Source organism: Miscanthus floridulus, chromosome 2, assembly GCF_019320115.1.
Source record: "Miscanthus floridulus cultivar M001 chromosome 2, ASM1932011v1, whole genome shotgun sequence".
Lineage (NCBI taxonomy): Eukaryota > Viridiplantae > Streptophyta > Magnoliopsida > Poales > Poaceae > Miscanthus > Miscanthus floridulus.
The window spans coordinates 174,813,486-174,884,582 of record NC_089581.1 but is presented as its reverse complement, the minus strand read 5'-3'; the positions used below and the strand labels follow the sequence as shown (position 1 = coordinate 174,884,582).

Genomic DNA, 71,097 nt, shown 5'->3' with positions numbered 1-71,097 from the left:
TCTTTAGCAATATGTCCCATGCCCTTGCAGCGGTGGCACACAACTTTAGAAGAGCTGCTAGAGCAAGGTGTAGCAGATCCACTGGAAGAAGGTGTGATAGGAGAACTCTTCTTTATAGGCGCTGGTGGTGTCTGTACATTAGAAAATTTACTCACCTCGATTGGACATGAAGGAATGGATGGAGTCACGAATGGAGTCATAGATCACCTAGGTTGTCATCCCTGTACTTCCCTTTCAGCTTTAATAGCATAATGATATAATTGGGAAAATCTAGTCCATTCTTTATAGTCAAGAACATCATGTATTTCACGACGCAAACCTCTAAAAAATCTAGAACACTTATCCATATCATCCTCTTGTATGTTACTATGTGCTAGACCAATTAAAAGCTCCTAATAATATTCCTCAACAGTTTTACTACCTTGATTTAAATGTTGTAGTTTTAATCGCAAATCACGCTGATAGTATGGAGGAACAAATCTTGATTTCATTCATCGTTTAAGTATAGTCCAGATTTGAGGTATTTGAGCATTACCATTAGCATTATTGCAAATATCATTCCACCAGAAAAGAGCAAAACTAGTAAACTCACTAGTAGCAAGTCTAACTCTATATTCTTCAGGTACTTGATGGGAGCTAAATTTTTGATCTACAGCCATCTCCCAATCTAAATATGCTTCAGGATCAGCAGAATCAGAAAAAGAAGGTATCTTAAACTTGGTTTTAGAGAAAGGATCATTATTACCTTTGTTGTTACCTCCCATACCGCGTTGGTTAAAGTTCAACCGATTACGATTACGTGCATCCTCAGCACGTCATTGAGCTTCGGCTTTAGCCTCCGCGTCGCCATCGTCCTCCTCAGAGAGGTCATCATCATCATCTTCAGGACATGGTTCAGGATATCGTTGTTCAACATCTTCAATTCCTCTTAGTCAAATTGGTGATTTGTTGAAGGATCTCATTAAACTTGTCATCAAGAACGGCACGAAGCTCATTCTTAGAAACACAATCATTGAAATATGTAGGTGCGTCTTCGTTTCCTTGGCCGCTGCCTATGGCTTTTCCTGACATGGTTAGTAGAAAGGAAAAGACAACATAAATAGTATTATCCCTACCAACTACTGAGATTGTGGACAAAGAAAAATAAGGCACTCAACTCTCAAACGTCTTACCATGGTCTTACAAGTGTTCTTACCAAAGCAACAGGCGGTGCAATCGGTCGGTAACTGTGATACCATTGTAGCTTGAGTGTAACAGTTGCAAGGCGAACCTGTACTTAGTTATAAGAAAGTAGAGCTTGGACAGGCATAATATAGTAGCAAGGAATAGCGAAATTCACAACTGAATAGCAAAGCTGAATAAGTATCCCAAGTACTTGTCTTAGTTGTTGGCATACTCATGTTCCAAGTACCAGATGTATCAAGTGATGTGAACAGTAATAATATGATTAGGAACAAGGCAGAAATCAGCACACGCAAACACAGCTCAAATGGCGCTTTCTATATGCTCCTCTAGATATTGTTCCACTTTTGTCCCTCTCTTTTTTTCTCTATTTTTGGGCTATTGTTGTTTTTTGGAATTTTTTGACTTTTTCTTTTTATTTTTTTGATATTTTTCTTCACTTAGGAGCACAAAAGAATTAACCACAGAAAATATGAGCTTAAACAAGTGAAAGACATGGCATGTGGAATTTTCAGAAGACATGCTCGAAATCGACAAAGACCTTATGACCACGAAAAGAGGATCTTATGACCATTTTTTGACCAAAATAAAAATCTTCGACTCCAGCAAAGCTGGGGATGAACGGATATAAAATTTTTTTCTAATTGATTTTGATATATGGAACGTCGAAATTCAAGTTCGTATATGAAAATTAGACTAGTTTTAAGAATGGACTCCGAATTAGAGGACAAACCAGGAACAATGCGCGCAAAATTGGTCATGACAGCAATGATTTGATGGAAACAGTGAAGACAAGTGTAGGAAATTAGATGGCGTGGACGAGGATTTGATGGATACAAAGGAAACTCAATAAGACTTGGAGATGTTCATGGATTATGATGAAAAATAAAGAGGGAAAACACAAACTGGACTAAAAACGATCTAAAACCAGCAACCAGAACTTGACCTAGGGCACAAACTCAACAACGTGAAACAGAGACGAAATTGCACGGCACAATGAGGCTATAGGACAGGGAATATGTAATGATGTATATTTTTTTGGCTTTTTATGGACTATAGGTAATGCAAAAACAGTAACAATCTAAAGGGAAAAACAAAGTTATACCTAACAGGCAACAAGGGCTCTGATACCACTTGATGTAGATTAGGCCTGATCTTTCAAAAGGTATGATAGTATCGATTGGTGGAGACTCGATGTTCATGATCTAGGCTTCAAACCAAGACTGATTCGAACCCCTGCAACCATTATACCACAGCTCCATTGGTTATCAACCACGTGAACGCGATTGACCTCGCCGAGAAGGCTTTTCTACAAGCGAATCGAGAACACAAGCAAGAACGAGATGAACGTAATCTGAAATTGCAAATAAATATGAGGCTTATGAAAATAAGGAGTTCAAGTCTTTATTCAAAAGGACTAATCACCACCGGCGAACAAGATCAAGAACTAGGGCCCTGGTTCACAGCAAGCGGCCTTGGCGGCGACAGTTGCAGCAAAACAACGTCTGTTTCACGAGGAAATCAAGAACTAAACAAAACCCAAATCCTAAGAAGGGCGACAATGGCTGCTATTTATAGAGTCTTAGGCGTCATCCCCCTAAAAGCGCTCCCTAATGGGCCCAAACACGATATACGGTCCAATGGACCAAAAGACGGTGTCGCAGCACCCTGACAGATTCTGAATACTGACTTGTTTTGATGATTCCCATTGATTCTGAAGGTCTTTTGATGTGAAACCAATTGTATTGGCTTTCTTATCCAATTAGCTTTCCATCCATATGTGGATCATTAAAAATAGAGTCCGGATGCGTCTTGGGTGACCAGCTTAAGGCAGACTAGTCCTGGAACCCAAGATGGGCTCCAACTTCAGTTGGACTGGGCCTCCACCATGAGAAAGATGAATTGGACACCATGCTGGTCCTCCTCCTCTCCTTGGCTTGTATATGATGAAGAAGTGATGTCCTCATCATAATACTCCTCTGATTCTTTGGTCTATGACCCCACCGTCTTTATTGCACGTAAGTTGGTAATAGTTGTCTGGTTAACAGCTTATGGTGCCGTGATGAAACCAAGGGCCCCTATGGAACATCTGCCACATGGTGATGCTGCTCGGCACGCGCTGGTATTGAGGCTGTGACCAAGTACCTTTGCCAAGTTACACCGCCATATCGCTCTTAATACAAAATATTCTTCTTGAAAATATTCGGGTGTTCGAACGGCAAATCCACAATGGGTTGATGAAATAGTGTTCTCCCAAAGTAAACAAGAGAATGTGGTTTTGGAGGAAGCATGTATGTCGTGACCCCAGTTTATGCAAAAGGTTGGCGTCTATTGTGGTCAAGGGAAAGAAGAGCAACAAGAAAATGTTAGCCCTCAGGTAGTAAGGAGTGATTGGAAAAGTCTGAGTGGACGTCATATCCTATGCCCTGTGTCCCGCTCAACCATGCTATGCACATCGGTCACTATTGTCACGTGCCCTATGGATGTTGTCAGTGTCAGGGTCCAGTAGTACCCCATTCTCACGTAACCACGACATTATGCCGCATCCACCATACGCGTGCACTATGCATTTCCCCTTTTTCTGGCATCCTATTAGCTCTTGATCCTCGCCCTCGTCCCCATACCAGACCCCCTCCTATTTTCCTCTTTTGGTGACATGGCCGCCGCACACCTCCCTCGTCGAGCGAACCCTCTCTCCTCTCCTTTTTCCTCCCTCCACTCAAGCTCGCGTAGGGAGCGCACCATGGCTGACGCTCTTTCCACCTCCATTCGCCACTATAAGATGCCCTTGGCCTTTGCTCTCCTTCATCCCCATCCCCTCGAATCTAAAACAGAGCTATGAGATCCAATCATCATTCAAGGAACTAGGTTCGTCAGTCAGAGGTGATTATGTAATCTAAGAAGAAAAAGGGATCTGGTTTTTATCGAAGAAGTTCAAGTCCACCTCTGGTTAGTTTGGTCTTAGGGTTCATGATGTTTGAGTTCTCAATCTCCTATTTCTGGATCTGTTGGGCATACGCTATATTTTGGATAATCATTTTCTTATTGTTCCTCCATTGTCCTCATCTATCTCGACTTCCGGATTAAGCCTTGGTTGTATTAGATTGCTCTTAACCGTGTATCTCTAAATCCCTATATGGTTTAGTGTTCGACGTATTGTGATCTTTCGTGTAATTTTAGATCTGCAAAGTGTAATAGTATTTCCCCCTTCTGATTCGTGTTTTAAATCTCGAGGCAAGATTTTATTTAAGGGGGGTAGAGCTGTAACACCCTCGATGTTACACCGTTAATCATCTTCTAAAGCATGTCATGAGCATCATGCTTGTGTGTTAATGCATGTGGTGAAGTGAGTAGATAATGCATTGCAACTAAAACGATCAACAAAAATATGAAACGAAAGTTGCTCCATGATTTGTACAGTTAACAAATAGGGGTGTAAACTAATTTTGATTGAACAAAAATACTATAGAACATGTGTGTGATACTTAAATAAAGTTGGAAGTGCAAACTTTATAGATGACAATGAAATACTTGCTGTTGAAAAATAATATTGCTTAGTAAAATTTTCAATAGCTTAGAAATACAATTTGAAATAGAGTTTAACTAAAAAAAACTCAGAAAAATTTCAAGCTTGTGTACAGCTGGACATTGCTAAGTTTAGCAATTTATTTAGAGAGATTGGGTTAGAGGGTGATGCAGTATTTTAGCTCGGCTGAGCAACCTCATGTATCAGTTTGATCATGGTGAAGTCAGTTTTAGTTTAGAGGAAATGGTTTGGTGGTAGTCGCTGCTTTAAGATCTATGCACAGAACATTCTTGGGCTAGCGTCTAGGCTGGGCACGGTCACCAGGCTATAGGGGCGCGCCATCGTGGCATTGGCGCGCTCTGTGTGTGCACGTGTGCTTAAAGGTCCTTGTGTGGTTTTGGTAATTGAGTGACAACTAAGGTGGACTAATTGTGTTTAATGAGATACAAAGGTGATTAGTCTACAGGTATATGTGTGTGAGCAACATATGCCATGAAGGTAAAAATGACATGGAGATGTTGCAAAGCTCACACATGTGATGATGAAGGAGCTCATTGCAAATGAGACATAACATTGAGTCATGTGATCAAGGTGGAGAAGATCAAGACATGACTTGGCTTGATGGACCAGTTGCAAGCGCGAAGAGTAAGTTGGAGGCTTTGGAGCGATGAACCGCGTGGCGGTAAAGCTTAAGCAAGACTTGGCACCGATGGACGAAGGCAATGGTGAAAAGCAAGTGTAATCAAGATCGATGAACTAATATGATCACATGATGATATGAAGTGGATCATATCATTATTGATCGTATTGGTGCAAGTGTTGTATCAACTTTGGAGGAGAAGGAATGGAATGTGCAAGGCAATGGTATAACCTAGGGCGTTTTATTTCACCAGTCATAGGTGTGTAGAGAAGTTGATGACCAGGTTTATGATAGATGGCCGTACTATCAAGAGGGACAAACTTGTTTGTATATCGGTCATCTAGTGCCACTCGAGTAATTTAACTTTGCATCGTCGCTAGGATTGAATGGCATGGCAAGTTGAGTGGCTAATCCTTTAGAAAATGATTTGTGAAAATACTAACACACATACACATGGTGGTGTACACTTGGTGGTGTTGGCACATTTACAAAGGAGGTGAAGTTTGAGTTGATGTGAATCAACTCAGCGATGGAACAAAGGCGAGAAGGATTTGAAACTTTACCGGCGGAGTGTCCACCCATAGAGTGTGGATAGTATGATGGTGCCACCGGTGCTTTATACAGAAAAGATAGGGTTTTACAGAGTGCACCGGACGCTAGTCACGCTGTGACTGGACACTAGGGTCCTATGTCTGGTCAGTGACAGCAAAGAGCACGTAGGCATCAGTCTTTGACCAGACGCTTGTAGGTTGCATCTGCTCAGGTGGAGATATGGTGACATAGGCGACATAGAGAAGTTGGAGAAGGACTGGACGTTGATGCTGCATCCGATCGTGATCGACCAGACGCGTCCGGTAGCGACTGGAACCTTACTAGAAACGATCGAACACGGGTCCTACATCCAGTCACTTTGAGCAGCTGCATCTGGTCATCACTTGACCATTAAGATTGAACGACTATGTTTGAATGGTGGTGACATGTGGCGAGCATCCATTGATCGGATGCTGAGGTCCTGCATCTGGTCGATTCGACAGGCGCGTCTGGTCTCCTCGAGTTTTGCCTAGTGAAGGGGTAACGGCTAGTTTAGCCCATGAGGCTATAAATAGAAGTTGGTCTCGGCCATGGCTGGTGTAGAGCACCTCTGGGGACTTTGTGTCCATGCTTAAGAGTGCTTGAGAGCCCTCCATCTCACATATGCTTGATAGTGATCATTCGATTATGTGAGAGAGCGATTCTAGTGTGATTGTATTGTGAGGTTGTATTGAGTGGCACTATGTGTTCATTGAAAGCATCTTGGCCCCTAGTTGGATTTCGGTGATTAATGACAATACATGATGATTATGACTAACGTGTGTTTTGCAGATGCAATTAAGCTAGGTCATGGTAATGGCAATTGATTGGGAAATTATGGTTGTCATGCCTCTACGATGGAAATCATTTTAGTTTTCAAAGGATGGATGACAAGGTTAAGAATGGATTAGTTCTAAGTGTCATTTGGTGTTGAAGAGACACTTAAAGTAGTTTAGGACTTTGTTTTTCCTTTGGCCATACTATTAAGGGGGATATGGACGGATAGCTTGACCTAAGTAAGTCTAGTGGATTAGGTGTGGTGTACATTTGTCAAATCTAGCACTAGGTAGCTCCTAAGTAGCCCTAAGATCAATTAGAGCAAACTTTATTCAGATATGATTACAAGTTGGAAGTGAATGGAGGATCAAATGTTGATCAGACGCTGGTTTTAGTGTGATCGGACGCTGGTGCAGAGTCTAGTCAGTTCATTTAATCAAGGTGAAGTCATCTGGATGCGACCAGACGCTGAGTGAAATGTGACTGGATGCTGGGTACCAAAGTTCAATCAACTCCAGTAAGATTCCAAAGAGGGAGAATCCTGATCGGACGTGTTCGGTCAGTATTGATAGGATGCTAGTTAGGTTCCGGCTACTGACCAGACGCTGAGCAGCAAAGTGATTAGACTCTGGGTTCCAGAGTCTGGTCAACATCAGTAAGGTTCTAGAGGGCAATTTTTGTGATCAAACACGTTCGGTCAGTGCTGATTGAACGCTGGTAAGTGTCCGGTCGCAACTTAACTGCTCGGTGGCAGGGAGAACTGACCGAAGCTTCTGGTCACCTTGACCAGAGTGTTTGGTCACCCCATAGTGGCACATAACGGTTCATTTTGAATGAAGGTGTATAAATACTTCCTCTATTCACTTGAAGGATTACTTTTGCTCATTCCAACAACTGAGAAATACCCTTGAGAGTGCCAAGAAGGGTAAGATTCTAGTGAGGTGATTAAGATTTGAGAATCCAAGAGAGAGGCCTCATTAGTGAAAGCAAGAGTAGCAAAGTGTGCATCCACCCTTCTTATTAGGCTTGTCGTGGTCAAGTGAGAGTTCATGCTTATTACTCTTGGCGATCGCCATCACCTAGATGGCTTGGTGATGATTGGGAGCTTGGTGATCATCTAGCAGAGCTTGTGGATGACCCTACTCAAGTTGTGATCGGTTATGAGTGATTCATCGCGATGGAGTGCCAAAGAATCAACCCATAGAGAGCACTTGATCCTTGTGCGAATCAAGAGGGAGCTACACCCTTGCGTGGGTGCTCCAACGAGGACTAGTGGGGAGTAGCGACTCTCCGATATCTCGGCAAAATATCGTTGCGTGCCTCCTTCTCTCTTTACTTTAGCATTTACTTTGAGCAATTCAATTCTTGTCTTTACATTCATAGAATTGCCATGCTAGAGTAGGATTAGAACATAGGTTGCAAAACTTTTATGCGGTAGAACAATAGAAACACTTTCTAGACACAAGGGGTAAAATGGGTTAACCATAGGGTTTAATTATTACAAAGAATTTTAGAATTAGCCCAATTCACCTTCCCTCTTGAGCATCTTGATCCTTTCACGTGTTGCAAGCCGGTGGTGCTTGTTACTTTTGGAGGTTGCCATCTTCTAGACGGCTTGGTGGTGGTCTCCGTCGAAGCTCGGAAGAAACTTATGCAGTGCTCCGGAGAAGAGCTTTGTGAGGGGCATTGTGTTCGCCCCGCGGGAGCTGCGAAGAGCAACTCTAGTAAAGCTTATGCAGCTACAGAACAAAGATAGAGGGGTGTAGTCTAGGCTAGACCGTTAGTATTAATTCTGCATTTGTTTCGGTTAGCCGACACGATTAATTTTTAGAAAGGACTATTCACCCCCCCTCTAGTCTGTCATCTCGACCTTACAGCGCTTGCTACGCATGGCCGACCTAGCCGCCCTAACCTGACCACGATGAGCCACCGTTGTTGTGGCTTGCTCGGCTAATCGACGCTGCCCCTACCCTGCGCGCTGTCACGCCGCTGACCAACTTCGCATCGCGACATAGCCGCTGCCACTGCTATCGCATCATGTCACGCTCACGCCTACCCACTACATCACACTGCGTCACCTGGCGCTGCACCACGCTGCGTCGTTGGCCCGCTTTGATGCCGCACGCACGAGGTCATGTCGCCATTGCCTTGTCATTTATGGCACTATGGGGTGCGGGCCATGACAGCAACGAGCGCGTGGCCATCGGCTAGCGCTTCGCAGTGGGCCGCCTCGGTCGTGCCAATCGCGTCCCGCCAAGCACACACATGCCGAGCCTCTGACCGAGTCCCCATCACCTCCCATCCGCCCGCTTCTCCCCGATCCGCCTCTCTGCTGTCGCCGCCGCTGCGCCATGCTAGAGCGCCTAGAAGCGAGAGGACGCCTTCCATTAATTCGCTGCACCCACCGCTCTACCCTCATGTCCCCTCTCTAGCTGTCCCCACCCTGCTTTGATTGTGGCTTGGCCGAGCTCTAATTTTGGAGCTTTGCTCCCACCACCGTGCCATTAAGGCCCAGCCCGCCTCACCGTGGCCAGCTCTAACCTCGCCATCTCACGTCGAATTGACCGCACCACTAGCCCCGCCTAGAACCTCTCTTCGTCGTGCGCACCCAAGTCACAGCCCTATAGCCACCTCCACGCCACTGAGACGACCATGTCGCTGCGGTTCACTGTCAAGCTCGCCGGCGCACGTAGCCTAACTTGCTCAGGGCGTCTCTGGCCAGGCCACCGCCATGGGTAGGATCATAGTGCGTCACTGATGCTTACACGTCACTTCTATTATCTGTTATCTATAAAGTTTGTACTTCAAACTTTATTAGCATTTCTGTTCAATAAAAATTTATGATTTCTAAGCTAGTGAAAATATTAATTAGTAACATCATTTTTTGACAGCAAGTATTTCACTGTTATCTACAAAGTTTATACTTCAAACTTTATTTACAAGTTACATATATGTTCTATAGCATTTCTGTTCAATAAAAATTAGTTTTATACCCTACTTGATATACATGAACACATTGAATCAACTTTCGTTAACATTTTTATTGATCATTTTAAGTTACAAAAAATTGATCTACATACTTTATCACACGCATTAACACATAAATATGATGCTCATGACATGTTTTAGTAAATAATTTAGGGTGTAACACCGAGGGTGTTAACCAGCGTGGTGGCATAAGGTGACCGCGCAGGACGTGGCCATGTGCGCGGCGCAGGGAGGCCACGCGGTGACCGCACGCACGACGCCAACCACCCCGAGGTTGTGTCATGCACGAATTTTAAACCGCCAAAAACGACTAAACGGTTGCTTTGGGAGCCAAACCATCTTCACTGTGCTCAAGATTGCATATGAGGCTACCAAATCGCGCTATAACACTACGCTACCCCCTTAACCCAATCTCTCAAAATAATTTGCTAAACATAGCAATGTCTAGCTGTTGATAGACTTAGAAAATTTGCTAAGTTTTGAGTCAAATTTGATTTCAATTTGCAATTTCTAAGCTAGTGGAAATATTAGCTAGTAATATTATTTTTTCGAGAGCAAGTATTTCACTGTCATCTACAAAGTTTGTACTTCAAACTTTATTTAAGTATCACACACATATTCTATATTATTTTTGCTTAATAAAAATTTATTTTAAACCCTACTTGATATACCTGAACTATTGAATCAACTTTCGTTTAACATTTTTATTAGTCATTTTAAGTTACAAGAAAATTTATCTACACATTCTATCACATACATTAACACATAAACATGATGCTTAGGACATGTTTTAATAACTGATTTAGGGTGTAACACCGAGAGAGTTACAGGTGATTGCTAAATGTCTTAGCCCGCTATTTAGAAAATTGTATATAGTTATCTACATGAAACTCATTTCATAGCACCTTGTCTAATAAGGACGAATCTCACATTTTTATACAAGGAATGAAACTCCCACGGCAAGTGATAAAACAAACATGGCATGCATTCGAAAAAATCATCATTGGTTAATGGGGACGCACGGGGCAGCAGCGATCGAGATGTTTGCTGGATATGAGCACCTGGCCGGTTATAGTATCTCTGAATCGTTCTACTAGTAGTAGTATATCAAATAAAGTTACTGTGGCGTTGGATGGAAATGGTTGGCCAGTAAAAGAGGAACGAAAAGCTAAAGCATCCCTTTCCTTCCCTGGGCGAACGCATCGTTTTCCAGTAGTGCTAGTGGGCAGTACGAAATTTTTGGTCTTACCGAAAAATTCCCACCTGTCGCTACCTCTTGCATTTGGACATATGGCTAGCTAGATGCGAGCTTAGAATTCCTCCCCACCACGTGGATTTGATAACGATATGGTACTACTGCAGTATGGAATTTATTAGCCTACTATGGAGTGTTACTGTTGGATGATGGGGACGCAGAGAGGTCCCATTAATTTGCCTTGATAATTTTACAAATGCATAATGACCATAAGAAAAATAATGCAGCAAGTGGGGTACAGTTGGTCGGCAAGAGCGCTTTCAAAAAGTAATGATAATCCTATATTGTTTTTTGTTTTTAGTGAAATCGAAAATGCTGTTGAAAAGTCCAGCTTTAAAGTTTTTCTTCTTGACAGCATCACTTTGTGGCCTTCTATGAAGTATGTTTCCGTGGTGGAGTTTTGTTGGTTGTTAGCTTGCTGCACGCACGTGATTTGCATGCATCGAACCAGTAAAAAATGTGCCTTGTTAATAGTGGACCAAAATTATTTTCAAGTATTGCGAGGCCAAGTTGTGCAACAGTGTTTTAGTTTCTTACCTAGTGCAACTATAGTTCCTTGCAGAAAGAGACGCTGATATTAGTAGGAACTCTGCGGCTAAAGGTTTGACAAACATTTATATAGTTTTTTCCCTCAAGTTATTGGTAATTTAGGAATTTGAATGAAACAAGCAGAAGACTTCTACTCGTCGAGAACAGAAAGCAACCAAATACAATGATTAATAAACACAACAATGAGGTAGCCTTTTGTCGTGGACCTTGATTCAAACTTAGGAATTTCTTTTTATTCCAATGCCTAGACACACAAAGAAGGATGGAATTTTTAATCCAAAAGTCCTAAACAAATACGAGTGCCTAACTGAAAAGGATAGTTTGTGTGTATAAAAAAAGGCCGATGCCAAAAAAAAATGATAGGTGCTTTGAATCTTTCACCTCTAGCCCATCCTTTTAATTGTATACATGGAGCTTAAGGGTGTATCCTCCCGTCTATAAAGCCCTGCCATGGTTACTGACGCACACCAAAGGCTTATATGGATCGCTACACCTTTGTTTGGCAAGGAATGGGTGGCAATAAACCAACGAAAACCGTGGCAAAGTGCAATGACATGCTAAACCTGTGATATGGTAGAGCGCGGGTTGGTGTTTTTTTTTTGTTTATCTTTTTTGGGAAAGTTATTCGTTATCGGTGGGCTATAACCTACGCCATCAGGAGTTGATTGATCTCGGAATAATTTTTATTTGTTTTCCCCACTAGTGGCATACTGTTTTCTGACAAGTGTGTATTAATTAGTGATAGAGAAAGACAGTCTAGAAGAAGCACTACGTGAGGGGTTGTTCCTGAGCTGATACGATTAGCATATACAGTGCACGAAATGAACTGCAATAGAGATAGTAGGTGCTTGATATGGAAAGGGAAAAAAACAGCAGCACCAAAGCCAAATCAAAAGATACCCAAGGAATCTGCTTATCGCCAATCAATCTTTCCCATCAAAGCACCAAAGCAGATCTCATCTCGCAAGGGAAAGAGAAACACACAACGGCACAAGTGCCCAATATCAGCAGCTTACGTTTCAAATCTGCTACCATGTGCTGGTACACGCTTTAGTTCTTTTTTTTGTGTGAAGTTTTTTCCCTTTCACCTTCGTTGAATGACTCGAGTCCGAGAGCCTGAAAAGTTCAGGACAGTCCCAGCTGAAAGGGAGAATGTGCAAAATGGATAAACCGCGAGGGGGATAACGAGAAACGTCACGTGGCAGGGGCCAGGGGAACACCGTCAGTGGGCATTGACGGAGTGACCTTCCCCCGTCAGATTGTCTCTTCTCAGTACTTTTTCCCCGTCGACCCAAACGTCTAGTACCTCCGTGACTCGCCACGACAGTCAATGACGGGTGGGGTCAGAAACAGAAACAGGCCACATGTCATCCAGTGCAACAGCGAGAAGCCCATGCGAGTCAATAAAGCTGTCGGTGGGACCACGCTTTAATGGGGGCAGCAGCCATCAGCCAATCCCGAGCGCGTGGGGCCCATGGGGAGTGTACGAGGGTGTCGAATCTGTCGCCGTCCTCGGACCAGGACCCGTACGGAACGCCACTCCCTGGAGCACACGTGGAGCGCCAGGATGGGCCACTTGTGCTGCATGCCTGGTGCCTCGGCGGCCCCACTTTCCCCTCGTACAAACGGGTGGATTCACTGTGGCTACGATTTTTTTAGTACAACTTCAGGCATGCGCGTGCGACCCAGCGGACCGGGGCTTGTTTAGATTGAGATTGAGAATTAGTATTTGGTATTGTAGTATTTTTGTTTGTATTTGATAATTATTGTTTAATTATAGTTTAACTAAGCTTAAAAGATTCATCTCGTAATTTACAATCAAACTGTGTAATTAATTATTTTTTTTATCTACATTTAATACTCCATGTATGTGTCTAAAGATTTGATGTGATGGAGAGAGAGTGAAAAAACTTATAATCTAAACAAGGCCTCGGCTAATCAATAGTACGGTGATGTGTTTTCTATTTTATTTTATCCCTTTGGTTTTTTTTTCTCTACTCTCGTCTCTAAATAACTGTAGTCATTGGTGTCGTATCGTAAGTTTGACTCAATTTGTATAAAATATGAGTAACATTTGTATCTCTAAATAAATTTATTAGAAAATTAGATTCAAAAATCTTTTCAGTGATATTAATTATGTACCATAAATATTAATATTTTTAATATATATTTATCAAAGTAGTTTTCGAAAGAAAAACGATATATATTTAGGATAGAGGGAGTTGTATTTAACTCTCTTTTTTTGTCTGTCTGAACATCAGGATATAAAGTTATGGCCAAAACACCTCTATACTTATTAAATAGTTTTTAAATAGTCTATAAGTCAGTCATACATGATCTAATGACCATTAATTTTTTACTACATCTCAAGTATACAATGGTTGGTCAACCATAAAGTTTCACCATAATAGGACCATATAAACTGCAGCATGAATTAATCACGGAAAAACATAGATATAAAGCTAGAGCAAAACTTTTGTACTAAACCATACCATATCATATGTTTATTATGTAGAACTACTCATATAGAGTCCAACAAATTTAGACTTTCCATTTTATGATTTTTCTGTAGTTTACTATGATTTTTCAAAAATTCGACCAAAATAAATATAAAAGAAAAAAGAAAACCCACCTAGAGAAACAACATGAAAGGTTATGTACAGTTTGAAAAGATAGCGAGGAGTTATGTCTGATTTTCTAGTTCAAATTAACTTTTATGAAAATGGAGGGAGGTCAAATAAACTTTTTCCTCTTTTCGGACGTTACAACTTACAGCTCACAGGCAGCAAAGGTTGTCAGCCTGTTCGTTTGGTCGTAAACGATCGTAAATTTTAAGCCAGAACAATATTTTTCTCAAACACCTGACCAGGCAACAGTAATAATCTACGATCATATACGATTAACAGTGTGACGTGCCGCGTCCCGTGGGCCGACAGCAAGCGGTCCATGCTGCGCAGCTCGCAGGTGCAAGGAGTCACCCGTGGTGGTCCGTGGTCTCGCTGGTGCGACTGATTTTGCCTGTGTCGGCACACTGGCCCTGGCGTCACGCAGTTCATGGCGAGCAGCCGGGCACGCAACGCCGAGGTGTTTTGATTTTGGCAAGGGATTTTCTCACCCAGGCCAGATGCTACCCACTCCACTAGGCCACTCGCCAGAGCAAGAAGGCAGGCACCTTATCCATTTCTCTCGGTAGAATCTGTTTCCGAAACCAATGGACGCCATTCTCGTCATCATGGCATTATTTTCCCACTTGTTGGGCAACCAACGAAGGCGTCGACGCCAAACGAGCGAGAGCGAGCAGCGGCATGACGAGCTGGGCCGCGCCATGCCCATGCGAAATGGAAGATACTCCGTATATACTAGAGGCCGCCATGACTACGGCCGAGGTGTGGCCGTGTAGATCCAACACGACTCCCAAAGGACGACAGCGAGAGCCCTCGATTAGTAGGTCTCTCAAGTCTCACCACACTTGCCAAGTCGACGCTCCATTTCGCCATCACACTTGCTAAGGTGCCATCCGTCCGTGCATTATTCACAGCCTAAGCGCTGCAGCGATACATGCGCGTCAGCAACACATCGGACATGCTCCCTGCAATAAAGTGTACGTCTAGCATATTGGTGAATAGATCAACGTTAGTGAGAAATTATGTATATAACTTTTTCTCTAATGGCCGCACGCTTCCCCTCCTACCATCCATACCTTACACACCTTATTTCCTGCAAGTAATACCATAGAGTCCAAACAGTCTCGACACATCTGATTATCAAACTCCACATCAACATACACATAGTCATCAATTGGCTTAATTGGTGCCTCCTGCCCCCACACCACTAGTTTGCCTTGCCTATCACACCCTAGCGCCCCTTCCTTTCAATATTTATGTCGTTGCCGCTCCAACGAGAGCCATCCTAGGTGGGATGGGCGTATACCACCAATTTATTGAGATTGTTATGTCCCATATTTAAGGGGAGTATTTCTAGAGGGACAATTACATCTTTCTTATCCCCTAACCAAACATAACGATAAAGTGGGTTATCCCACCTTATCCCTGTCTCACCTCAAATCAAATATTATATAAAAAATTGGACCATTCACTATTATCCCTATTTTTCTCTTGGTTTGGATGTTCTCTTACTCGTACGAGTTTTTGACAAGATTATTCATGCATGGTCCTCTTCTAGCACATCCAGACATAGTTAGTCATAAGACTCAACGGGCTATATAATAATTTAGGCCCCTTTTTTGCACAACTCAACTTCACCGATGAAGCTGTTTTGAGCAGTTTTCTCTGTGAAGCAGAGCTGTTTTGAAAAAAACGATCTTTGCAAAACAGCTTCACCAACAACTTTATGCATAGCCGAGAGAGCGAGGGAGAGAGCTGTGAAAAGCTACATTTTTTAGTTTCACCTCTCTCTGTTCCTCTGCGAGAGCATACAAAAGAGCATCATCCCATGAGCTGTTTCGAAAAAGGGTATTCAGGAAAAAAAACTCACAATAGCTTATGAAGTCGTTGATGAAGCACTGTTAACAGACCCTTATAAAAAAGCACAAGAGAAAATCTGAAAACACTTAACACTTGCAGATGCTAGACGGTAACGAAGAAGTGATTTGCTGGGTTATCTTCTTTGCAAGTTTTCACGTAATATGTGTCAAAACAGTCCCATATGCTAAATCAAAATAAAATATTCATAGCATGACTTAGAGATTTATTTTATTCTATGTACAATACATATAATAATACTGCGCGGCGAGCGTGGTAAGCCATCATTCATACTTTGCCAACAATACATATAATAATATCGGATATATACCATGTACGGATCGGAGGGAAATTATTCGGGATACGAAATGAAAGACAGTGAAGAACGAATTTATTTGCTGCTGCTGCAAGATCTGTAACACAATCATAGCTCAGACAGATGCAAACAGTTGACAGTTGTTTCATCAGAAACTGATGCGGAAACATGTCTACAGACTACCAATTACTGCTCCTAGTACCAACGTTGGAATCAGTCGCCATTACTCGGTCGCCGAATTCAGCCAACGCGTAAATTTCCAGTCGGGAACAGTATTTTTCTCTCACACCAAACCAGCCAGCAGTAAATAATCCACGATCGTTTACGGCCTCCCGAACAGGCTGAACGTGGCCGTCCCTACCAAGCCCTATTCATCTGGCTTATAAGCCGTACTTTTTCAGTCAACAAACAATATTTTTTTCTCGCAACAAATCAGCCAACGATACTTTCAGCCCTGGGCAAATAGACAATTGCTGTAGACACCTGCTCCGACACCTGCTGTAGACAATTGCTTCCCGCTGCAAGAGGCAAATTAAGGCCGGTACGCTCAGCCACTGAACAGTAAACACTGAGCACTGAACAGTAACATTGACCCTGAGATTGTGCTCGATTCAGCTGGCAGTGTCTACACTACAACACCTGCACCGACCTGGCAATAACAGGCCCACAGAGTACACACAGGGAAGGCTGGCGACTGGCGTTACCAGCACTCCAGCAGTGAAGAGTCCTGGCAATCGAACTGTCGAAGACGAGTATTATACCCTCGCAAAAAAAGAAGAAGCCGAGTACTATACGTGCGTCCGACGCCGTATTGCTCTCCGGACGAACGGCCCAGTCTGTTCTAAAGCCCAGGGCCTGCTCAACCGCTTGCAGGCTGCGTGCGAGATGCCGTATTGGGCCTGTAGGGCCTACGGCACCGGGCCCGTGGCGTCGTCAGTTCCTTCAGCTCAGCCCGGCTCTCCTACCATTGCAAGTAAGTTCATTCATAGTCTTGATATGGACCCTACACTCCATGGCATATCTAATCTTTTACTCCCATTTTATACCAAACTAGTAGCAAATATGTGTTTGGTCCAGCGCTGTTTCCCCTGCAATGATCAACAGTGCCACCACCTCACATTGCTTGACCCAGTACGGGCCTCTACAACCCTGATGCCGCTCACCTCGGGGCGTTAAACGATTACGCTCGAATTCTCAATCCCAAGTGATCCTCGTCTATTTCTCCCGCAATCCATTTTCATTCCCATTGTCATTATCACTTTACCAACCAAACACTATCTTAGGCCAGTTTTAGTAAGAGTTTCATGTAAATTTCATTTACATTAAAAGTAAATTATTTTCTTATCCCTAAAAAAAGTGATGCTTAGTTTCTTGTTTTTTTCTTCTTCTCAAACTTACTTATTTGACTCTAAACTGAATTTCTTTTGATTTCTTGACCCTTCCGTTAGTTTGATGAGCCAACGGTGTTAAGCTGTACGCAAAATAACTCTTTTACCACTTACACCAAAGTCTACAGTTCACATGTCTTTCAGGCTACCTCTATCAATAATTTCCCAAAATAAGATATAATATTTCTTCAAGTATGGAATCATTATTTTTTAATAATATTTTTTAAACCAGGGGTAAAAGAATCATTTCACATACAGCTTAACACCGTTAGCCCATCAAACTAACTGGGCCAAGAAACCAAAGGAAATTCTTTTTAGAGCCAAATAAGCAAGTTCGAGAAAAAAAAAAACCAAGAAACTAAGCAACATTTTTTTAGGGCCAAGAAAATAATTTCCTCTTACATTAAATAGGTTGTCACATAAACATTTTTGATGATATGGCAACGTATTTAAGAAGGGAGATAAGAAATGATGAAACTTTCTTAGCACGATTACCAACTATTTATGAGTCATGAAATTAAATGCATATGAAACTATAGAATAAAACTTTGTATCGAGAGTGAGTGTTTTATCCAAGTTTCACTGGCTTGGAATCAACGCCGTGAAACTATCCACTGAGACTGATGAGTTTCATGACACAGTTAATAAGACTGCTACATCACCTTTTGTATTGGTAACTATGACAGAGACAGAGAGTTTCATCTGCCTCTCTTTATAAATAAGTTGTCGAGTCAGATGTGTCACTATATTAAATGAGAATAAAACTCTTTTAAAACCCTTATTGAGATAGAATCAGACACCATATTATTGGTTGCTCTAATTTCTATGGACACTAAAGTTAAACCACACATGAAAAATTACTTTTGGAAGGTAAGGGTATGTTTGGATGGACGATGGACTAACGACTACTCCTATTAGCTCGTATAAATAGACCAGTAAACTAACAATTAGTCTGCCTATCTAGATATTTAGGACTAAAAAATAATCAACTACATGTTAGTTCTATGGCCAAATAGGGCCTAAGTAGATGTAAGGCAGCTCCGCGATAGAATGTCAAGCGTTGAGATAATATTCACCCTGTTAGTTTATGTTGGAATTTGGCTTATGCTAAAATATTGTGAGAGGAATACACTGTTTCATGACTAAAAAGTACTTCTGAAGATGGAAAAAAGGGGAGAAACAGTATTGCCATGAAATTTCATGCCGCACTAGTAGAATCTCAAGCGGCGAGATATTAAAAGAAAAGAAAAGAAGAATCTCCGGCTCCACCCAACGGCAACGCTGACCGCCACGAAAACGACGGGACGAGCACGAGACCCGCCGGGTAGGAATCCAATGCGCCATGCAACAGCAAAGAAAGCGGGATCGCCCTCACCGTCTCTGCGAGGTGGGCCCAACCTTAGCCTCTCCAAGCAAGAAAGGAACGTGATACCCGCGCGGGCGTGGTTCCCACCCCGCAGTGTGATAGCCTGTGATAGGGACACGGACCCATCGCGCGTCACTCCTCGCCGGCCCCCGTCGCGAACGCCACCCGCTTCCCTGACACGCCGGCCCTGCAAGCAACCGCCCTCCTGGAGCCCACTCGACAGGGAAACGCCGCAGAAAATACGGGGAAGAAACACGAAAAAAGGCAAGGAAAAAGGAGGGCGTTTTTTTTTTGACAACAAGGAGTGCGTTAAATACGAACGACCCGGGCGAAGCGGCACTCTATTCGCGCAACCGCGTAGAAAGTCCAGTCCCCAAACACCCCAGCGGAGGAAGAGCAGCAGCCGCCGCCGCAGCTATGTCGGGGGGAATCGCCCGCGGCCGCCTCGCCGAGGAGCGCAAGGCCTGGCGGAAGAACCACCCGCACGTACGCGCCCCTCGATTCTCCCTCCGCCCTGCCCTGATTCCGCTTTGCTGTCGCCGCCAGGCCGGGTTGTCTGATCTGTTCTGTTTGCTGTGGTGCTGGCGCAGGGTTTCGTGGCGAAGCCGGAGACACTGCCCGACGGGACGGTGAACCTGATGATCTGGCACTGCACCATCCCCGGCAAGCAAGGGGTAAGCGACCTGGGCTCAGGAACCCTAGCTATCTCTAGAGCAATCGGTGCTGGATCGGGGCGGGTCGGTTCCTGCCCTTACAGCTGCCCACTGTTTTTATCAGATCCCTCGTATGGTGAACAAGTCTTGTGTATATGTAGTAGCATGCAGCTGTGGCGTTTTCAGTTCCTTCCTTGTGTGCCATGAGTTTCAGAGTTTGATTGGGAAGATTGGGGCATTAGTCCATAGGTTCAGTGGGCTTTGTGTATAGTAATCTGATGCCGTTCAATTAATTTTGAGGGTAGCTACATTGTTTTCACTGTATTGTGTAGGTTCTATGACTCATGTTATTTGCAAGTGCTAGAGCAGGTACATTTTTGTTAAACTTATCTTGTAGTTCCCCCAGTGCCATGGCCTTAATTGAGCCTTCGTTTCCTTATAGCTCACTATGACAAAAAGGTGGTTTCTTTATTATGGGTTGAACTGTTAACACCTAGCTACACTATGGATCAATTTGAATGCTTGTTCTGCATAAACAAATTTGTGGATGAGTTGTCTATATGCTTCAGATGAATTGTTCATTTTTGTTAACTACAATTTCATATCACAGTCGACTGGGATACACTTCAATTGTTGAACTGGGAGTTTATTTAAGTTGTTCAACTAAACACAGGTGGTTTCTTTGAATATTGTTGGGTTCATATGTTTCATTTAATCTGTGCAGTTGTCTTTATTTCTGTAAAACTAATATGTTGTGAAAAATGGCACAGAATGCTAAAACCCAATAGAAAAGGTTGCAATTTGGTTTAAGCTGCCTCTTAAGTAAGTTCTTGAGAAGTTTGTGGTAGGCCTAACGCTGTAAATGATGGTAATGTTTGATCTTTGTCTTTGGTTGCTTACTAATGGCACCTCGAATTTTGGATTGTGGGGTACTAAACTTTGTTGAAAAACCTAAGTAACATCGGTGTTCTTTAGTCGAGAAAGGGTTATCCAGCGTGCATATTGATATGATCACCTTACTAAGTTTGAGTGTGTTGTGAGTGTGTGGGTGTGGGTTTGTGTGTGGTGCTGTAAGACCACCTTTTTCCATTCTTCTTAATATAATGATACGCAGCTCTCCTACGCGTTCGAGAAAAAAATAAATGATCATTGTAATTCTACTAAATTAGTGAGTCCTGCCAGCCAGCCAGCTAGCTTGTAGTGAGACTTGAAGTCTGGTCATAGGAAATCCAATTTTGGCTCATATGCTCTTTCTACTATCAAGTGTGGGCAATGGATTTACAACTAGGTCAGAATAGGTTTATTTTCTTTTGATGAACTAAATTGTTTGATTTACTTGTTCTCTGTATTGGATGCTTTTAATTCTTTGTTTCAGGTTATATCATTGAATTTGTGCAAGGCTAACATTCACCAACTGTAGTTGACAGTTGTTTGAATATTATTGTCATGTGTATGTTTATCGAAGCTGTCTGTAATAAGATAATGCAGTTTGAACATTTAACTGATTCCCATCTTTATTTCTTTTGCAGACTGATTGGGAGGGTGGATACTTCCCTCTCACCCTTCATTTCAGTGAGGATTACCCTAGCAAGCCTCCCAAGTGCAAGTTCCCTCAGGGTTTTTTCCACCCAAACGTCTATCCTTCTGGAACAGTCTGCCTTTCGATCCTTAATGAGGACAGCGTAAGCTCTGCAATCATTCTGTAGTCCTGTGTGATGCTGTACAGATTTCATGGCCTTACTGTTCCTTTTTTTTTGTCAGGGTTGGAGACCAGCTATTACTGTTAAGCAGATTCTTGTCGGGATCCAGGACTTGCTAGATCAGCCAAATCCTGCTGACCCTGCTCAAACAGATGGCTATCACCTTTTTATCCAGGTTAGTTAAAAGTGATGGACCACAACAAAGATATTGTTTGCCCAAAACCTTACTGAGTTTTGACGTTCAGATAGCCAATCATGTTTGTAACATTTTATTTGGCTTTGCAGGATCCTACAGAATATAAGAGGCGTGTTAGACTGCAGGCGAAGCAGTATCCCGCATTGGTCTGAGAACTTCGCCCTACTAGGGATCCATGCTGCACATCCGCATAGTTGTTGCTAGTGTCTTGAATGGAAGACCAAATGTAACATGGTGCTTTGAGAAGTACCTATCGTTTTTGTGAACCGTGTATTCTAACAGTGCTATTAACTGTTTGGAGTGTGTGCTTTTCGGGATGATGTCAAAACCTTGATGTCTGGTTATCAAGAATTGATGTGTGTTGTCTGACAAATCTAAATCTATATCTGTTGGATACCCGTTATTTGGGTAGGGTGTTGGTTTTTTTATCCAATTGAAATGGTTAGTGGACGATATGGGAATCCTTATTATTTGGGTTTGGTGGTGTGGTGTTATCCAATTGAAATGTGTAGGGGGCGGTAAGGGAAGTAGATTATCTATGGCTAAGCCTTTCGCTGAAATCATCAATCAGTAGAAATATAGGGATCAAGTAATGCAATCATCTATTATTAGAAATATGTAGATCAAATAATACAATCATATATTATTAGAAATATGTAGACCAAACAATACAAAGTTTGTTTTAGTTGTTTTTATTAGATCCACATGTTTATCTTACTGCGGTAGCGAAAATCCTAGGGTGACAACATGACATTCTTAAGATGCCTATTATAACAAATCATCTCTAACTAATTTTAGTCAATTTTGAGAAAATTTTATGGTGTGGATGAGAGTTTTTTTTATTTTTTTTAGATTTTAGGATCTACATTTAAATATAGATGCACCTGCACGAAGTAGCCGCTATCATACTGAGTTATCTTTGAAAAAACAATTAAACGTGAGGATTTTATTTCTAGGTTTCAGCTTTTGACGTGTAGATCTTGTTGTTAATTTACATAGAGTTGCAAACTATTGTAATCAATTAATCTAAGCAAGTTTTAGTCAATTTCAATAAAATTTAAGTTGTGGATGCGATGTTTCCAGGGGTACAACTTTGACATGAAACTTACACACATATAGAGCACGGATATATGTATAAAATGGTAGAATAGAAGCTAGTAGTTCAACTAAAAGCAATAAATATGGATAAAATTAATCGTTATCCATTGGGTTTGATAAGATTAGGGATGTGAGAAATAGATAATGGTGATATGGGTTTGAATCGTGGACAAGCATGAACTTGACCAACCCTTCTAGCTTCTAGGTATTGGGTTTATTAAAACTTGCTCAGGTTTCCTCCTATGAGAACATTGGAAGCATCGGTGGCTGATCCACATGCTGAAATATGTTGGACTGTTGATGTATGTTTTGTAAAAAAGACCTCAAGCTCTTTAGAAACTAACGTGTGGTTTACTTTACCTGGCCCGATGCCACTGCCACCTCTCAAGTACGGCCGCACGACCCTGGCTCGTCATCATCACTCCTCTGCATGCGAGATTATTAACTTTTCATCATTATTAGGATCGGCACCTCCTCATATAATAACTTTACTATTGCCCTTACGTTTTTACCGGCATAAAGAGACAAAATTTATAAATTTACCATATTTGCTCGCATGGCACGCCAGCCATGCACGCCAGCATGAATATGAATCAGCGGGTCACGCGAAATATCCATCCTGACCCTCCCCTCTTCCTACACACTAACACGGCCCACTCGTCTGCTTGCCCCATATGAACGCCATCTTCCGCGGGTGGTGAAGATGATTGATGAGTTGCTACCTGCCATTTGCATCTCACTACCTTTGATTGGTGTTTCCCATTCATGTAAATGCCATTGAGGATTTCTCGGGATGCTCCCTCTTCTATTTATTGTCTAATATATTTTTTGGTTTGATTTTTTCAATGCCTATATAAATTATGACCGATATATTTTTATGGTATATTTAGTGTGCATATTGATGCAACTTAATTACTTATGGTATATGATTCAAAAATAATATTATTCCACATTTTAGTGGGAATTTTATTAGTCTTGAACAATTCTGCAAAATCATTAGTGCTCAATTTTCTTAAATTTATATTTGACGTTAAATATGCACCTTTTTTCAAATACAAAGTTACATTAGTTTGTTTTGTTGTTCCAAGAACCTTCATGCGTATAGTAATGACATATGGATGACATTTGCTTCACTTTTGACATTGCCTATGGTTTCTTCTTAATTATGTTTTACCTTCTCCTGTAGTTTTGTGCAAACCTCAAAATGCTAGCTTTGGGGCCACAATGGAGTTATTGGATGATGACATCGACGATGAGCAGGAGGCACAAAAGACCTAATTTTTTACTATTTAACCCTTTTTTGAATAAAATTTACATTTGGCCCCCTGAAGGGTCGAGATGGCGACTAGAGGGGGGTGAATAGTCTTTTCTAAAACTTAATCGCGTCGGCTAACCGAGACAAATGCAGAATTTAAACTAACGGTCTAGCCAAGACTACACCCCACTATATATGTTCACTAACACCTTGCAAAGATAACAATTATGCAACAAAGGTGTCGGGCTAGCTAGAGCTCTCCTAAACAATTCTAGGAGCAAGGTTACACAAACCTATGCCACTAATACTTTAAGCAATAAGGGAGCTCCTACACATGCTAGTAAGCAAAAACACAAAGATAACTAAGCTCACTAGCAATGCTCAATAACAAGGCAACCAATGCCTAATTAAAGAGCGCAAATACTTAGCTATACAAACTAAGCAATGTGACTAACAAGGTTACTAAAACCAAATTAGCCACGCAAGGGAGCTACTTCTATGCTATACAAGCAAGAAGGTAATTAGCAAGCTACACAAGCTATCTAATTACAAGAGCAACTACACAAGCTTAATATGTATAAAAGTAATGGCAAGCTTGTGTAATGGGGATGCAAACCAACAGGAAGAACAAGGTTGACACGATGATTTTTCTTCCGAGGTTCACGTGTTTGCCAGCACGCTAGTCCCCGTTGTGTCGACCGCTCACTTGGTGGTTCGACGGCTAATTAGCATCACCCGCTAAGCCCGCACGTCGGGCGCCACAAGAACCTACCCCTTGAGTGAGGGTAGCTCAATGACACGCTTTACTAGAGTTGCTCTTCGCGGCTCCCGCGGGGCGAGCACAATGCCCCTCACAAGCACTTCTCCAGAGCGCCACACAAGCTTCTTGCACGCTTCGACGGAGACCACCACCAAGCCGTCTAGGAGGTGGCAACCTCCAAGAGTAACAAACACCACCGGCTTGCAACTCAATCACCTATTGCCACTCGATGCAACCTCACAATGCAATCGTACTAGAATCGCTCACTCACACAATCGAATGATCACTATCAAGTATGTGTGTGATGGAGGGCTCCTAAGCACTCACAAGCATGAACACTAAGTCCCCTTTGGTGCTCCACACCAGCCATGGCCGAAGGCCACTTCTATTTATAGCCCCAAGGGCTAAACTAGCCGTTACCCCTTCACTGGGCAACGGTCGGGCCGACCGGATGCTCCGTGTAACACCTCGGGTGTTAGCCTTGCATAACTTGACTTGCATAACATGAGCATGAGCATCAAGCATCCATAAATCATCATTTACAATTGAAACATTTGATCGAAACATATGAAACCTTGCTTGTTATTTCATGTTTCTTAGAACATATGCATATGATCATGTATAAATGAATGCATGTGGGTAGTGCTAGTCACTACAACACCTTAGCTACACTTAGGTTAACTAAAGGAACCTTGTTCATGAAGGCCACATTTCTTGATCAAGCATTTAAGTGTTATTTCATGTGTTGACCTGAATAGCTATATGAGTGACTACTACATGAAATGCTTAAATGACCTTGCAAATTGTTTTAACATGCTTAGAGTATCATCATGAATAACTTTGGTATTTAGTGCTAGGGCTAGTTTGGTCATTTAGCCATGGTTTGAATGTGCATCATGATTTCAAAGTGACAAGTTTGACTAAAGTTGAACTAGGTGTTAGGGACCTTGCATGGAGGAGTTCACTAAAGCAAAGTTGTAGTGTTTGACATAAGGAACAACTTTTATTTTTGGGTCATGGACTGATTTTGCTTCTAACATGCTTGAATGGGTCCCACAAAAACCAGCCAAATCTTGCTTTTAACACTTAACAAATTTTCTAAGAGTATGCTCGACTGACAGCCTGACGAGCCGTCTTTGATCATGATTTTACTCGGTGTACGATGTGAATTGGAACACGATCATTGAACAACATTTGTAGCTGGTACTTAGGACTACGAAAGTCATTTAGATCATTTACGAGTTGGAGCGATGGATTAGCGGGAAAATCAGTGGCAAATCTCGTCGTCAGGCTCGGCCATCACGTTCTGACGAAACTGAATCGACTGAATCGATCGGCACAGTGGCCGACCAGCTTCAGAGCAGAGCCGCCGCGTGGAGGTCCCGTCGGCCGCGCGTCGCCGTTGCCCTGACCGCGCAGGCCACGCCGCGCCCGAGCGCGCCTTCATCATGCCAACGCCCGCCCGCACTCAGCCACGCTCCATTTTCACTTCGCCTCGGTCTCCTTCGTCGTTCGCAGCGCCCGCAAGCACAGCAGCAGCGCCGCCGTCGCCGTTGACGGCACCAACCCACGCCTAGCCACTCAATCGCCACCGCAACCTCTCCACCATCATCTCAGCGACTCACCGCGCCCGCCCGTGCCCGCTGACCACGCTCGGTAAGCTCCAGCCACGTGCATAGGCTCGCCGGAGTTCCGCCGTGAGCCCCGTCGTCGTGGCCACGCCGCCACAGTCCCCCTCTCCAAGCGTTAGCTAGCGCGCTAGGTCCGCCGTAGTACCCCGGTGCTCGTCCGAGCCTTAGGTCGGGCCACCGAGGACGTCGCCGGCGTTTTGCCGTGGTTCAGCCTCGCCGCTCCGCCATTGCCGCCGCCGTCGTCCTTACCGTCGACAATAGGGCCGGCCAAGTGGCTCAATAGATGCGCTAGGTCAAGTAGATCGCGTAGTGATGATGTCACCGCCAGCAACCTCGCCGTCGGCGAGCTCTGGCCGCGCCAGCACCGCGCAGCGCCGCTGCCCTGTTCCGTGTCACTGACGCGTGGGGTCCCCCTGACCACCGGGTCCCACCTGTCAGCGACAGCAGTAGAGAGGGCTAACTCATTTTGAATCCAGTTTTTGATTTGTTTTGTTATTTTTGTATCTGCAGTTTGGTAGCTCATAAAATGTTGAAATAAATATGGTTGTGTTCCTTAGGAAGTGTAGTATTTAGGAAAAATATGTTCTTGGTTTCAACAGTAGAAATTTCTGGAGATTTAAATAGGGATTTCAAATGTGCTTTTGAATGCATTTAAATTTGTTTATTTTATATCTAGAGTTCCTGTGCTCCAAAAATTATGAAATTTTTGTGGTAAGCTATTATTGTTATATATGAGCTTGGATAAAAATTTGAGGACCAGTGCATGTGTAGATCTATAGTTATAGATTTTTCTTTTATAAATAGTTAATCCTTGCATGAATTTTTATAAATTAATTATAAGTCCAAAATTCATGAAATTTATTGGAGGTGATACTAGTACCATATGGATGTTAAGAAAAATAAGAAATCTGTTGCTTGACACTTTTCAATAGGATTTTCCATTTATACCATTTCAAGCCTTGCTTCCTTATCATTTTTGTATAGGATGTTCTACTTAGTAAAATGACATGAAATTTTTATAGTAGCCCTTTGATAGCATTAGTAAGGCTCTGTAAAATTTTGAGAATTTATTAAGCACATTTGATATATATTATTATTTAGCCTAGATATCTAAATAAAATAATAAAGGCAATTTAATAAATAGTTTGGGCTTCACCATTATATCATCTTAACTGTATTTGGTATGCTTACACTGTTGGTAGGTTATATGTTGTTAAATTTTGAATGATTACCTGATGTAGAAATATTCTTACTTTATATTGCATGTTAACACATTTTGGACTGATTCTAGAGTGTAATGAGTTATATGTTGAAACAAGTGTAGACTATAAAAATGGTTAATAACAAAGTTGTAGAGAATTTGATAAGCATTCCAGAAAGTCTAGGATCACTATTTTTGAATTTGTAGAACTCCAGTTATGAGTGAAACAAGTAGCTGCTGGTTATGGTGTAGTCGATGCATTGTAGAAATAGTTAAGTAATAATTGAGAAGAGATATGCACCTACTCAAACAACGCGATGCACTTGTTAACATCTATGCATTCGTGATACTCATACCATACTCATGCATCTAGGATCGGAGGAAGAGATCACGTTGCTGGAATTCGAAGAAGCAGAGGAAGGGAACCCGCAGGAGAATCCGCAAGTCCCCGCTCCCGAAGGCGTGGAGCAGAACCCTGAAGAGCTTCCGGAGTGCCCTGATCATCGCCCTACTTCCTTTCTGCGAGGCAAGCCCCGGAGCATTATAAGTCTCCCAGTAATTTACAAATGTTTACTTACGTATTTATGATTGATGCATTAGGTATAAGAGTTGAATGAAACCACTTGATGCATGTACATTCCTTGTCTAGATATTAACCCTTTAACCGGTATAGGTCCAGGATCGAATATATGCTTAGCCATGCTTAGACCGGTAGAAGTCGGGTGATGTCCTGTTACCTGCGAGATATAGGTGGATACCGGAGCACGGTTGGCTATATCTGCTATCGTGGAACAGAACCATGTGGTAAAAATAAATTGAGACCGGGCGGGATATCGATAGAAAAGCAACAAGGCATGGAGGTCTTGAGTGTGGATCTATCCCCGTCTGTGTTGATCAAGGACTGTACCGTTGTTGGAACTTCTGACAAGATTGAACGCATGCCTCTCACTTAGCTGGCCGGATAACTCGTTCCGACCGCGAAGCCGAGTAATTCAACTCAGGCCGGGAATCGTTCTGTTGTGCGCTCCTTCCGGGGAACGATCAGACTGAGCCCAAGGGCAGGCTTGGCCTGAGCATCCTGGCATCTGGTGTTCCAGATTGTGCGGCGCAGTACGAACCCGCGAAATGTGTACCGGAGTTGTACCAAAGGTGACCTAAGACTATCGTGGCTGATAGATCTGGGTTTGTGTTAGGAATAAATTCCCAGCTGGTTGAAATCGATTCGAATCGCCGTCTCTCCCGGATAGTGAGAAACTTGGCTAGCTCCAACATCGTAGTAACTGTGTTATGAAACATGATGGTTCAGATGAATATGGAATTACAATACTTGCTATGGTTACTATTGTATGATTCTAAATAATACATCACATGTTTGGCATAGGATAGTTGCTAACCTAGAAATGGATAGTTATAATTAACTTGATAAAAGAATCACAACTGTACAACGGTTAATTGCCTTTTTCACAAAAATGTTGTCAAGTTACGTCCACTTATACAGCCTTGCATAATCCTTGGAGTCGTTTTATTTTCTGGTTCATGACGGGTAAGTCTAGCTGAGTACCTTCTCGTACTCAGGGTTTATTTTCCCATTGTTGCAGATGGCACTGTGTATCATGGTTATTGCAAGAGTTGCTTCTATCCCGCTGTGGATGAGGAGTAAGCCTTGGGCAGGCTTCCTTAGTAATTCCTATCCTTGCTTTTGTGGACCGTGATCTGGTTTGGCACTGTATTAAACTATGTTGGAAAACTTTATCTCGAACTTATTTGCTTCCGCTTTGTTTATCAAACTTGTTTTGTAATAACTTTTATTCGTACTCTGATGACGAAAAGTATCTGTGAACTTTATGTAATATGTGGCATGCATGTTGAATCCTGTACGATCTTGGTTGTTGTAAATCGTTTATCGAGACCCGTCGTGGTACTCGACGGACTACCGGGTTTATATGGGTTCAAGTATGACAGTGCGACCGCTTGCGGATTGCCATTATACTTGTATTCTTATAAATTGGTCGGTTCTGCGACAGCTAGTATCAGAGCAAGATTCAACGTTAATTGTCACAAGTGTATTTAAAAACAAAAGTTTTTGTTTTCCAAAAACCCCTCTCTAGCAACTATTAGTATATAATAGGTATTTGAAATCTAAAGTGTGCCAATGATCACTTTCCTTATGCCCAAATTAAGGACTAATAGGTGGCTATTTAAGTACTAACATGGGGGTTTTTACTTCGTTGTCCATACGGCGTGCTATAGTATGGATGCCATTCACTTGAGTGGTAGTGTATGGATCAAATGCCTCTACGCCAAGGTAAGATGAGAGTATGACCGCAAGATGTGAGCGTGCGGTCGGGAAGAGTTAGTTTTGGTACGGCTATGTATGCATGCTTGCATGTGTATATGGTACGTATTTAATTGTGGGTTTAAATTCTTGTCGGGTAGATTGATATGGAAGTATATGTATGGGTATACATATATGGAAGTATTTACAATTACATTCTGCATATTCATTATGGGTTTAGGGCTGAAATGAAATTTTATGCAGGTACACTAACAACGAAACGTGTAGCTCGACTAGTTACGCTATTTATGAGAGAACGTATGTATGCCACCGTGTCTACCGTTAGAAACAAAATTTTCCTAAGTTTGTGAGGACGTACGGCACGAGCATGCATCATGTTAAACACCATTCACATAATCACATTGTTCCTCCCCTTATAAAATTCTTACTCGGTTATGTAACTCTTATCCATTATGGCATTGTCTCACAAAAGGGTACATGTTGATGGTGCAGATGGCACGCACCAAGCAGACTGCTCGCAAGTCCACCGGAGGTAGAGCTCCTAGCCGTCAGCTTGCTCCACGTACCCGTCAACATCACACGTTCCTTGGAGAGTTTGGGATGCCTACACTCTTATGGAGAGTGCTCAGCTATGTAGGCTATCCTGATGGAATGGAACCCCGCTACTTCTAGGCGAATGAGTGGTTGGGAGAAGGTCTCTTAGTTACTGTGGAGGTAGTTGTCCGTCCCCGAGGTGACGAGTCTGAGTGGACAGGTTGGTGTTATGAGTCGACTGGCAGGACTGCTGAGGAAGCAGCTGGCAGGGCAGCCTTTGGAATCTTGAGGAATATCATGGAGCGTTTTCCTCAGGAACTGGCAGCCGCTATGGTTGGAGTCTTTCCAAGAGGTAATCCCTTCACTGACTCATGGCAGCAGGCTAGAGGAAGGCCCTTAGAAATTGGTGCAGCAGAAGGGCAGAACAGCGATAGCCCTGCAATGAGCGCCATGTTCGCAGTGATGAGAGTGTTAGATGGAGTTGAAGGTAGCCTCAGACGTGTGTCTGGTGCTCTTGGTCATGCCCGCGAAGACCGACGTCAGCTTCAGAGGGAGCACGACGCCGAGATAGAGAGGCTCACTGAAGAGATGACTAGGTTAACTCACCAGCGAAATGCAGCTTGGTCCAGGGAAGATGTCCTGAGAGCTCGACAGTTTGAGCTGGAACAGTAGCTGGCCAATGCGGAGGGATACAATGATAATCTGCATGAAGAAGTTCACCTACTGCACAATCAGCTCCACCCTTATGTACCACCTGGAGCCGCAGAAATGGGTCTAGAGGGGTACGAGGAAGAAGAAGAAGTGGCACCTGAAGCAGAAATAGAACCTGGGGAAGGAGATGATTCTGCGTCTGACCTCGATAGTGATCATGATGAGGATTAGATCACTTAGCGTGTAGTGGGAAGACTAATGTATCACCTTTATTATGTAATGGACCTGTAGTTCCAAGTTGGCATTGTAACCAGACTATCATGTAATGCTAATTGCACGTTTGGGTAAACGTTAATGCAATTCCAGTTCCTTGTCGGTCATCACGCTTTAAATTGCATGCGTTGAGCACGATAAGTGGTCAATTTGGCGATGTCATGTTGCGAGAATGAATTATTATGCCTCTGTTTTTATTGTGCTTTCGAGAATTTTTCTCCAGTAATTTCAGTTTGGCATGAGTACCTAATTCGTCTGCAATCTCTTGGCATCGACCCATAATCGCTTATTGTTGCAACTTCGCAGATGACGCGCACCCGTGCAGGAGCTAGCAGCAGCCAGGATGGCAACCATGATGACTTGCCACCCCCACCGCCACCATCTGCTCAGGAATTCTTTACCCAGTTCCTGGGTAGCCAGAGGACAATGGAAGAAGCTTTGCGCCTCATCGCGTAAAACACTGCTCGTGGCCACCCACAGCAACCAGGGGCCGAGCCAAATCAGCACAGTACATTCAAGGAGTTTCTGGACACGAAGCCTCCGATCTTCAAAGTGGCTGAGGAACCACTGCAGGCCGATGAGTGGCTGAATATCATCGAGCAGAAATTTCGTCTGCTAAGGGTCACTGAGCACCTCAAAGCTGAATATGCTTCTCATCAGCTGCAAGGACCAGCAGGAATCTGGTGGACGCACTTTCTGTCGTCTCTGCCTGCTAATGCGAGAGTGACCTGGGATCAATTCAAGCTGGCTTTTAGGGGACACCATATTCCCCCGGGCCTGATGCACATGAAAGCAGCCGAATTTATGAGGCTCACTCAGGGAACCAAGTCACTCACAGAATATATGCACACATTCAATAACTTGTCAAGATATGCTCCAAGTTTTGTGGATACTGAAGAGAAAAAGATTGAGAGTTTCAAGCGAGGTTTGGGTACCAAATTAATGAAGACTATGGCAAATTCTCGATGTGCCACGTACAATGAGTTTATTAGTGATGCCTTGACCTAAGAAAACCACAACAACCTGCATGCAGTTGCTAAGGGTCGCAAGAGGGCATATGAGGCCAGTGCATCCGGATCTTTTCAGTCAAAAGCGCCTATCGCAGTTAGGCCACCATTTCGTCCACCTGCATCCAAGTTCAGGCCTCCACCACCGAAAGCTCAGAATAACAGGCCACAGAAACTGTTTCGTAAGGCGTTCACTATTGCCTTACCAAAAGGGAATGGTAATCAGGACAGCTCCACCGGATTCAAAAGTAATCAACCTTGTTTCAACTGCAACCAACTGGGTCATTGGTCCAAGGAGTGCCCCCACCCCAAGAGGAATGGCAACCCAAATCAGAACAATCAAAGGCAGATGAATGCCAGGGCACGTCAGGGACAAGTGCATTATACCGCTGTGGAGGAAGTGCCCGCCGGAGAAGTTGTCACGGCTGGTATGTTTCTTGTCAACAAGCATCCCGCTGTTGTTTTATTTGATTCGGGAGCTTCTCATTCATTTATGAGTCAAGCATTTGCATCTAGATATGATCAAGAAATAATTGAAGTAAGAAAAGGGGGTTTTAATATAAGTTCAGCAGGGGGAACTGTTACTACCAAAAAGATAGTCAAAAATGTACTCATCTTGATACAAGGGCGGGAGTACACCACAGATTTGATAATATTGCTGGGATTGTCGATAAGTGTAATCTTAGGCATGAATTGGATGAAGTATCATGGTGCTCTTATTGACACTAGCACCCGTACTATCATGTTGAGAGAACCCACGGGAGGGAATGCTTTTCTAGTTCCACTCTCCCGTGATTTCGAACCCCAACATTTAGCCTGTGCTATCCAAGCCACCACCATATGTGATATCCCAGTGGTTTGTGAGTTTCCGGATGTATTTCCAGAGGAATTACCAGGTCTACCACCGGATAGGGATGTGGAATTTAAGATCGAATTAGTGCCAGATACCGCACCCATATCCAGAAGGCCCTATAGAATGCCACCCAATGAGTTAGCAGAACTTAAAGTTCAATTGCAAGATCTATTGGACAAAGGTCTTATCCAACCTAGCTCATCCCCGTGGGGATGTCCAGCATTGTTTGTAAAAAAGAAGGATAAGTCACTGAGGATGTGTGTAGATTACAGACCACTCAATGCTGTGACCATCAAGAATAAATATCCGTTACCCCGCATCGACATCTTGTTCGATCAGCTAGCGAAGGCAAAAGTATTCTCCAAAATTGACTTAAGATCAGGTTACCATCAGATAAAGATCAGACCGGAGGATATACCGAAGACTGCTTTCTCTACTAGGTACGGCTTATACGAGTATTTGGTTATGTCTTTCGGACTAACAAATGCTCCAGCCTACTTTATGTACCTAATGAACTCGGTATTCATGCCCGAACTTGATAAGTTCGTGGTCGTGTTTATCGATGACATATTGATTTATTCAGAAACTGAGTCAGATCATGAAGAGCATCTGAGGATTGTCCTATCCAGACTGAGGGAACATAAGCTATATGCCAAGTTTAGCAAATGTGAATTTTGGATGAGCAAAGTGCCTTTCTTAGGTCACATTTTATCCAGAGATGGAATCTCAGTAGACCCATCAAAAGTGCAAGAGGTCATGGATTGGAAAGCCCCAACTTCGGTGCATGAAGTTCGGAGTTTCCTAGGGTTAGCAGGATACTATCGTCGGTTTATTCCAGACTTCTCAAAGATAGCTAAGCCTATGACCAGACTACTTCAGAAAGATGAGAAATACAAGTGGACACCAGAATGTGAAACAGCTTTTCACACCCTCAGAACTTTGTTGACTACAGCACCAGTGCTAGTACAACCAGACATTGAGAAGCCTTTTGATGTATTTTGTGATGCATCAGGAATAGGCTTGGGATGTGTACTTATGCAAGAAGGGAGAGTAATTGCATATGCCTCTCGGCAACTGAGAAAACATGAAGCCAACTACCCTACACATGATTTGGAACTTGCAGCCGTTGTCCATGCACTAAAGATATGGAGACATTACTTGTTGGGCAATGTATGTCATATCTATACTGACCACAAAAGCCTCAAGTATATCTTTACCCAGCCAGAACTGAACATGAGACAACGTAGATGGTTGGAATTGATTAAGGATTACAATTTGGAAGTGCATTACCATCCGGGTAAAGCAAATGTAGTAGCTGATGCACTTAGTCGGAAGTCCCATTGCAACACTATGGAAGCACTATTGGAAGATGGATTCAACTTGCTACATCCTGCCGTACTCCACAATATCACAATCAGTTGTTCGCTTGAGGGCCGAATCATAGAGATACAGCAGACAGATGTACGAATAAGTTACATCAAGAGAAAAATACAAGAGCAAGAAACAAAACACTTTAGATTGGACGAAAGAGGTGTATTATGGTTTGAGGACCGGCTAGTGGTGCCGAAAGACCGAGAGCTAAGGAATCAAATTTTAGAAGAAGCTCACTCCTCCAAATTGTCTATCCACCCGGGTAGTAGTAAGATGTATCAAGACTTGAAAACCCGTTTTTGGTGGACTAAGATGAAGAAAGAGATCGCAGCCTATGTTGCAAGGTGTGATAACTGCAGTAGAGTGAAAGCCGTCCATATGAAAACCGCTGGATTACTTCAGCCACTGCCTATCCCAGGATGGAAATGGGAGGAGATCAGTATGGACTTTATCACAGGCCTTCCAACAACGCCCCAAGGTCACGATTCAATCTGGGTCATTGTTGATCGTCTCACCAAGTCAGCCCATTTTGTACCAGTTCACACAACATATCACGCGGGTAAATATTCTGAGTTATATGTTTTCCAGATCGTGAAGTTGCATGGAGTACCCTGGACCATAATATCGGATAGAGGACCGCAGTTCATAGCTCGTTTCTGGGAACACTTACACCAAGCTTTGGGAACCAAGCTAATCAGGAGTTCAGCTTATCATCCGCAAACTTCAGGACAGACAGAGAGAGTAAACCAAATCCTAGAAGATTTACTTAGAGCTTGTGTTATATCTTCAAAAGGGTCATGGGAGAAATGGTTACCTTTAGCTGAATTCTCCTATAACAACAGTTATCAAGCGAGTATCAAAATGGCTCCATTTGAAGCCTTGTATGGCAGAAAGTGCAGAACTCCATTGAATTGGATTGAGCCCGGTGAAAGGAGATATTTTGGTATTGATTTTGTCAATGAAGCCGAAGAACAAGTACGCATCATCCAACAACACATGAAGGCAGCTCAATCAAGACAGAAGAGTTATGCCGATAGAAGAAGAAGACCACTAACTTTTGAAGTAGGTGACTATGTGTACTTAAGAGTATCACCCATGAAAGGTGTGAAGAGATTTGGGATGAAAAAGAAGCTTTTACCAAGATATGTAGGGCCTTACAAAATTTTGGAACGGAAAGGAAATGTTGCGTATAAGCTACAACTACCAACAGAGATGAGTGCAATCTTTGATGTGTTCCATGTTTCTCAGCTAAAGAAATGTCTTCGAGTACCGGAAGAAGCTATTGCACCCACCAACGTGCAACTTCAATCGGATTTGACTTATGAAGAAAAGCCAATTCGAGTATTAGAAGTGATGGAGAGAGTGACCAGGAGTAAGATTATTAAGTTCTATAAGGTGGTGTGGAACAATCATAGTGAACAAGATGCTACATGGGAAAGAGAAGATTATCTGCAAGAAGTTTATCCCGCCTTTTTCCAAGAATGGTAGGTCTTGCAAATCTCGGGACGAGATTTTTATAAGGGGGAGGGGCTGTAACACCTCGGGTGTTAGCCTTGCATAACTTGACTTGCATAACATGAGCATGAGCATCAAGCATCCATAAATCATCATTTACAATTGAAACATTTGATCGAAACATATGAAACCTTGCTTGTTATTTCATGTTTCTTAGAACATATGCATATGATCATGTATAAATGAATGCATGTGGGTAGTGCTAGTCACTACAACACCTTAGCTACACTTAGGTTAACTAAAGGAACCTTGTTCATGAAGGCCACATTTCTTGATCAAGCATTTAAGTGTTATTTCATGTGTTGACCTGAATAGCTATATGAGTGACTACTACATGAAATGCTTAAATGACCTTGCAAATTGTTTTAACATGCTTAGAGTATCATCATGAACAACTTTGGTATTTAGTGCTAGGGCTAGTTTGGTCATTTAGCCATGGTTTGAATGTGCATCATGATTTCAAAGTGACAAGTTTGACTAAAGTTGAACTAGGTGTTAGGGACCTTGCATGGAGGAGTTCACTAAAGCAAAGTTGTAGTGTTTGACATAAGGAACAACTTTTATTTTTGGGTCATGGACTGATTTTGCTTCTAACATGCTTGAATGGGTCCCACAAAAACCAGCCAAATCTTGCTTTTAACACTTAACAAATTTTCTAAGAGTATGCTCGACTGACAGCCTGACGAGCCGACTTTGATCATGATTTTACTCGGTGTACGATGTGAATTGGAACACGATCATTGAACAACATTTGTAGCTGGTACTTAGGACTACGAAAGTCATTTAGATCATTTACGAGTTGGAGCGATGGATTAGCGGGAAAATCAGTGGCAAATCTCGTCGTCAGGCTCGGCCATCACGTTCTGACGAAACTGAATCGACTGAATCGATCGGCACAGTGGCCGACCAGCTTCAGAGCAGAGCCGCCGCGTGGAGGTCCCGTCGGCCGCGCGTCGCCGTTGCCCTGACCGCGCAGGCCACGCCGCGCCCGAGCGCGCCTTCATCATGCCAACGCCCGCCCGCACTCAGCCACGCTCCATTTTCACTTCGCCTCGGTCTCCTTCGCCGTTCGCAGCGCCCGCAAGCACAGCAGCAGCGCCGCCGTCGCCGTTGACGACACCAACCCACGCCTAGCCACTCAATCGCCACCGCAACCTCTCCACCATCATCTCAGCGACTCACCGCGCCCGCCCGTGCCCGCTGACCACGCTCGGTAAGCTCCAGCCACGTGCACAGGCTCGCCGGAGTTCCGCCGTGAGCCCCGTCGTCGTGGCCACGCCGCCACAGTCCCCCTCTCCAAGCGTTAGCTAGCGCGCTAGGTCCGCCGTAGTACCCCGGTGCTCGTCCGAGCCTTAGGTCGGGCCACCGAGGACGTCGCCGGCGTTTTGCCGTGGTCCAGCCTCGCCGCTCCGCCATTGCCGCCGCCGTCGTCCTTACCGTCGACAATAGGGCCGGCCAAGTGGAAGACTGTCCAATAAGAAGCTGGAGCACATGACGAAGACAGCATAGCCAGATTGTAGAGTTGCTTGTGATTTTGTTTGACAATTGTGTGTACAATATTATTATAGTTATATGTTATGGAGATTAAGTTTTGTTCGTCTAATATTATGTAATATTACTCTTGGATATATTTAATAACAAACAATGGCGAATCAGATTTTGTAGTCGATCTTTAAAACAATATTTGCATATTTACGTTTTTTAGAAAATAAAGCATTATGATTTGAATTTATATCAATATCAATGTATGAAGCAATTCTTTGATAACCTGTTGAAATTAAGACCGTGGACAAGGTGCCCTTGGGCCCGAGATGTTCTAGTAGGAATGTATATTTAACTCTTTTTTTATACGATGCATGTTGTTTGATTATTGGTGTGTATTATGTTCCTGTGGACTTGTGATGCCGTATTGTTCTCTTGTTTCTTTGTGCGAGTTGAAAATATAAGCTATCTTTCTCGCGTGAAAAGGAACGATGAGACATCTCTGTTTTACGAAAAGGTTCAGAGTTGCAGGATGGATCAAGCAAAGTCGTGGACTTTGATGCTCGTAAGATCATGAGATCTTAAGCAAAGCAAGGTCAAACTGATAGGCCGTAGCCTCATTATTAAGAAGGGTAACCAAAGTTGTGGATGGTAATCTTAAGCAAGGGGAAGTCACACTTAACATAGTAAGACAATTTTAATTTATGACAGTATATTGATTGTTTCAGTTTTACATTATGGCTATATATATCCTACTCCTACAGTTTGATGACCTGATTTGAATGTGCAGTTTCAACAATCTAATGTTAGCGAATATAGCTAGCTTGCAGCCAAAAAATCATTTCATTGTTGATTGCCATAAAAATGTTATCTTCATGTTGTGGCCATTCAAATTAAATTTTTTTTTATCACACGTACTATTTAGAAGAAAAAACTTATTCGACAAAGTAAAAGAAGCACGACACGTCCGGTCACCATAGCACATGCTACGGCGGCAACTCAACTCGTACCGTCGTACGACACGACGAATCAGTCCAGCTTGACGGTGGAGAATAGGTAGTGGACGAAGCAGAAGGACGCGCCGAGTCCGACAGCGCCGGTGGCGAGCATGACGGCGAGAGCCATGAGGAAGGAGTAGCCGACGTAGAGCGCGGCAGAAACGGGCCCGGCGAGGCTGTGCAGCTCGAACACCAGGTAGTAGACGGCGTAGCCCAGGGTGTAGAGCGCGACGGAGCCGGAGGCGAAGAAGGCGCGCCACCACCACCGCCAGTCCTCCACGCACAGGCCCATGTACGTGAGCACCACCGACACCTCGGCGCACACCGTCACCAGCAGCGCCAGCACCACCAGCAGGAACCCGAACACGTAGTAGACGCGGCCCAGCCACAGGCTCGACATGATGAAGAAGAGCTCGATGAACAGCGTCCCGAACGGCAGGGTCCCGGCCACCGCCACGAACACCCACGGCGAGCACTGTGCCGCCGGCACCTGCCAGGAATGGAGTATTTTGGCAATGTCAGCTGTAACATTCATTGTTAAGGATAGGATACCCGGCCATGCTCTTGAAAGAAGCTAGAAAGAACGAAGGTTAATTACTTGGCGGGCGATCTTGTTGGTCTTGACAGGAAACTCGATGTGGCGAACGCGGGAGGCGAGGAGGCCGCCGGCAAGGGTGAGGGGCACGGAGACGAAGAACCACAGGAGGAGGATGACGACAAACAGCAGGAACGGCACGGCTCCAGTGCTTCCGTTGTACCAGAGCACGCAGTTGAGCACGGTGAACACGGCGAACCCGACGCCCGGGAAGGCGAACGACGCGCGCCAAGCCACGGACTTCCACCCGGCGGTGTCGCCCTGACGAACCGTCTTCCAGAGACTCACGGCCGTGTACCCGGCGGCCACGCCCAGGACGAGGTAGAAGCACAGCATGCCGGTGACCAGCGCGCCGCGGCACGCGGGCGACATGAACCCGAGCGCGGCGAAGACGATGGTGACCACGCCCATACCCAGGATGCGCACGCCATCGCCGACGAGAACGCAGAGGAGCACCGGGTGGCTGGGCTCCCGGAACACGTCGCCGGCCACGAGCTTCCACCCGGCTAGCTCGTCCGCGTGCGCCCCGGACTCGCCGCCGAGCTCCTCGTACTGCGCCAGGTCGCGACGCACGGTGCGCAGCAGGATGACGAGCACGATCGCGGCCAGGAACGAGACCACCACGATGGAGTTGAGGATGGAGAACCAGTGCACCTTGGCACCGCCCATCTCGAGGTACGCGTCCCAGCGCGACGGCCACTCGATGCCGCTCTCCACGAAGGCCACCTCGTAGGAGAAGACCAGCGGCCTGTTGTCCTGCACGCGCATGCTCACCACCGACGGGTCGCAGCCGGCGGCTGCCTTGGACGTGATCTCGTCGTACATGGTCTTGTTCTTGACAGCCGCCGCGTCGTGCTCCACGCTGCACGGGACGACCTCGAACCCGACGACCGTGTAGCCGCTGCCCTCCTTGCCGCCGGTGAAGCTGAGCAGATCGGCCCCGTCGGCGGTCGCCATCAAGGTCTCCACCCTGGTGGTGGTGTTCTGCTTGTTCACCAGCACGGTGAGCTTTATGTGGTTGTACACGTAGTACTCGCCGTCGTCGGCGCGAACACCGACTGGGAAGCCGGTGGACCGGAGGAGCACGTCGGGCGCGACCGGAGTCTTCACGTAGCGCATGACAGGGAGGGTGTCGAGGAGGAGGTTGACCTGGTAGGCGTCATCGATGCGGGACTTGATGAGCTCGGCGGTGCTGGGCGACAGCGGGTCGGTGCGGCAGAGGAACAAGGGCGTGGCGGTGTTGTTGAGCATGGAGAAGCGGTACGGCGATGTCTCGATGCGGTCGCCGAGGAGGAGCTCGCCGAGGCTCTCGGCGGCGTGCCGGGCGCCGTGTTGCGGGGAGCAGAAGGGAAGGGAGTAGTAGGGGTAGGGGAGCTTGGAGGACGGCGAGGTAAGGGAGTTCACCTTGGCGGCAAGGGTGTCGCCGGGGCGGTACCGCTGAGGATAGCTACCAGGGAGGTAGAATGCGGCGGCCGGAGAGTGCCCGGAATGGATGATGAGTATGAGTAGGAAGGCAGAGATGGTGGTGGTGGACACGCAGAGAGAAACCATGGCTGTGGTCTGTGGCCTTCCACTTCCAGGTGGAGGACAGGAGGAAGCGATCGAGCTGATGGACTGGAAGGAGATCAGCTGAATGTGTTCTGCATTGCATGCTGTTCTTATGATGATTAGTGCTTTGATTATGAACCAAGAAAAGTGAAGACAATTTAATGCAGCTCAACTCAAAGTGCTCCGTAGTCAACTAATGAGACTCTCTTAGCCGAATTTGAACATTAGGGGTACGTTTGGATGGGTGGCTAATCTCTAATCAAGCTTCACGAAGCCACCTTTAGCCTTCAGGAAGCCACCCACCACCCTCTAATAGGCTCCAGAAAAACGCAGCGGTGGTCGTTTTTGGGAGCCAGGCTTGGCTAAGCACCGGTGCCCGTTCTACTCACCTCCCATCTCACCCGCGCACCCCTCCTTCCTCGCCGACGCATCCGCTCTGCTCCTCCTCTGGCGCTCCTCGCCGACACATCTGCTCTGCTCCTTCTCACTTCCCATCTCACCCGCATATGCTCTGCTCCTCCTCCGGCGCAGCGGCCCGCATCTCCTCCTCCGACGGCCCGTGGTGGGAGGAGCGGCGCCCCACATCTGCTCGTCCGCCGCGGCGGTGGGCTCGCGTGGCGCGGCGCGGACCCCAGACGAGCTCCTCCGTCATCCCCGCGCGGCGCATGTCACGACCCCGGCCTCGTCTGGCATCTGCGCCAGGCCGTGCCCCTTTGACCTCGCCGGTGTGCACGGCGGCTACTGAGGCGTGTGCACGCCGGTGTCCGCGGTTACCGAGCCGCACGCGCTTGATGCCGGCCGCATGCTCCGTCGTCCTCGCGCGTCAATCCTCGGAGCAGATAAGCGCCGTCTTCGGAGTGGCGGAGTGGTGTCCTCGGAGCAGAGAAGCGCGACGGATTGTGCTCGCCAAGCTTGCCCATCTCCGTGCTCGCCGTCCTCGTAGCAGAGCAGAGCAGTCCTTCTTCACGACTTCACAGATTGTGCTCGCCGCGCTCGCCCATTTCCGCGCTCGCAGCAGAGCAAAGCAGTTCTTCACGGATTGTGCTTGCCCATCTCCGCGCTCGCCGTGCTCGAGGTCGGAGGTCCCCTGCTCGCCCGCGCTTAGCGCCGCGTGCTCAGCCCCTTCGTGTTGCCCCGCTGCTCTTCGTCTACTCTGCGCGTAGCCATGCGGCTCACTCGAGCCTCCAGCTTGAAGAAGTGGAAGGGCGAGCGATTTCGTGATGCAGAGAGAGATTTGCTGGTGCGCCGCCGTCGCCGTGCTTCTTGTATTGGCTTGAAGCAAAGAGATTTGGGGCTGCTTGTATTAGCGTGAAGCAGAGAGAGATTTGAGGCTGCTTGTATTAGCGTGAAGTAGTGAGAGATTTGTTGGTGGTGGGATTTGGTGCTGAGCTGCTAGCTTCCATGGGCGGAGGCGACTCCAGCTTGAAGAAGAGCGAGGCTGCACGGGTGAGAGAGAGGTGAGAGATAAAACTCACCTTGACAAGGACAACGTAACTGTATCCAACCTATCAAGCAATAATCCAGGCAATACATGTAAAGCAATCAACCACGATTGGCTTACTGGAGCCAGGCTCAGGCTGTTCAGGTTTAGATTAAGTAAGTCAGCAAATCAAACACACCTTATATAAATTATGCCCGAGTTAATACCGTGCCGTCACTCTTAGCTATGCTCATAAATTAATAAAAAAAGTTTAATGTCGTCCAGAGAGGATGAATAGGCCTGTAAAATATCAGCTCAAACAAAGATTAAATTCTAGAGCGGCACTGTTGCTCGAGGAGCGACAGTGCTGCTCTGGCTGGCACCCGAGACTATAGTTCAAATTTTACCCAACAAAAATTAGATAAGTAAATTTCTGATGTTCCTGGGTAGTATGGAACCTGTTTCATCACTTGGAAGTTGTCGGAAGTGCACAAGCAAGTAGATCGAAGCCAAACCTTAAAATATCCACAAACACAAATATAACAATATAAATCACAAGAACACAAGTGAGACACTGATTTATCCCGTGGTTCAGCTCGCCATCAAGACATGCCTATGTCCACGTTGTTGTGAAGGCCATAAAGGCTTTGGTCTCTTTCAACCTTATCTTCATTCTCAAGTCAAGAGAATAAACTCTTGAGATGAGAGATGATTTCACTAGATGACTGGGGTGATTACAAATCTTTCGGGGATACCACACAAGTTGGCAAGATCCACGGGTGATGCTCTGGCTGGCTAGGAGCAAGCTCCAAGAGTAACGAATATAAACCGTCTGCTTGAACGCGAACCAAGTGCTTTAGAAGATGGAGATCAGTTGGAGCAGCTCTCTAATGAAGTTTGGAGGCTCAATCTCTCAAAGATTTGTAAGGGAATCAAAGGGAGAAGCTTGAGGGGCTCCAATAAAGTGAGAGAGAGAGAGAGAAAGAGAAGCTTTTGGTCGCACTTGGGAAGAGAATGGTCGAGTGGGAGAGAAAGGGGTGAAGGAAATACCCCTTCCTTCAACGGTCAGATTTAAGGCGCACTGCTGCTCTGCCCTGGCGGCTCCAAATTGAAAGATGTAAGACATGCTGTCCAGGCAAGGTATTATAGGATGTTTGGTGGAATATTAGCACTCAGTTGTATGTTCAAGCTTACGCATTGTATCCCCCTTTGTAGTACAACTTTTTCTAAACTCAATTTCAAAATATAAATAAATTATAAACGCTTTTGAGTAAGATGCCATGTCCTTTTGTAATTGGGGGCTCCATCATTGAATGTATTGTCCTCATTCTCGTTATACCTTGAGCATGTGACTTGAACCATTTCAACACATGTGAGTTCAATCCATGGCTTCAAGTCACTTCCACTAACAATTTGATCCTTAACACAATATAACTCCTCATAGCTCGAATAGTACCCCGACTCAATGCAAGTACTCTATTCTTCACTTTAGCCATGGTACCTCAGTCCTCAAGACATCGCTTGCCCTTTCCTTTCGCTTAGTCCCTCGAAGCCTTTTCCTTGCTATCTTCACCCTATCGAGCCATACTCAAGTCACATCATATTAAGCATTCATTCATTAAAAAACCGTTTCTTCAATATTATGATTCTTGTTTGAATATCTTTTAGATATGAATGTTGAGATCAATCAAGCTCTAGTTTGATTCACTTGGATTGACATATATGAATCAACATCAATATGGTCAAGCCAATTCACGATTTCTTGTATCCTTTCCATTTTAGCTTGACACTCCTAACATTCACTTCAATATCTATCTTCATACTTCTAACTTGATCAAATCAATGTAAAGTGATTTTCCAAATCTTTATTCATACAAGCAAACCAATGTAGACGCCGACTTATATCCAATATAAATTATGTCCTTTGTCATTTGACCTTTGCTTGGCATTTTGTCACTTACACATTCTTGATTCATTCTTCAACCATGATCAAAGCTAATTCACGATCAAATTATTCTTTTTCATGAAAAGCAAGCCATTATTGAGACCAATCCAAAATCACCAACTTATGTCTCATTTGTCATTTGCCAAATATGCTTGCTTTCTTTGATACTATGATATCCCACAACATAGAAGCCATTTCATCAACTCCATTTGCATTGTTGTCCTTTTTGTTGAACTATTTCCATAATCTTCCAATACAACAATACACAACTTTTGCCTTCACTTGAACAATATGTGGAATATCACCAAGTTGCCTTTTTGTTGAACTTATATACACTTCTCATTCCGCAACCCATAAGTGTATGCAATAAACTTAATTTCTTGTTCAATACTTAGCAAACTTGTTAGACCTTTAATGGCATTGTCGTTCAATTCACCAAAACCCACTAAAGGGCTAGATACACTTACCATTGAGCTATTGGCTAATCTATGCGCATCAACGTTCGAGTTCGTGCTCTCATGAGCAACCAGACATCTGAGTTCGTGCTCTCATGAGCAACCAGACATTTAAGGACAGAAGATATTGAGAGAGGCAAAACATCTCCACTCGTCCATTGCTACAACTCATGCCACAAGCATCTTGAAATTCTTAGCTTTTCTCATACATCCCCTTGCAATTTCACATCATCTTCTTTCTTGCTTTCTTAGCTGCATTCTTATCCCCACCTGTCTCCTCAGCTTTGTCTGAGAATGTAAACTAAAGAAAAAAAATTAGTTAGCACAGGTTTTAAAGAACCTTCAGTGACATGTTTTGAGGTAGTACTTACCACTTTGTGTTCAGCAAGAGATGACTTCAAATCTTGACGACTGACACAATAATCCATCATGCCATTAAATACACCATGGTACAGACCAACGTAATTAGATTGGTCGTTTATAATCATGTCTCCAGAAAATCCGTTGGTCGCCACCATCCCGTGAACCTCCAAAAACTTCATGGTGTAGTCTTTGTTGTTGAGGCTGCTGGCGGAGTCATACGTACAAACACTGTGAGAGACCTGTCCTAGGGCCAAAGACTTGCACCTCTGTGACGGCCAACCAATGAGAGTAAACTTGCTGAGCTCAGTAGGATCCGACGAAGACAACTTGATCGCAGGTGTCCAGCACTGCATGTTTCTTATTTGTTTCGTGATCGAGCTCAACTTCCAAAACTAGAAGGTCTAGCTTTGTGTCCATCGAGCTATTCGATAAGTCGCTTGTGCTGGTTTGTACAATTAATTTGTTGTGAGAGAAAAACATTGTACATAAACCCTGACTGAAACCAACTAACGGAACGTGCTGGTGTAATGCTCTTATCATGGGCGCAAGACATCACACAGTTGTGCATCTGGACTATAGTTGGCCATGCAGCCCGATGCACGACGGCATGGCACGAAGCCCGCTTTTTTAGCCCGACACGAGCACGGCACGGCCCGGTGACATGCGGGCCCGGGCTGCCCCGGCCTGAGGGAGTAGGCCGTGCCTGGGCCAGCGGCTCAGGCACGTGGGCCAGCACGGCACGCCCTGCTACAGTCGAGCCGGCCCGTTGGCGGCCCGGCCTGCCTACCGTGGTGCTGCCTCCCCCTCCTCATATGGCCCCACGCCCCCACCGCCCCACGCATCCCTCGCCCATCCCCGCTGCCCGCTCTGCTCTTCGGCTCTCCCTCTCCCTCTCGGCCTCTCCGCTCTCCCTCACCGAGCTCAGGGCGCGGCGACGGCCCCTCCCCTCAGGACCGCACGCATGGTGGCGCAGCGCTGCGGCCTCTTCCCGCGGCGTCCTCCCTTCTTCCTCGCAGGGCGGCCTCCTTCCCACGGATCCAGGCGCACGAGCGGCGTAGAGGCCTCCTCCCCACGGATCCGTGCACAGGGGCGGCGCAGAGGCCTACTCCCCACGGATCCACACGTAGGGGCGGCGCAGAGGCCTCCTCCCCACGGATCCACGCACAGGGGCGGCTCCCCCTCGGATCCATACGTAGGGGCGGCGCAGAGGCCTCCTCCCCACGGATCCACGCGCAGGGGCGGCGTAGAGTCCTCCTCCCCCTCGGATCCGTGCGCAGGGGCGGCACAACGGCCTCCTCCCCCATGGATCCGGGCGCAGGCAGCGTGCCTCTCCTCCGAGGCTCCGAGCTCCCTCTCCCTCTCCTCAGAGCCCTGTGATTTTTGTTGTTTTTTTTTATTTTTCTTACTGGAATGAGATGAACACGCTTGAGCTTGCCATGGCCATTGACGCTGCGGATCTACCTCGAGGCCTCCTCCATGGCTCCATGCACCGCTGTCGCCACCGCGCTCCCGTGCTGCCCCTTCTGTTCTTCCCTTTCCTCTCTCTGATGCCGCCGATGCGGCCGGCGGCCAACTCGACGCCGTCATCGCCTGCTGAAGCGGGCCTTAGGCTAGCCCGGCCTCCCTGACAGGCCGTGCTTACCGGGCCGGCCCGGCACGAAAAACAGCCCAGCAGGCCGTGCCCGCCTCGGCACGGCCCGGGAGGCCCGGCGTGCCGTGCCGGCCCGACCCCTATCAGGCCGTGCTTTCACGGGCCCGTGCCGGGCCGGCCCGTTGGCCATCTATCTCTGGACGATCTCGGACTCATGGTGCACGCAATGGACATCAAATCGGAATACTCTATTTAGATCTTTGGTGCTCCGGCTGATCCTAGAAGTGAAAATGTCTTCTATGGATTGAGCAGTCGTTAAGATACTTTACTACGACTGCAAACCCCGTTGAATACCTTTCTCCCGTGCCAGCCGTGATGACATCTGTCGAAAGCTCTAACACCTCTATCAGTTTCACTTTTCCTCCACAGCCGCTGTAAATTGATAGTACTTTTCTTCACAGCTGTTAGACATAACTGTTTTGATTGAATTTTATTCATCTTGGTAGGTGCTGCAAAATTTGCTCCTTTTTTCGAGAACAAAACCTTATTATAAAAAAAAATTACGAAGCATCTTTACTCCAGTGCCTTATGCTCATGTGTATCATGTGTAGAGTGCTCTGTCAGCTTTGAGTCACTTGCGTGACATAAGTTTTTAGTGCGACGAACAAACAATAGGCATGATGAACTGTGAGACGGATTGTTTTACCACACAATTATATGTTGCACGGTGCATCAAACAAGTATTAGCAATATCAATAATTTATCCGTTTATACAGTGTAATAGGCAGAGTTGGCGAATTACCCGCTAGCTGAATTGGCTAGTTGACTTGAGTAGCACTTTTCAAATTCTAGATTCGACAGGTGGGGCAGGGTTCGAGGAGTTAAGATTTGCAAAGAATTTTTCTCTATATTTCCAGTGTTAGTTTTTTCTGCATTTAAAGAAGGCACCAAGACCCAAACCCTAGTTGTGGGTTTGTTAGCAACCCGAAACTTTGCGTAGGGGGAGAAGAAGAAGGGAACAGAGAACCGCGGAGGAGATTGGCGATGTTAAATTGACAGAGTTCAGAATATAGAGTTTCTTCTTCTCTACCACTAATAATACACCGGTAGTGAACTTTTCTAAAGCCACACAAAAAAAAAAAAAACTGTCCACCACAGTCATGAACTATCCTACGGACACCCCCAACACATACACCCAGAGCTAACCAATCTTTAAAACGAAGGGATGAGATCCACTTTGACCTCTCCTTTCTCTCGCTCCCTCAGATCCAACGGACCAGCTCGCCTGGACCAAACCTCATCAGTCATCACTCATCCCTCCTTCCACGCACGAGGCGCGACCCCCCTCTCCCCGACGCCGACTCTCCCTCTCCCCGAGGCCACCGCCGCCAGGGCTGCACGCGCGACTCTTCCACTCCCTCGAGAATCTCCCATCTCACGACCAGGCTGCATCGAGCGAGGGCGTCAGGGCGAATCCAGCGGCGGCGGCTCCCAGCCACGGTTCTCGGCGCGCGTAGAGCTGCGGCGGCGCCGAGCTGGTGCGCGGGGTGGCGGCGGCGGCGCCCGTCCACGGGACTCGTGGCGTGCGAGCCCGGCTGCGGGTCTCGGGGTGCGCGGGGCGACGACGGCGGCGCCCGGCCACGGGACGACATGGACAAGCCTCACCCAGCCCTAAAAGTTGAGTCTAGTCATCTACTTATAGAACAAAAAAAGAGGCATGATTGTATTTTAATTTACCTTTTACCTCTCCTATGTGATGTAGTAGCCCCACGGGTTGTGTTGCTGCAACTCTATTCTTCCTTCTCGCATTAATCCGGAGAATGACCAAGAGGAGCACGTGAGGGAACAGCTGAACAAAGGAGTTGTACCTGAGGACATCGATGTTCACTGCTTGGCCAGCCTGATTAAGGTAGGACATCTGTCAGCTTGAAACAACCATGAAACTATGTTTAAATTGGACATTTAAATTGAACAGGTATAGTTCAGAGAACTGAATCTTCTGTACATTTAAATTGAACAGGCATGGTTCAGGGAACTTCCAGAAGGAGTCCTCGAGGGCCTGAAGGCTCATATGAACTGAAACATAGCAATGATTTGTTCCTTGCAGGCTTTTACGATTACAGAGAGGAGACTGGAGGCTCATATGAACTGCAGATTGGACGCTTTTACATCCACAGCCGCTGCCGCTCCCTGTGTGTATCCAGCCCTCGTCAAGAATTCATAAATTAATACGCATCCAATCCAATAGATGATGACGTTTATGGTGGGAGGCAATGCAACCCAACAGGTATCATTTATGTATTCCATGTCATCAAAACATTTAAAAATGTGTACATTCCCCTTCAATCGGTGGCAATGGCCTTTCACGCCATAGGACTGGTTTTCATGAAATTGAGGTATTGCACTTAATGCATGTTACTTGTGTTTCTATCTTCAGGCTGCACAGTTTTATTCACTGATATAGTGAAATTCGGTCATGGCCTCATGGGAACTTTATTGTTGTGTTTAAAGTTTTGAACATGATGGGCTCTTGTATGCAGCCTTAGAAAATGAGGATGTAATTGATATTAGAACCAGTACGCATTTTGTGAAGTTTGTACTCTCTTCATTTGGCTTGCAGGTCAAAAGGTCGTTGAGCCAGTTTACTCTCTTCATTTTCCTTTTGCTGGCTCTCTGGCTATATGCATATTAGAGGCGCTGATTATTTCATTATTTGCATGAAGCTCGAGAATGGTGAGCTTTCTCTTTTAACCTTTCTTGTCAGGTATAGCACCATCAGTTCAGTATTACAATATGATATATGCTTGGGAGGAAAAAAAGATACGTTCTGCAAACCATTTGCCTGACATTCTATAGTCTGAGCAGGGCTGTTTCATGACCCAATGCATAACTGCAGTGGTGGACTTAAACAATATCCTAAGGGTGCTATTAATGAATTAGAGGGGCCACTAATCATGAAACCATTTAACCATGGATTACTGTACGTTTTTTTCTAGAGGTGCTACACATATTTGATATGTGATGTAACTGTGAAATTTAAAGCAACCACAATCCCTTGTGCACTAGGAGTCTCTTGATTATATATTTACATGTGCTTGTAGTTTGCTCTTTGGGTAGAAACAAACGTGTCAACTTAGCTTGTGAATGGAGAGCACAGACAAATAATGATTTCTTAACAGAGTTGGATTTAGACAGAAAAATATAAGAACAAAGGGACTAAGGGAGAGGGAGTTCTTTCTCAGCTTGTAATTTGCCATGAAATCTCCTTTTGGTTTGATTTACATCATGATTTGTCACTGTAGGATTTTTCTTGTTTTAAAAAATTTTCAGCCCCACAAGCACAGGCTTGGTTATGCTCTCAGAAAATACTTCTGAGGTTATTTAGGGTTCTGTTTGATTTATTTATGCTTGTTCTGACAGTGTCTTTATGCTTTATACAGGTTTACACAGACCTGTTTCGACAAGTGCATTGAGAGAAGGTACAGATATGATCAGCTTATTTTTAAAAATCTATTATTTGTAATCCTGTTGGCACATCCATATTTCTATGTAACATTGAACGTTCTATGATAGTGAAGAAGGATTTATCCTGTTGGCACATCCAAATAATTTAACTAAGCTGCAACACATTACACCTCAAGCTTGGAACTTCTCATGGCATGATAATTGATAGTCAAGAAGGATTCATCCTCTGTGAGACTGAACTATGATTTTTCCCCGTGGATTCGTTTTGTTTCAAGTATAAACAAGCTGAGCTCAATATGGGTGACAACAGTTGCATTGACCGATGCGTTTCAAAGTATTGGCAACCATGTTTGTTGATACCCTTTCTCTTTGGCCTTTGTGGATTCATTTTTATGCTTATTCCTAGACTATGGAGTATTGGCAAGCATGTTTCTTGATACCCTTTCTCAAGAGATGATGATACACTTAAAGATGTGGGCTACTTGAATCTGTGAAAGTTGATTTCACATATTTTTGCTTTCATAGTTAGAATTTTGTGCGTATCTGGAAAAGTTGCTTAATGTGGTCTGTAACGTTAACACAGGCAATATAAATATGAAGTTATGATGACAAGAATCCTGGTGGTCAGTTTTCCGCCCTTTGTTGCATATAATTGCATGTTCAGTGCCTCGGATGAGAAAGATTATTCAAGTTTGAATATTTAGGATAATTTTGCTATAAGGCTTTTCAGTGGTCTGAATGTTCATAGCATTTGGAACTCTGAATAACCAATGTGTATGAATATATGGTCCTGTGTTTCGTATTTCTTCACGTGACGAAAATGTTTGTTTTCTTTGTAGCCTCAAGTTTTATAAATTTTATCTTGTTTTCTATTTTATACATGGTCATATAGAACTACGTGAAACTTAAATTATAGAAAAAATATCGTCGTCTGATTGTTTTTATGTGAATCTCCGAAATGAAACAGTGGCGTTAACACGGGTAATGTAATGTACTAGTACTGTATAATTGTCTGTCTCTCTCTCACTGCTCACTATATAGACTCCATTCTGGGCTGGAGATTCTGGAACTGGGCTGGCGAGCGCAAACGGGCCGAGCACCTGCCGTTCTTCCATCAGAGAGAGAGGTCGGAGCCGTAGGGGAAGCACCGAAGCAGGGCTGACAGCGTTGCGGCTGCGGCGCAAGGACGAGCCGCCGAGAGGACTAGGGTTTAGCCATGGCGGCCGAGGACCAGACTCCTTGTACCAAGCCCCGCCCCGACAAGGCAAAGAAGAGGAAGAAGCCCAAGAGGGACAAGTGGGGCCAGCCTATCGCCGCCGCCGCCGCCGCTGAGGAGCCGTCGGTGGAGCCAGAAAAAGAGCACCCGGCGGTGGAAGTTGAGGCGGCGGTACAGGTGGAGAAGGCGGCGGAGGAGGCGACTGCGGCGGCGGAGGGCTATGAGCCCGGCAAGGTGGTGGCGAGCGGCTTGCCCTACACGACCACCGAGGCGGACATCCGGAAGCTGTTCGAGTTCTACGGGCCCCTCCAGTCGGTGCAGCTCTCTCGCTTCCCGGACTCCGGCAACTTCCGCGGCCTCGCCTTCATCTGCTTCGAGGTCCATACCCACCACACTTTCTTCTGTAGGCATCACATTACATTACTTCCCGCAGTACTGCTTTCTTCTTGATGCTGAAGTGGTAATTTCAGTGGTGGTAGGGTAAGAATTTGTTCAAGTTGCCATACAAACCAGAAATGTGTGATGATTACTGGATGTTGCTGAAGTGCTTTGCTATGCTGCCATGGTCGACTAGGATTCTGCTCTTATCGGGGATAACTTTTTTTAGAATTATAGGGCCAAGCCCCTGCCTTAATCAAGACAGACAAAGTTTACAACATCCAGGCGGATCTCACCTTCCTGCCATACCCCCAACAAATAGATTAAATAAAAATAAACCAGCTAGTAAACCAGGCACAAAACAAACTCCAACTCCCTCACATCTCCCAAGAAACACCAAATTCAACCATTTCCCAGATTCAACCGCCTCCTCAACAGATAAACTGCTGGACAGAAACTCTTCCGCTTCAGCCGACAATGTCTTATCCTTCCAGTTCATAGCATTCAAGAATAAAAATTTTCTCCCAATGGTGTACGCAGCAAGCTATTGGGGATTACTTTTTTTGACGCAAGCCAGGGATAACTTTTTGACGGCATTCTTGATTGATTCGGTTAATTGTAGTAGTATAATCTTTGGTTTTGTTGAGTCCCTGATCCAGGGATCCTCTATTGTAGTCCTTGAGTTTCTATGCAGCAAAGATCTATGTATGTGATGGCTGAATTGGAAGACTGCAAAGCTTATGAATTCCAGAACCCCTGTTATCATATTTTCCATCTGTACCGTTACTTACATTAGTCTGTTTATTACTGGTCCTGGGAGATGAATATGGTTAGTATCTATAAATAAATAGAGCTCAAAGCTAAGAAACTTGAAAAGTTGGATCTTGCGATGTCTGCTATTTCTTGTTATCTTTGACAAATCTGATTTTGTTCCATTCTATCATTGCAGTCAGAAGAAGATGCAATAAAGTCTCTTGAGCTTGATGGATTCAAAATGTAAGCTTGCTAGCATGCATATATCGATTTCTCTTGCACGTTGGCCAAAATCGTTTTTCACTAATGTACTCTGTATATATGACATATACAGTGGCCTCAGATATATGAGGGTTGAAAGGTGCAGGGTGACGGCCACCTCAAATAAGAAAAGGAAGCCAGAGTTCCAAACCGATCCCAAGAAGTCCAAAGGCTGCCTCTCGGCTTATGTTGGCAATCTCTCATGGAATGTCACTGAAAAGGACTTGCGAGATTTCTTCAGATCATCGAAGATTGCATCTGTAAGATTCGCCATCGACAAAAGAACCGGAGGTTCTCGCGGCTTCTGTCATGTCGATTTTCAAGACGACGAGTCGCTCGAGAAAGCCGTAGCGATGAATCAGTCTGAACTGCAGGGTAGGCCTGTCAAAGTCGCATATTCAGTCAGTAACAGGGGCTGAAGAGCGATGATTATCCGTCACCAGTGGTTTGTACCAGTGAGCTTGTAGTGTTGTGGTTTGGCTCCCTCAGTTTTGGCTAAGCTTTTCGCCGCTTGAAACAAGATTTTTGAAATGAAATCCATGATGCCAATTCTTGGACGGAACATATGGCAAATGTAACCCTTTTGTAACAAGTACGAGTTTCGTAAACCTGCATCTCTTGGTTTTGTTCCTGAATGAATGTTTTTGCCAGGTGCTGTACTTGTTTGCAGTGCAGGACATGCGAGGGCCCATGTAGCGGAGCTTGGGCCGGTTCTAGTTAGCTAGAGACTAACATATACATTGTAGTTGTAATATATAAGCAATTTTATCTCTTCTCTTAAAATGAAGAAGGAGCTGATGAAACTATTGTTTTTTTTCTTCTTCACCTGCTCCAGCTCCTCCATGCACTATATCAAGGTACTGGGGCCGCCTGTATGTTCGAGTGAGCCTATGGTAATGAAACCAACTAACCAATCCATACATTTGGAACACGCCCTTGTGCTGGTCCATTTGGAAGGCCATGACTAAGGCGTGCTTCCAGCATATGATGGAATTGGGATCACTGATCAGGGTGGGGTGGTCGGTGTTCCATTCACCGTTGGATCTAGAGATGGCGAGCAGGCTTCATTCCAACCTGTTCGGCTTTCAGTAGGACTGAAGGAACGTTCTCTGGTCCAAGCGGAGAGGCCCATCGCCGCCCTGCTCTCCTCCGGCGATCCTCGCCGACTGCTGACGTCCTGTAACAGCTCTCGACAATCTCATTGTACTGTACTCGTCTGCAGGGGACGCCAACCTGGGACACTTCACACCTGTGCTGCTGCCGGCCGAATTGCTCCTTGAAGTTTGTATGTACGCTGTGACCTGTTGGGCATCATTGCGTTTGCCCGATCTGAGCAAAGAAACAAAGGTGCGCGACGAAGACTCGGCACATCATAATGCTGGAGTGCACGGCCGGCAACCCTCGTTCGACGGCACGAGCGGGTCACGGTCATTTGATGAGTGATGACCCACGACAGAGCGATGTGCTGCGCTGCTTGCTGTTGCTGGCCCATTTGGATGGCTAGGCGTGCCGCGTGCGTGCCTAGGACCAGGAGGAGGCGGCGGCGGCGGAAGCTCTCCGGCGTTCTCAGGGCCGGCCGGAAGAACACACATCACACATCCACACGGGCAGGCATGCCAGTGCTCTGGTAGCCTTGTGGTATGCAGTGTAACTGTGTAAGCACATTCCCCCTTAGGCCCTTTGCATATCTTTTACACAAGAAGAATAACGGAAGACATGTTTACAGACGGCGGAGGACCGCACGTACTAGACGATGAAAGTAAACTGCACATGCAGTACGCGATTGGCCCATCATTTTTTCTGGTGGTGGTGGCTGGGGCTGACTCAGAACCACCAACTCAATGCCCGGCACCGGCACCGTCAGCGACCAGAGGCAGGCAGGATTGCTTTAGAGGTTCCTGACAAGATCATGTGGGAAGGAAGCGAGATGCCCGTGACTGACGTGTTTATATTTATGCCTCCCACACGCGGCCGGGACGACGCGACGCGATCCATGGATCCATCGATCGGTGATCGAGAGATGGGTGGCTGGATGGACCTGCACGCCACAACCCCATGTTCTCGCTTCCTTGCGGAATCAAGTGAAATCTCCGCAACTTCCCCACCAAGACCACAGCGGCCGATGCCCCGGTCTGTCAGGTTCAGCAGTCAGCACGCTGCACAGGCAGTGCGGCTGTGCCCTGTGAAAACCCGGGAATGTTCCCTGCTGTAAGTGACGAGCAGTATTACCGATCCAGCACGCATGCCATAAACGATCGTAATCGATCGTGTGGTTTGGTGTGAGAGAAAATACTGTTCCAGCCTATAATCTACGATCGTATACGAGCAAGCGAACGTGCTGATTTCACCAGGAAAAGAAAGTCGGAAGTCAATTGAACACGGGCCATGTGATGTGTGGATCTTGCTATTGCTAGGTACTGTACTAGCTATCTGATACCTGATCAGCGTAAACAAATCGCCGGGTGAGCCTGAGTATTGAGTAGAGCTCTGCGTCTCCTCACTGTCATTGATTGCCGGCCGGTCGCAGCTAGATCCATCGATCTACATCTCTAACACTAAATGATTGATCCCAGCTCGAGGGGCGAGACGCCACGCCACGGCCCAGCGCCGTCGCTGTCTGCCCGCCTCGGCCCCGCTTCGCACTCGGTGCCGCGGCCTCCCGCTCCGACCAAAGAATCCATTCGGCCACGGACCCTGTTGTCCCGTGTCCGTCCGTCCGCTCGGGTTCCCGATCGATGTCCGTGGCGCCATTTGCAGCGGCGCGACGCGTCCACGTCGGGTGCAGCTAGCTCGGTGCGTCGTGCGGGCCCGCCTCAGGTTCTCCCCATCCGTGCGTCGCGTCCGCGTCCGCCGGCCCACGCGCCAACAGTCTTGGCAACTGGCGCCCAGTGCGCCCCCGTACTCCCCCCGTCCCGTCCCTATTCCCTCGGCGGCACGTCCACCAACACCAACAGCAGGCGCCAGGCGGGGCCGTCCGGACGGCGTCGCGGAGCCTTGGCGCTAGCTGTGCCGTGCCGACTGGAGGAGTGAGTGGTCACCGCACAGGCCGGCCGGGCTAGTAGCACTGGCAGATCGTGCCGTGGGTTTCCAGAGGCGAAGCTGCATGACGAGATCACGATTCACATCTCTTGGCAGCTGCGCTGCGACGATCAAGATCTGAGCAAGTGTGTGCGACAATGCAAAGAGAAAAGGAAAGGGTCAAGATCTGCGAGTTGTACGCAATTATATATATATTAGTATTCGCGTTTCGTGATTTGTTCCCCATCTGTGAAGACGCCATCATGCCGCTATGCTTGCTATGCAAACTTTCTTTTTGTTTCGGTCTCTCTTTATGTAGGGATGCAAGTATGCAACCGCCCGCGAGCCCACTCGATCGGTCCGCCCCACTACGCTTGATGAAGCATGGAGACGGGTCCTGTTTGTTTTCCTTCTATATACATGTAGCCTGCATCAGCCATGCCTCCTCTAGTTAGGCTGTGGTGATACAGATCATTGTTATCTGGTTGTCTTAATCTGCAGCGCCATGATGCATACAACAGTTCTATTAATTGCTTAGATCTACACTTGCAATGTACTCCCTTCGTATAGCTTTTAGATGTCGTCCTGCGCAAATCCATTAGTTGGGCAAAGGAAGTCGTCGCCGGCTTGCATGTGTTGTTTTGGACTGCAATGCTCCTACTGCTTCCCACGCCACGCCGCCCGTTCAAGTGCTCATTTAATCCAACGCGCCATGCAAAATTGGGAACGCAGCAAAAAAAAAAAAAAACGCTCGCGAGGACTCCAACCTGAGACCTCCAGTCTCGGCTGCCTCGGGAGATGATGCAACAACCAATCGAGGTGAATTCTTTTCATGTCCACGATACACTCGTAGCCCTATTTAATAAGGACAAACAGGGAAGACTTCACCCTAATTAATCACTCCATGGTATGCACAATCATATACTAAACGACATCTAAAAGCTATACGGAGGGAGTACATCGTCATGCTCTCAAGCGCATGCACACACTACCTCAACGAGCTAGGCTACCCAGAAACACCTGCCTGCTAGGTTGCATTGCGAGGTGTCAGTTGCATGTGCCAGGCCAGACCTAGGGTTTTCGTTAGACATGCAGGAGCAGATCCGGTTGTTCACGAACCCGCAAATATATTAAGAGTTATCTTTTTTTTAGCAATATATCCCGCAAAATTAAACTTATTTGTGGGTTCATGGACAACCCACGCTGCATCTCTAGTTTTCATACATGATTTATGACCATAAAGATATTAGAGGATGAATAAAAAGGCCGAATGTAGAAGAAAACTTGAGGATCATAGGTCTATGTAGTTGGTAAAGTTTTCCACGAACGTATCTATGATAAATAGTTGTATGTAGTATGGTCAAATGCATGAAAGAAAACTAGGTGGACATATGATCCAAAACCCCTCCCATAAACCTCTAATGTTGATGGTTGACGCGTGGCACCCGACGCACTTGGAGGCAAGAGCCGAGGAGGTCAGGACCAGCATGCAAGGAGCTAGGTGCTGCGAATGACCTGTCCCTTTGTATCGGACATGTGATTTGGTCGTCTAGCCACACGTCAACAATCAGTAATAGAGTGGTAGGGGAGACGAACAGTCCCACACTTGCATCCTTATAGCATCTCTAATGGACTTTCTATATTTAAAGCACCGCCAAGAGATTTGCCATATAGTTTTTTTTTATCACAATTGTTTTAAAAAAGTTTGGAATAGATTGTCTAGACAACTCACTATCTTTGGCTACTATGTAAAACCATCATTCTTCTCTTTATTAATGCAGAGGTTGCGAGCTCTCTAAATTCAATATATGATAGTTCTTATACAAGAAAGATTACGACGACTTATAGAACTGGATAGAACAAAATTTAGAGAGTTTGTTAGAGTACAAAAAAAAAAGAGATACGTAAGAAGTATTAACGAAATGGCTCTAAATATATAGGAAAACACGAAAAATTAAAAAACAGGTCCTGTATTAGATCTAAACGTTTAGAGACAGAAATTTAGGGAGACTCTTTGGATGAGCGCATAAGAAGCCTTTGGCTTTTCTTTCCTGTTTGATTCGATGTGTTTCTTAAGGCGTGTGGAAAATGCAACATCCAGCGATGCGACGAAGCGGCGACTCCTTGGTGTCAGTACCAGTGGCACCACTTGGGCAGCGATGAGAAGATCTGATGCACGTGTAAGCCTGTGGACGCAAGCATCAGCTATCATTAGGATCGGATTAAAAACCCCTATAAATTCTCCACCAAACAAAAGAACAAAAACGGAAGGGAGACGATCCATGAGGCGAAACAAAACTACAAAAGCAAGCCTTGTTCCAGAAATTAAAGAGAAAGCCGAGGGTGGATGGGGTAAAAAAAGCGAGTAGTAGAAATAACTCCCCGAGGCCGAGGCGAGCAAGAGGAGGAGGAGGAGAGAGAAAAAGCGCGGGGGCGCGAACGGAAGCAAGCCTTAGTTATCCGCCCACCCCGTCGCACTCGCACCGCATCCCCTCGACCCCGATCCCCAATTCCCATTCTCCACGACCCCCGCCCATGGATCACCACCTCACGCCGACGCCGCCGTCGCCGATGGAGAACTCGGCGGCGGGGCCGTCCTCGAAGCCGCCGACGCCGGCGTCCACGCCCAACTCGCGCCTCGCCTCGGCGCCGTCCTCCCGCCACTCCGCCACGCCGACGCACGCGTCCGCGCCGGCGTCCGCCCCGACGCCGGCCTCCCGCACCGTCTACAGCGACCGCTTCATCCCCAGCCGCACCGGATCAAACCTCGCGCTCTTCGACCTCGCCCCCTCGCCCTCCGCCGCATCCTCCCACGAAGGCGGCCCCGGGGCCTCGTCCGGATCTGCGCCCGCCGCGTCGCCCTACTGCACGCTCCTCCGCGCCGTGCTCTTCGGTCCCGACACGCCCGACCGGGTTGCGTCCTCGGCCACCGCGTGCTCGTCGTCCTCCTCCCCGGGGCCCTCGCCTGTGGGCACCCCCGCCACCGGGAACATCTTCAGATTCAAGACGGAGGTGCGCCGGAGCGCCAAGAGAGCTCTTTTTTCGGGAGAGGAAGAGGAGGACGCGCTGTTCCCCGGCATTTTCACCACGAGGGGCGCAGGACCAAGGAAGGTCCCAAGGTCGCCCTACAAGGTGAGAAGGGGAATTGGATTTGGTGCTTTCTTGATTGGGCCTTCTCTGTTTCTTGATTTAGGTTTCTTGGGTTCTGTTTCTTGAGCTAGCCTCGCTGCTTCTTGGGGGCGTGAAAGATTTGACATCTAGCCAATTGCATTCCGAAATGCTGAAAGAGACGTTTTTTCACGAACATAATGCGAAATTTGTAGACTTCGTGCCAACAATTTTGTGTCTTTGCGCTATTAAATTTTCTTGCTGTTGCTTGTAGGTGCTGGATGCGCCCGCTTTGCAGGACGACTTCTACCTCAACCTCGTCGATTGGTCTTCACATAATGTCCTCGCTGTTGGGTTGGGCAATTGCGTTTACTTGTGGAATGCATGCAGCAGCAAGGTAAGCAACCGTGGTCATCCTTAAGGTATATCGTCACTGAGAATTGAAGATGGATTGTTAACAGATTTATTTATCATTGTATAGGTCACCAAGCTTTGTGATTTGGGGGTGGATGACAATGTTTGTTCTGTGGGGTGGGCGCAGCGTGGCACTCACCTAGCTGTAGGCACAAATCAAGGAAAAGTTCAGGTTATGTCCCGTTCTTACCTTGAATATTGTTATTTGATATGTTCACAATCCGTCAAGTGTTGGATGATATCTAAATCCCGTTTAGTGCAATGTATCATCAAGAATTACAGCTGTATGCAGCACATGGAATAAATTTGACAATTTTGCAAAACCAGCTCAGGTGTAGACAATGTGCCTTTTAGCACTTAGTATATTGATTGGTTTATTATGGTAGTCTACCCTATTGATTGTACTCGATTGACACAAAAACCTTCTGTGTAAAACCTTAATAGTTTTATACTTTATGGAAAACCTTAACAATTGTAAATGCCACTCTTCTATATGCTCAAACCTCAAACTCGAATCAATTTTATCTGGTTTTGCTCTTGATTTAGAACCACCCTTATTCCTGTAGGGAATCGATTTATAAATTCATAGAAACAGTCAAATGATCATTCTGTTTGCCATCTGCATTGGTATGTAAAATTGTTACTTTATGAGTATATGCAAATCTGATTATCATGTTACATTTTTTCTTATGTAGATCTGGGATGCAACTCGTTGTAAAAGAATAAGAACAATGGAAAGCCATCGCATGCGTGTAGGTGCTCTTGCATGGAGTTCTTCATTGCTTTCTTCTGGAAGCCGTGACAAGAGCATCCTCCACCATGATATCCGTGCTCAAGAAGATTATGTTAGCAAGCTTACCGGGCATAAATCTGAGGTAATCTATTCATGTCTCCTTATAATATGACTTTTTTATATGTATTAGTGCATCAAATTTCTGATGATCTGGCAAGTATATTCATTATCCTAGTGAAGCTTCAGTTTTCTATTTCGGTAACACATGGATTCCTAATCTCACATATCTTCCAGGTTTGTGGACTTAAGTGGTCTTACGACAATCGTCAGCTTGCATCAGGTGGCAATGATAACAGAGTAAGATGCCTGTCCATATGTTCCTGTTAGTTTGGAATGCATTGTTCTTAGGATTCCACATTGCTGTTTTCCCATACTAATATTTCCCCTTTGTCCAGCTTTTTGTTTGGAATCCACATTCAGTACAACCAGTACTGAAGTATACGGAGCACACAGCAGCTGTCAAAGCTATTGCCTGGTCACCTCATCTCCATGGCCTGCTTGCATCTGGTGGAGGAACTGCAGATAGATGCATACGATTTTGGAATACGACCACAAATACACAATTGAGCTGTGTGGACACTGGAAGCCAGGTAGTGTTTTCAATGTGTCAATACCTGCAATCCTTGTTTATCTCTCTTCTCATCATTACAAAAATTGCAATCATTGAGCTGTGTGGACACTAGCACCTAGGTAGTTTTCAATGTGTTAGTACCTGCAATCCTTGTTTCTCTCTCTTCTCATCATTACAAAAATTGCAATCATTTTCTGAAGAGTATATCACATTAGTCCATTTGTAACTGTAAGAAATAGAAGAAAAATATTAGACTCCATAGCATTGAGGACTTGAGGTTTAAATTGCCAACTAAAATTTAAGTTTTAACCAATATATGCTAGAAGCCAAAATTGCACTGTGAAATATCCAAATAGAGGAAAACCACAACAATGACAACAACAAAGCCTTTTAGTCCCAAGCAAGTAGGGGTAGGCTAGAGCTGAAGCCCACAACATGCAGCACCAAGGAAAAGAAAGTGAAAATGAAAAAAAAAATATATAATGCATCAATAATAGAAACAGAAAGGGAATTAACCAAAAAGAAGAAAGCTCCTAGACATATTTGCTTTCACTTTTGATTCTGCTTGAGATGTTCACAGACCTCTCAGACCACTGTGTAGGCAGGCAAATTTTTGTATAAAATTAGGGGATGGTAGGATTGAACATCTTGTTTGCTTTCAAATACTAAGGATGCTAAATGACTTTGACAGGTCTGCAATCTTGTGTGGTCAAAGAATGTAAATGAGCTTGTTAGCACCCACGGGTACTCTCAAAATCAAATAATTGTTTGGAGATATCCAACAATGTCGAAGGTATGGTGCAAGATTATTATTCTGAAATTATGCTATACTTGCTTGCTTGTATTAATTCCATTCCCCTTTGGTATTTGCAGCTTGCCACTTTGACAGGGCATACATACAGAGTATTGTATTTAGCTATTTCCCCTGATGGCCAGGTGAGTCTTGGTGATCTGTTTCTGAGTTCTGTTTAATATACCTAGCATGTTTGTTCTCACTGCCTTTCCACTGTTGATATCAACAGACCATAGTTACTGGTGCTGGTGACGAAACACTCCGGTTTTGGAACGTGTTCCCCTCTCCAAAGTCCCAGGTACATCATTTGTTATCTCATTTCGTTGTGTATGTTATCTCATTTCTCATATAGCTTCCTAAGCTTGGTTCATGTTTGTCTTGCAGAGTTCTGATAGTTTAAGTTGCATCGGGGGAACATCATTTGTTAGAAGCTACATCCGGTGACACAGAAATGTAGCTTTGCTGAGCTCATAAGATTATTGCAGCATATGTTGATGATCATCAACATCATTCCATTTGCAACAACCATGTCACCAGGTCATCAACCATCAAAGGTAGCCGAATTTTTGAGATGGCACGATGCAATATGGTGAACTGGCCTGCGAGAATCCGGGCATGGCTCTTTTGCTGAGAGTGTACATATTTATCAGAGCAACGGCCTTGTAGGAGCGAACACATTGTTCCAACTGATAAGAATACGCCCTTTCATTTTTGCTCCTTTTGCGGCTCAATCCTCGACCCAAGCTGTTTCTGTAGTGTGCTAGCAGTTAACCTATTCGAAACATTTACTGACCTGTGACGCCCATTTCATCCATGTGGGCACGGTGTAAAATGAGAACACTTCTGGTTCCAGATTCTTTCCTAATGTCTTCAAAAGGAGGGCTGATTTTGCCCTGAATTGGCTTGTTTCACTATAAGAGACAATCAAGAAACGTGTGTTCATTGTTTATTGATATATGGATACCAAGACAATGCTGAACTTTCTGCATATTTTGTCACATGACTTATCTTTGTTGTGAAGTGATATCCAGCTTGTAATTAAGGCTTAAAAAAAGGGGATCCAACACGCCAGCATTGCTAATGGTTACGTCATGTATCGTTTCATTGTCACTTCTTTGCAACCTATGATTGGAGGCAATTATTGATGGCTCTATCATAGGTCCTACAAGATCTAGATAAGGCCTGGGCAGCCAATGTTGAAAATTGTGCAGTGCCTGACAAGGATTTGGCTTCACTAGTTCACGACCACAACCAAAATTGGGGAAATGTTTTGTCTTCTACACTAGTTCATAACCACAACCAAAATTGGGGGAAGGATTCATCAGTTTAGAGTTGCCTCGGCTGCAGGCAGAGAAAACAGGATGCAGCGAAACAGAGAACAACAGCAGCAATCCTCATGTACCGCCTGGAACATTTGGAAAGAGCGTAATCGAAGAACGCGATCGCCACTACAGGTGCTGAGCCTAATCAAAGAAGAAATAGGACTCGTCACAAGAGCTACCGGGTGTCCTGTTCTAACCCAATGATTTTACTTCGTTTTCTGTGCCTGTGTCTGTATGTATCTTCTTATATGTAATCTCGGTTTGTAAAACATCAAATTGCTCTTCTTCTTTTAACGCAAAAATTGCTCAATATGATATAGCAGCGCTCCTGCTATTTTTTCAAAAAAAAAAAAAGAGAAAAGAAAACAGATTCTGTATTTGGAGCCACCGCAGACATCTCTCATCAGATCAGAGTTGCCTCGGCTGCAGGCAGATAAAACAGATTCTGTATTTGGAGCCACCACAGACATATCTCATCAGATCAGAGTTACCTCGGCAGGCAGAGAAAACAGATTCTGGGTATGGAGCCGCCACAGACATCTCTCGGCAGGCAGAGAGAACAGATTCTGTGTTTGTAGCCACCAGAGACGTCCCTCATCAGATCAGAGCTGCCTTGGCAGGCAGAAAAAAAACAGTTTCTGTGTTTGGAGCCACCAAAGACATTTCTTCATGTGCATCCTTTTGCTTGACGCTATGGTGAAACTTACTGTCGCAGCTACTCCCAGAACAACCGACTCTGAAAGCACCTGCAGTTGAACCCCAATCACCAACTCTCTAGTCAGTCGCCACGGCATATAACCATTAACAATAATAAGGATATGCTCTGAAGTCTGCTTGGTTCTGGTCCGACGTCGCGGTCGGATGGCAGTGGCACGGACCTCCTCTTGGAAAGGCAACACGGAAATGGAGTTTATCTGGGTTAGCTGCTAGGTTTCTCCGTGCCTGAGGTAACCACCGTAGTACTTGCGGGTTTGGAAGCGATGGAGAGCACAGACGACAGCACAGTGGTCAACTAACAATATCCCATGGCTCATGTCGGCCATTGCCCCATGCATTGGCTAGTTTTCTCGTTCAGTCTTGAGAGACATCGCCGGGCCGAACTGGACTGGACCACCAGGAAAACTACGGGAGCAAGCCCCCTCTCATCAGCAATCAACTCGTGTTAACGATCGAACGCATGATTGAGTTGAGCGACCGTCAGAAACGAGTCGATGTTTTTCTGCAGCTGCCCGGCGATGGAAGCGTCGTCCCTATAGCCTTTTGACTCTGCCGTCAGGCAGGCGTCAGAGACGAACAGTACCGACGACAGCACAGTGCTCAACGAAATATCCTTCTCCTCTGATGTGTTCACGAATGGTCTAACCTGCCAGTAAGGAGAGGAAGCTGCAACGAAAACGCCAGGAAGCACCAAGCAAGCAGCCGTGCTAGGAGTGTCCAGTGTCCAATTGTCTCTGGGCCGACGTGACAAGGTCCTGAGGGGAGGCTAAAGGCCCAGAAGGAGTGGACAGATGGAGTAGCGTCGAAGCCCGGCAAGAGGAGGAGGACTGACTGACTCCCAAAAAGAAGGATTGGTTGGGGCGGCCCGGGAGAGCTTGGCAATGGCAGGAAGCCAGGAAGGATGGATGGAAGAGTCGAGGTCGAGGGACGGACGGATAATGGCTGTAGGTGGACCAACCAGGCGATTGGGACACCTGTACTCCTCCCCAACAGACGCCGCTCTCTCACCAACCGGAATTATTTATTTCTCCACAATCTTGGGTGCCCCTTCCTTGGCCCGCGGCCGGGGCCTCCCAATCCCAACCCAGACGCGTCCACGCACAAGACGCTAAATTTTTTCCCAAGAACAACTTGCCGCTAGCGTTGTGTGTACCCACTGATCAATTTCCTGCAGAAGCAGAAGCAGAAGCAGCTGTGTGCGTTTGTTTACACTTTACACCAGGTCAACAAAGTGGTCGAGGACTTTCTTGCGAGATGCTGTGATTGTGTCAAAGCAAGCAAAGAACCAGAGACATCTGACTCCGGACGCTGCGCATCTTTCCTTTTATTTTTCTATTCATGTTGAATGAACTTGTAGCTGCGATCGATCTGTTGAATGAAAGAACCTGCAAATAACAGTCTAACAGACCAAGTACCGCATGAAGCAGTTGCCGTACCAAATGGAGGCTCTGCACTGCACGGCAGCCATCCCTTGCTCGCTGAAGCTATCTGGATGAAGAAAAACAAAACAACCACAACCCGTGCGTGTGCGTGCCACGTCCTCTGTTCTTTCATGCCCTTTGCCTTTAAAAAAAACTTGGCTTTTCGCAAAGCTTCAGGTCCAGTGTCCTACTACAAAAAGAAGAAGGCTACTGCCTACTGCCATGCATGCATATGATGCATTGCTCCAAAGCCCAGCGCTTGCCCGGCTTTGTTCTCCGTCTTTCTGACCCTTTTCGGCACGCATGTGTATAGTGTAGGGACGTAGCGGTACTCGCTAACGACTAACCACTTGGACAGGTCCCCGTTGGTGTCGTCTACCTGCAGCCACTCCCACTCTGCATGCACTACTTGTGCAGGAGCAGCATACATGCTAACGCCATGTTCGCTTAGCTTATAAGCCGTATTTTTTCAGCCAACGAACAGTATTTTTCACTCACAACAAATCCGTCAAACAATACTTTCAGCCATGGGTTATCAGCCAAGCGAACAGGGCATAAGCTAGAAGTAGTAGCTAGTACTATGTAGCAGGTGTAGCTAGGTTTCTCGGTCCAGACTTTCAGAGCTACGCATGTGTTTGGATGAATGAATCCTGGAAAAATGCTCAAGTTTCCTACTCATGACTCTTGAGATGTTTACGTGCAGAAGAGTGCACGAAAGGCAACAATGTCCCAACTCCCAACAGCACCACAGCCTGTGTTTGCTGCCTGCGAAATAGTCCTACTGAAGTAGAAATGGAGTAGAATCGCAAAGGTTCAGTCACATTCAGAGAAACAAAAAACAGAAGAGCTGCTTCTGCTTTGTGGATGATGGAATCGATCGGGAGCTGATCGAGCTTCTCATGATTTCATCACTTGGGTGGGCTAGCGCTCGCTTGCACATCGTACGGCCCTGGCGACGACGTGAAGAACGCCTAGTACACGGTACACGTGCCCCGCGAGGGGAGAGCCGGTGACGAGTTTAGCTGATGATCATTTGTCTGTGTTCCATGCATGGCTTGCAGCGGAGACGACGAGACGTCGTATACACATGTGGGCATGTGGCGCGCCGGCGCAGGCCAATCATCTGCGTGCCGGCTGCCGCACGCGTGACCCTGCCGACGTGTATGTACAGGCGCGAGCCCGGTGATTCGCCGAAAACAACAGTGGCACGGACCTCCTGCTCCGGGGGAGGCAGTGCAGCTGCAGGGAGGGTGAGGGTGGTGGGTCCGTCCGGGCCGTGGCGTGCGTGCGGCGGCACCGACAGGCCGCGGTCGCGACAGCTGTGACGTGCCGGGGGCCCGGGGCTGGCGCGCACCGCGTCGCTGTCGCGGAACTCCAACGACCAACCCTACCCCAACGCGTCGCGGCCCCCGGCGGAGCGGGGGCTAACCACCGCGCGGCTGCCGACCGCGCCCGTGTCCGTGTCCGTGTCCGTGTGTGGACCAGCCAGCCGCTATACGAGCCGAGGAACCCAAGCTCGGTGCCGCCCGCCGACCGCGCGTGCCCCGCTTGGGCCTGATGGCCTCCAGCCACCAGCCCCCAGACCCCGATTCGGTCGTTCGCTCGCTTCCGGTCACGACTGGATTGCTCTGCTGCTCAGTTTGTACAGTTGCAGGCGGCAGGCCTGCCACAGTGCAGCTAGCTATTTCCAGCTCCGCAAGGACGTCCTACCCTACCACTGTACAGTGCCTGCCTCGTTCTCTCGTGCTCGTGCACACACACAAGCTACTACTGTCTCCGTCCGTACGGCAGCAGGTCCGTCGCGCCGAAAGCTAGCACAGCCACACGCTCGATCGATCGGTTTTGCATGCTCAACGTGACTCCGGGCGTGGCAGTGGTTAAGGCCTCTCCTGCCGCGCGGGCGCCCGTTCCGCTTCACAGTCGCCATTACGCTCAAGAATCTCATCACAAAATTGAAGGCTCTCGTTTCAGGTTGCGCTAGCTGAAGGGGCTGCTCCGAGCTGAATGCCTCTAGCCGTACAGGGGACACACACACACACTGTTGCCTCACGTCTCGGGGGCGGCGCCAGGAATTACACACGGTGGGGCGACCCAAAACAGCCAACTTGTAAAATGTGACCGTAGCTAGGTTCCTCGTGGTTGACCATCTACGTTAATTCATCAGCTCGATACGGTTGCTCTCATTTTTATATAGATTCTAGGATTTAATAAGGCATTATTCTTTTAGTGATATATGCATTATTCTTTTAGCGGTAGACGACATGTTCACGGGCAGCAAGTCCCTGTGGTGACCTTATAAATCTCTATTAGTCTTTTGGAGCTGTTTATAGAGATGATTTTATTATTTAATTGTGCTTTGTATGATTATACTATATACTCTAAAAAGTGTCGCAATGTAATCCGTGCAGGTCAAACTTTCTTAAGTTTGACTAGGTTTGTAGAAAATATTAGTAACATTTATATCTCCGAATAGGTTTATTATGAAAATATATTCGATGATCTATCTAATTATCGGTGCGAAAAGTGACCAACGCGTAAATAGTTTTGTCGTATGTTGTGATCAGATGTGACCTAGCACTCAATGACACAGGGTTTATACTGGTTTAGACAACGTGCCCTACGTCCAGTTTGAGTCGGTCGGTGACTTTATTCCTGAGCCCAGGTGCTCGAAGTTTGCTGTGGGGTTACAAATGAGAAGAAGTAAGATGGGGGTATCAGAGGTCTGGTCGGACTTCGGACCGAAGGGCCAAGAGTGACGGGAGCTCCGACGTGCGCTAAGTGTTTGAACACATGCTTTGTTTGGTTTTAGAGTTCTAGAGCTAAGCAGAGAGGATCGGTGTGATCCGTCTGTTGTTCGTTGGAATCGTTGGAATCGTCTTCTTTTGGAGAGAGCGCATCCCCTTTTATAGATGAAGAGGGCGGCTTTACAAGAGAGAGTGTGAGAGAAAGAGTGCGTGTGTGCTACCTAGTCTTGTTGCCCACGCCGTCGGGTACAAGGTGGTTTGTCGGCGTCCACAATACTATTGACCGATTTCTCACAGAAATTCCTACAAGTTCACCTTTCAATAATATTAAGCATGTTAAAATAATTAGAGCAACCCTACAAACATACCAAATCTATGCGAACAAAATACACTATTAGATAGATCATGATTTTAGAAGCCTAACAAAATTGGTTTCACAATTTTTGGACGACTACACAAACTTATATTGATTTTACAAGTTTATTTATGAAACTAAATTATCAATTGCCTTTTAAAACTAAAGGGCCAACGGTTACCAAATTGGCCCAGCGACCCGCATCGGCCAGGTCCAGTGGCAAGGAAGCCCAGGCGCAGCGCGAGCGGCCACAGGCCGGCCCAGCACGCGGGCGCGAGCGGCCCAGCAAGCTGCCCACGCGCGGCCTGCCCAACCGGCCTGGCGATTTTGCAAAAATGACCCTGCGCTTCTCTCTATTCAACCCGAGATCCACAGTACTATTTAAATGAGTCATGTATTTTACACCTAGAACCCTGAACAAAATTTCTACGTCGCTTCTTACCCTTCTCCCTCCCCCGGCGAAATAGAGAAGCAGAGGAGCACCGGCTCCGACCGATTCCCGCCGGTGGAACGGTGACCAGGCGACACAGGGGCAGCATCGGACCCAGCCATGCACGCGGTCATCGATGACATGGCCCGAGGCGGCCCACGACACGGCGACCACGAACGCACGCGGGCGGCCACGGGGCGATGGCGATGGAAGTGAAGCAGCTCAGCAGCGGGGGCGCTTTGCCGGCTCCAGGAAAGCAAGCGGGCCGACGCGGACGGCGGCAGTGGCGCTGGTAGGGCGGGCAGGAGCTAGAGATGCGGCTCCAGCGCGGGCCGAGGAGCTCACGCACGCCCACGCGCACATGCGAGGGGCAGGGCAACGGCAAGCGCAACCATGGCGTGCTGCAGGGCAGCGGGCAGGTCGCGGTTCGGCCGGGCGCGGCAGCATGGGAGCGCCGAGGAGCAGTGGTCCAGCATGGGACCGGAGGTACGTGTGCGCTCACGCGGGGGATGGCCGACACCAGACTACGTGGCCCTGGTGGGCGCTGTGGGGGGAGGCACGGTGACTGCGCTCCTGGCTCGAGAGGCTGCAGAGCTGCGCGCGGTGAAGCCGTACCGGCGCGAACGGTGGTGGTGGTGCTGCGAGGTTCAGGCACGCGACGTAGGGAGGGAAAAAGGAGGGGTGGCACTGTGGGCCATGCGCGATTGAAAGAGAGAGAGAATGAGCCGGCGATGGGCGGGCAGGAGCTGGGGCCTCCCTTCGGTAGCAGAAATAGAAAAGGAAGGAGAAAAACAACGTGCAGGTTCGGCCAACTTCATTAACGCAGGGACAGCGCGGCGTGCTTCAACAGCTTTGCAGAGCGACATGACGATGCGAGCAGCAAGCCGGCCATCTTTCCTAAAGGCAAAAGACAGCGGCAGCAGCAAGGACGCTCGCACATGGCGCCGGACGCAGGACAACAGTGGCATGGACGAGACGGTTCAAAACTGGTGGGGCACGAAGGCGGCTAGCTCGACAAAACATCCGGTACAGTGCTCCCGCACAAGGACGCGAGGGAGCACGCTGCGGCCGAACACAAGGGCGTCGCGTGGCTCTGCCGGCCGCGGCAGGGTAGGTGAAACGAGCGACTACGAACGCGCAACAACATTAGTTTACCAAAACCCAAGTTGCACTTTCATCTACTCGACTTGTATTTCAATTCTTATTAAAACCCCAAACACACGTTCTATATTATTGTTGCTTTATAAAAATCACTTTTCAAATTGACTATTATTTATCGACACAAACTACGAACGGGTTTTCCATTTTTGTTTTTTTAAACTAATTTTGGAACTAACAAACATCACAGCAATACTCGAAACAAACATACTAACACACTCACGACGTTTTTACCTTGCTGATGGCATAATTTCTCTACCCACATTATATATCATTTTACCTCTCAAATATTTATTTTCCAAGCCGACTATATATATATTTTCAAACACGGCTAAAGCACTAAAATTTGTTACTCGATATTTTAAATGTAACAAAAATCATGCTCCGAATTTTTACTTAAGTACTATATACCAGTCGTATCGTATTTTTGTTTATTTTTTTCATGCTTAATCAAATAAACAAGCCATTCGCCCTTTTATTTGCTATCAGACATTTTAAGCACTAGTTCATACGTCATACTAACTCGTAGAAACAAAATATCTAGGAACTAATTAACCATTGTTCAATATAATTCACCAAAATGACACCTTTAATCATAAGTTAAATTTTAAAAATCCAAGAAAACCGTTTCGGTAAAATCCTCTTAGGTCTAAATCTTGGTGCTAAGCAAGCTCGTAACACCAGAGGTGTTACAAGAGGCATCCCCCATTCACCGAGCCGGGAGATGAATTGGCTCAGGGCGGCCAAATAGCCTGTATGCCTCTGTACGCCCTTGATGTTGCGTATAGAGCCCATGTTGGAGATGGCTATGATTTTTTCGGGGTTGACCTCGATGCCGTATTCGGACATGATGTATCCAAGCAGCTTCCCCTTCGGAACCCTGAAAACATATTTTTTGGGATTCAATTTAACGTTGAATCTTCAGAGGTTCATGAACGTTGCGGCCAAGTCTGCGATCAGGTCGTAAGCTTGAGCCATTTTGACCACTATGTCATCAACATAGATGATGATTGTTGGTTTTGGCTACTCAACTTGATCAGGCTGATCGAGCGGGTCGATTTGATCGGTGAAGCATTGCTGCTTGCACCGTTGATAGGTGGGCTAGCGTTCTTTAGACCAAAAGATATGGCTACGTAACAGTACGAATCATACAGAGTGATGAACAAAGTCACGAGCTAGTCAGACTCTTTCATCGTAATCTGGTGATAGCCTGAGTAGGCATTCAGAAAGGAGATGATTTCCCATCCTTAGGTAGAGTCGACTATCTGGTCTATGCGTGGTAAAGGAAAATGGTCCTTCGGACATGTCTTGTTGAGGCCAGTATAAGTAACACATATTCTCCATTTCCTAGTCTTCTTTTTAACAAGAATAGGATTAGTGAGCCAGTCGAAGTGGTATACCTCTTTGATGAATCTAGTTGCTAGGAGTTTGGTGATCTCCTCGCCTATGGTCCTATGCCTCTCGTCATCAAAGCGACATAGGCGTTGCTTGGGGCTTCGAGCCCGGGACAAGGCGTCGTGCGTGCTTGGCGACCTCCCGCGGTATGCCTGACATGTCAGAAGGTTTCCATGCGAAGACATCACGATTGGCGCGTAGAAAGTCGGCGAGCTCTCATTCTTTTTTGGCTGGGAGCTAGGTCCCGATCCACACCGTCTTGGTTGGGTTAGTGGGGTCGATCCCCACCGCCTTAGTTTCCTTGAGTGGGCAGAAGGCAGTCGAGGAGGTTGTCTTGTTGTAGTCTAGGACTGCTA

The 71,097-nt window shown here is 46.0% G+C and overlaps 4 protein-coding genes across 9 annotated transcripts; 3 read left to right on the top strand and 1 right to left on the bottom strand.

Moving 5' to 3' along the window:
- Positions 1-19,367: 19,367 nt before the first annotated feature.
- LOC136540756 (SUMO-conjugating enzyme SCE1) lies at positions 19,368-21,985 on the top strand. The gene is made up of 5 exons (XM_066532769.1): positions 19,368-19,524; positions 19,629-19,712; positions 21,221-21,373; positions 21,453-21,566; positions 21,677-21,985. Exons 1-5 carry the CDS (start codon positions 19,456-19,458, stop codon positions 21,737-21,739), a joined length of 483 nt encoding a protein of 160 aa, XP_066388866.1. The 5' UTR covers positions 19,368-19,455; the 3' UTR covers positions 21,740-21,985.
- A 16,367-nt stretch (positions 21,986-38,352) lies between these two features.
- Positions 38,353-42,173, bottom strand: LOC136540755 (transmembrane 9 superfamily member 11-like). The gene is made up of 2 exons (XM_066532768.1): positions 39,111-42,173; positions 38,353-39,002 (listed from the first exon to the last, which is right to left on the bottom strand). The coding sequence occupies exons 1-2, from the start codon at positions 40,656-40,658 to the stop codon at positions 38,544-38,546; spliced, it is 2,007 nt and encodes a 668-aa protein (XP_066388865.1). The 5' UTR covers positions 40,659-42,173; the 3' UTR covers positions 38,353-38,543.
- Positions 42,174-47,736: 5,563 nt separating this feature from the next.
- Positions 47,737-53,272, top strand: LOC136535776 (phragmoplastin interacting protein 1-like). Of its 6 annotated transcripts, none has more exons than XM_066528176.1 (8): positions 47,737-48,106; positions 48,195-48,338; positions 48,450-48,716; positions 49,050-49,162; positions 49,870-49,908; positions 50,936-51,488; positions 52,438-52,484; positions 52,576-53,272. In XM_066528176.1, the coding sequence occupies exons 6-8, from the start codon at positions 51,111-51,113 to the stop codon at positions 52,919-52,921; spliced, it is 771 nt and encodes a 256-aa protein (XP_066384273.1). In that variant the 5' UTR covers positions 47,737-48,106; positions 48,195-48,338; positions 48,450-48,716; positions 49,050-49,162; positions 49,870-49,908; positions 50,936-51,110; the 3' UTR covers positions 52,922-53,272. The 6 variants fall into 6 exon arrangements, with proteins under 6 accessions (XP_066384273.1, XP_066384272.1, XP_066384274.1 ...); XM_066528175.1 differs by having other exon boundaries at positions 48,192-48,338; XM_066528177.1 differs by having other exon boundaries at positions 47,737-48,338; positions 48,537-48,716.
- A 4,629-nt stretch (positions 53,273-57,901) lies between these two features.
- LOC136535775 (B-type cell cycle switch protein ccs52A-like) lies at positions 57,902-62,187 on the top strand. Its single transcript, XM_066528169.1, has 10 exons — positions 57,902-58,652; positions 58,903-59,025; positions 59,110-59,214; positions 59,738-59,917; positions 60,070-60,132; positions 60,231-60,425; positions 61,098-61,199; positions 61,280-61,342; positions 61,429-61,497; positions 61,584-62,187. Exons 1-10 carry the CDS (start codon positions 58,056-58,058, stop codon positions 61,641-61,643), a joined length of 1,557 nt encoding a protein of 518 aa, XP_066384266.1. The 5' UTR covers positions 57,902-58,055; the 3' UTR covers positions 61,644-62,187.
- Positions 62,188-71,097: the final 8,910 nt, after the last annotated feature.

Coding starts and splice junctions, on each gene's coding strand:
- LOC136540756 (XM_066532769.1), top strand. CDS start 19,456: ATGTCGGGGGGAATCGCCCGCGGCCGCCTCGCCGAGGAGCGCAAGGCC. Junction 19,525..19,628: donor GGCGGAAGAACCACCCGCAC/GTACGCGCCCCT, acceptor GTGCTGGCGCAG/GGTTTCGTGGCGAAGCCGGA. Junction 21,567..21,676: donor GCTATCACCTTTTTATCCAG/GTTAGTTAAAAG, acceptor TTGGCTTTGCAG/GATCCTACAGAATATAAGAG.
- LOC136540755 (XM_066532768.1), bottom strand. CDS start 40,658: ATGGTTTCTCTCTGCGTGTCCACCACCACCATCTCTGCCTTCCTACTC. Junction 39,003..39,110: donor CCAACAAGATCGCCCGCCAA/GTAATTAACCTT, acceptor CATTCCTGGCAG/GTGCCGGCGGCACAGTGCTC.
- LOC136535776 (XM_066528176.1), top strand. CDS start 51,111: ATGGCGGCCGAGGACCAGACTCCTTGTACCAAGCCCCGCCCCGACAAG. Junction 51,489..52,437: donor TCGCCTTCATCTGCTTCGAG/GTCCATACCCAC, acceptor CTATCATTGCAG/TCAGAAGAAGATGCAATAAA. Junction 52,485..52,575: donor GAGCTTGATGGATTCAAAAT/GTAAGCTTGCTA, acceptor TGACATATACAG/TGGCCTCAGATATATGAGGG.
- LOC136535775 (XM_066528169.1), top strand. CDS start 58,056: ATGGATCACCACCTCACGCCGACGCCGCCGTCGCCGATGGAGAACTCG. Junction 59,215..59,737: donor CAAATCAAGGAAAAGTTCAG/GTTATGTCCCGT, acceptor TTTCTTATGTAG/ATCTGGGATGCAACTCGTTG. Junction 59,918..60,069: donor TTACCGGGCATAAATCTGAG/GTAATCTATTCA, acceptor CATATCTTCCAG/GTTTGTGGACTTAAGTGGTC.